The 72,089-nt window shown below is 39.6% G+C and overlaps 2 protein-coding genes across 3 annotated transcripts; both read left to right on the top strand.

Annotated features, from left to right (window-relative positions):
• Positions 1-49,087: 49,087 nt before the first annotated feature.
• On the top strand, positions 49,088-55,962 carry LOC110908914 (potassium transporter 11). Of its 2 annotated transcripts, none has more exons than XM_022153912.2 (8): positions 49,088-49,755; positions 50,534-50,759; positions 50,859-51,104; positions 51,988-52,038; positions 52,125-52,385; positions 52,825-52,992; positions 53,086-53,340; positions 54,668-55,962. In XM_022153912.2, exons 1-8 carry the CDS (start codon positions 49,618-49,620, stop codon positions 55,711-55,713), a joined length of 2,391 nt encoding a protein of 796 aa, XP_022009604.1. In that variant the 5' UTR covers positions 49,088-49,617; the 3' UTR covers positions 55,714-55,962. The 2 variants fall into 2 exon arrangements, with proteins under 2 accessions (XP_022009604.1, XP_035838533.1); XM_035982640.1 differs by having other exon boundaries at positions 49,089-49,755; positions 51,784-52,038.
• A 2,887-nt stretch (positions 55,963-58,849) lies between these two features.
• Positions 58,850-59,521, top strand: LOC110907073. The gene has a single exon (XM_022152106.1). It carries the CDS (start codon positions 58,850-58,852, stop codon positions 59,519-59,521), a length of 672 nt encoding a protein of 223 aa, XP_022007798.1.
• Positions 59,522-72,089: the final 12,568 nt, after the last annotated feature.

The raw sequence follows: 72,089 nt of genomic DNA, 5'->3' as shown, positions 1-72,089 counted from the left end.
GACCTAGGGAGGCATAGCAGTTAAAGTATCCTCCAAGAGATGTCCTGGAGGCAAGAGAACAAGATGTGAAAGATATCCTGATGGATCCTCAGGATCCTCAATCCAAAGTTTTTATAGGATTCGGGATCCTCGATAACATTGAATAGGATTTAGTATCCTTCTTAAAGAGGAGAAAAGCTACCTTTGCTTGGAAGCATGAGGACATGACAGGTATTTCTAAAGATATTATTACTCATAAACTTGGCATTGACAGGTCATTCAAACCCATACATCAGAAGAGGAGAAAGTTTGCACCTGAGAGGAATGCCATCATCCCAAAGGAGGTAGATAAACTGCTCAGAGTAGGTATGATTAGAGAGGTTAAGTATCCAAGGTGGTTAGCCAATGTCGTTGTTGTTCAAAAGAAAAATGGAAAGTGGAGGGTATGTGTCGATTTCACTGATTTAAATAAGGCATGTCCCAAGGATCCTTTCCCATTACCCCACATTGACTCCAGGATGGATGCTACTGTGGGTCATGAGTTGTTGACTTTTATGGATGCTTCATCTGGATTTCAGCAAATTCAGATGGAACCAACTGATCAAGAAGATACAGCCTTTATGACCCCTACTGGTATCTATTGTTATATTGCTATGTCCTTTGGACTAAGAAATGTAGGTGCTACATACCAAAGGCTAGTTAATATGATGTTTAAAGAACAAATTGGACACACAATGGAAGTCTATATTTATGACATGGTGGTTAAGTCCAAGAGAGCTGAGGATCACCTTAAAGATTTGGAGGAAGCATTTGATATCCTTGATAGATACAATATGAAACTGAATCCTTCCAAGTGCCACTTTGGTGTAAAAGCTAGCAAGTTCCTTGGTTATGTGGTGAGAAAAAGAGGGATAGAGAACAAATCAAGGCGATTGTGAACATCAAGTCTCCTGCCAATGCTAAGGATGTGCAAAGATTGACAGGAAGGATCGCAGCCTTGAACAGATTCATCTCAAAGTCATCAGAGAAATGTAAAGAATTCTATGACATCCTGAGAAAGAACAAAAAATTTGAATGGACTGAAAAGCATGAGAATGCTCTCAAGGCCCTTAAGGATTACCTATCCATGTCCTTTTAAATAATTAAATACTTCATATCTTCGATACCAATAACGGTTTTTACATCGTTTGCAGGGACAACAGATCTGATATCCTTTTGCCGCCTTAGTAAATGAAGCATTAAGGAATTCAATAACCCCGACTTCAAATTCAGGTAATCGTCTTGGTAAATACATCCAATCTCTAACGTTTTCCATGTCTCTCGTATCCTGAAGTTAATAGAAACAATGAGGTTTAAACATTGGTGCACCTATCAAATGCGTTACTATAAAGATCAAACATCAAAATATATACGAATGATAGATTAGAATGGCCACTTGACATGTTACGGAACCTTAGATCAATTTGATCCATGATAAGCTGAAATAACTAAAGCAGATAACTAAGAGGCCATCATTCACGGCTATATAAAAAGGATTATTAGAATTTAGAAGTGTTAATCCAAACAATACTTTATTGATTAAAGATTTTAAAATCAATTTGATTCACATACAAAAGAAATCAACTGAACTACTAAAGTCTATGATTTCAAATAATTAAAATTCAAATGGCAAGATTCATGTAATTATACACTTTAAACAAACATTTGGAACAATCATGTTGATTTCAAAATTTAAGCAATACGTCAGAACAAACAATTTTGGTCCATGTGTATTTCTTGAACAATAATCAAAGAAACGAGTATGAAATCACAAGGCAAGTATTAAAATAAACCTGATGATGAGTTTTGAAGGGTGAGATAAACTAATAATTCAACAGTTATCCACTATTATATTATCTACAACACCAATAGAATACTAATCATTCATATTTCTAGTGTTTTTTGTTTATGAATCAAATTGATATGGTTTAACTAACTTTCAAATCAACTTCAGAGATCCAGATGTAATAGCTTGCTATGATCAGGTGTTCACTCTTGCATATGCCTGGAGATTTGGATAAAGTATATATCAATTTCTGTTAATGATCACATCACATGTGAACTCCTATTCGTGTTATATTCAGTGATATTGCCATTTGTTCTCTTTGTTGGGGACAAGTTTTCTTTGTTTATTCATGTTAGGATTATCTAATCAGTAACTTGTGTATTTGTTTCAACCAAAGTTTAGCAAGTAGATAATTTATAAAAGGATAAAACATTTTTATAGTGGCTTTTGGTTATGGATTTTAGTTATATTAATGGTAGAAACAGTTTTACATCACTAATCAAGAATTCAAGTTGACTAAAATACAATACTTTAAATACTAAATCCCTAAATGGCTAAATTCTAAGTTTCAACAAAACAACTTAAATGCAAAATTAAGATTAAAACATCACACAAGTTAAAATTAACATCTAAATTATAATTAAAACATCAATAAAAGTTAAAAATGTACATTAACACACATGAGATAAATTGAGGATGAGGAAAACTTGAAGGTTGGAATGGTGGAAACAAGAAGCGGTGGCCGGAGGAGGATGGCCGGAGCCCGGAGGAGGACGGCCGGAGATGGAGTGGAGGAGGAGGGCCGGAGATGGGTGAAGGCTGAGAGAATCAAAGAAAGTATGTGCACAACTGTTACTCGTTCTGTTCTGTGTGCTCTAATACTCGTTCTTCACTTCTAACCCTAATATGGGTTCCATTAAATTAAAAAGAAAAAGAAAAAAATCGAAAAAAAAAACAAATGGAAAGGGCTAGAGCGGGATTCGAACCCGGGGTGTCAAGTTAAAGGGGTGCACAATTAACTAGTGGAACACTAGAGCATTTGTGTTATGGGTTCCCTCAACATTTTACTTATGGGTTCCTTTTCAGTTTGTCTTATACATTATGATGCGTGTGTAGCGTGATATATTTTTATTAGTATTTTAAGCCCTTTTTAACACTTTAGTCAAGTTTTAAATTTATAAAACACGATATTTAACACCCCAGTGTTTCGAAAGACAAAGTCAAAGTCAAGATTGAAGTCAAAGGAAGAAAAGATTGCTAATTGCAATCTGTCTCTCCTGGCTCAATTCCTGTTTTGACTTCTTTGACCATAGTTAGTCTATTTTATGTTTTACGTTAGTTGTATTATGTGGAGGAATTAATTATAATCGCAATAAACGACAATAATTGATGTATACTTATCGCTATGAATCGCCTTACTACCGTGAACAATAGGAAGTAACAATGCGATAAAGTCAATTAAACGATAATCGAACTAATCAAATCAACATCGCGCTCGCAACTCGAATTACGCATTTTGGTGATTGTTATGCGTGAGTATGTGCCTTATGTGTTACTTGTGCATGTTTATTTATGTTATGTGTGGTGATCAATCGAATCGCAATCGAACTCAATCACAATCGAATCGCAAACGCTAAACGAATACGAAATAAGGATAATTGGATGTTGATATAGCATGATAATTGGTGGAGTAGAGATAGTGCAAGATATGAGTAGTTGGGATTAAAAGTAATTTGACTAGGAAACCCTATCGCGTCGCAACGCTCGCAATCGAAATCAAAACTGCAAAACTCGTCACACCGAACACTCGAACCAGGCGACCGATCGATCAGGCAACCAGCCGATCGACCAGCTGTCCGATCGGACAGGCTGTCCGATCGAGCTGCCTGGCCGAACGGCCAGCCCCTTTCCTCTTTTGGATCTCTATAAATACCCCATGTCACTTTCATTCTTTCCACTTTTGGAAACTCTCTGACCGAATAGCTCATGCTCCTCACCTTTTCCTTGATTTCTCTCAATTCCGGTAAGATCTCGTCCTAAATCATGTACTTTCTTGATCTATACGCACTCCTACACCTTTCTATCTTTTGAATCTTAACTTTTAACCGTGAAATCACCAAGATTCAAAGTGTTCTAGGATGACGTCATCATGTGTTCTTGAAGAACTTTATGTTTTGACCTCAATCCACCAAGAACAACCTAGATCTAACCGATTTCCACATAAACAAACAAAGATCTTTCATAGATCTAAACATATTCACGGTGAAAAGGATTGAGAGAATGTTTTCCAACTTTCTTTCAACTCTTTTACACTCAATGCACTCAAAACCGATAGAATCGGAGCTGGTACCAACTTCCTACTCATTCTTGTGGTTGTGTTGGTCCAAGATCTGGATTCTATCAATGAGGGTTACCGATTACGGGTTAAACGTGGAACACCGTCTTGAATAGTTAACTGACATGATTTGGGTGGTTCCTGTCTGATCAGGAATACCAAGTATTGACGAGGTTTCTGTTGCTTAATACGTTATCAAAAACATCTCAATAAAACGACAAACAATCGAAACAACCAAGTGTCAGATGAACGGAACGACCAGGACGGAATGTCGTCCGATCGAATCACCATCCGATCGGACTGTCATCCGAACGGGTTGTCAACCAATCGATCTGCACCTTGGGTCCCACACTTAAACTATTCACCAACATCTGAGGTTTAATTGTTGAACGAGTTGTTGACCGATCGGACTACCATCCGATCGGGTTAACCGCTCGAACATGTGACTATTAAACTTTAACACTTAAACGATTTTCAACATGTTCAATGCCCTAGGAATGTCACCCGATCAAACTGCTGTCCGATCGAGTGACATCCTGCGGTGAACTTGTTCTCACTAAAGTGTCCAACCAATCGGGTTGCCGGCCGATCGAACGACTGTCCGACCGACCTGAAAGGTGGAGATATTTCTATGTTTTCAAAATGCTACAACAAAAACTTCAAAAGTCAAACCATCATACACAAACACATTCTTCTCAAAGGAAGAAACAATCTACTCGAACAGCCATCCGACCGGACTACTGTCCGACCAGACCACTGTCCGAACGGATTGCCATCCGAGCGACCGGCTATCCGATCGGACTACCATCTGATCGAACTGTCATTCGACCCACCAACACTTGTTTTTGTTTTACGCGTGACTTATCATTATGCTATCGAACTATTCAGGCTAACCTTACTCTCAAGCGCTCCCTTCAATCCATCAACCGCTGTGAGTATACTCAATCCCTTTTTGCTTTACGCACTTTTGGGTGTTACATACGTTACTTATTCTAAATCACATCGAACACACTACGCAATACTTTTAACGCTAACCGTTACCGCATGTTATACGTGACTTAATGAATGCTTGTTTGTTATGTTTACACATGGAATGTTGTCTACCTGCCTTAGCAACGATAGTAGTATAGTTTGGACTCAGCACCCGTTCACATGGGGGTTGTTAAGGACAATTACTTGCATGGATTACAGTGGTGATCATGTTTTGCGAACTGCTTTAGGCAGTTAACCCGCAGTCATTTGTATCGATAGGTTCATGTCGATAACTAACATGCTTCGTTTTACTCAGTGTATGTGCTGGTTATGCGTAAACTATTTCGAACTCTATATGCTATTATCAAACTTGTATACTCGCCTTTACACTATGTGTATTGACTGTTATTTTAATGTATGTGACAGGTGCTTAAGGTCTCTATTTGCTTGGAAATCAAGGCTAGGAAAGAGTCTTAGTGACCAACAAATAGTTGTCTGTACTTATGAAACCTGAGTTGTCGAAACAGAACAATTTGCCTAGATTTTGTCTGTAATAGTTATTTTATCTTATATGACATGGTATGGGACATGTTACTTAAAATATTTGGTAAATGTAATTGTTCTGGAAACTTCTGGACAATCTGTTTCGCTCAGTGCCGCGCCCCGATGTTTCTGCCATTAGTTGGGGTGTGACAGATTGGTATCAGTGCCATAACTATAGGGAATTAGGCATGACTCGACCTAGTCCGGGTCGATGTCTTAGAGACCTAGTCTATAGTTAGGAACCAATAGACCGACTCGTGCATGTCCAGTAGGGATTATGTATGAGCTTACTACTATTCTTCGCTATTCTCGCCTACGCTACACTATCACTGCACTGGAATTTCCAATAATGAATAAGCGACTAAGTCGAGATTAGGTGTGATAACCGCAAACTCTCGATTAAATTGCTTGTTTGATCTGTATTTATCTATAAAACGCGAGAATTCGCGTTGAACCAGGAGTGAAATCCATACTTTAGCACGGATGTTCGCCTCTATTTTATTAAAATAAGAAAGAAGTTGTTAAGCAAGGGGTGAAACCCTAACCTTGACGACTTGTTCTTGGTTTTCCAAAAAAAACTCTCACCAAAGTCTCGACGGACTCCAACGACCTGAAGACACTTAACGACTAAAGGGATGCGTGTTGAATGCCTAAGAATCAAGGCAGAGGCCCGATCCTGAAAGTAAAAAATGTGTACGATAAGTCCTTGAGAATAGTCGAATTGCTTTGGGTAGTCAATGTCTAATAGCCGCAGACAATCTACTTCTCAAATTTTACGTGTTTCGATTCTGAGCCCGCAACTGCTGACTGTGATGACTCGTTGATTTTGTGTGTTGTATGTATTTATCTGTTTATGTGTTTAAATTCTGAGACTTATTCGATTTTTTCTTTCACTTCGATCGACACGCACGACTCGCACTGCATTTCTACCTTAAAACACTGACAAATCGTTAAATTATGGACGACCTTATGCTATGATTACTCGCTATACTAATCGCTAAGCTAAACGCGATCGCTATAATTCGAACACTCACAGACATTGGGTGACGGGGTCCTGTAATCTAAGATGGTCAGAATGCTCTAATGTGCCTCTATTTGCTCTTCTGGTGATTATGTGCTTACGTGCTTCTGTGCTTCTGTGCCCTACGTGCTTACGTTCTTATGTGCTTATGTGCTTATGTTAATCTGTGGTTATGTGCTTACCTGATTATGAGATGCATGTTTCATTGTGAATCCTGAGCTTTAGTCGTAGACATGTGAGCAAAGATTCGATTATGACGTGTCTGAGACCTAAGACAATGTCTATTGCAGACAATGTCAACCGGACCCTCATCTGGACATCGACACCCACGGCTCACTCACCAAGAACAACGGGACAAACGCCTTGCTGCCATCCTCACTAAACAAGTTGTCACACCCCCAACCGATGGCGGAATCATCGGGGCATGGCACTGAGCGAAACAGATTGTCCAGAAGTTTCTATAACAACTATCATTACCAATCAATTTAAGTAACATGTCCCATACCATGTCTCAAAAGGTAAACAAGTTACTACAGACAAAATCTAGGCAAATAGTTATATTCTGACAACTATAGTACTATCGTTGCTAAGGCAGGTAGACAGCATTCCATGTGTAAACATAACAAACAAGCATTCATTAAGTCACGTATAACATGCGGTAACGGTTAGCGTTAAAAGTATTGCGTAGTGTGTTCGATGTGATTTCATATAAGTAACGTATGTAACACCCAAAAGTGCTTAAAGCAAAAAAGGGATCAAGTATACTCACAGCGGTTGGATGGATTGAAGGGAGCGCTTGAGAGTAAGGTTAGCCTGAATAGTTCGATAGCATAACGATAAGTGACGCGTAAAATAGAAACAAGTGTTGGTGGATCGGTCAGCTGGTCGATCGGACGGCAGTCCGATTGGGCGGCTGGTCGAGTGAGTGACTATCCGTTCAGACAGTGGTCCGGTCGGGCGGTAGTCTGATCGGATGACTGTTCGAGTGGATTGTTTCTTCCTATGAGAAGGATGTGTTTGTGTATGATGGTTTGACTTTTGAAGTTTTTGTTGTAGCATTTGAAAACATTGAAGTACCTTTACCTTCCAGGTCGGTCGATCGGACGGTTGTTCGATTGGTCAGAAACCCGATCGGCTGGGCACCCTAGTGAGAACAAGTTAACAGCGGAATGTCACTCTGTAACACCTCGAAATTTTGTGTCCAATAATGTATTGACACGTGTCGTAGGTTTACACGTGGTATTAAATACTAAATAAGGGACTAAAGTTGACAAACCTTGAAAGTATGTAAATTCGAGGGTTAAAAATGTCAACGAGGGGTAAATATACTGTATAGTAACCCTAATTGATGCTCGTACCTTCAAACGAATGAATCATTGATCGTACGGAGCGAAATGCGGAAGAAAGTGAGAGATTACAAACTACAGGGGTTAAATGTGTTAACATGTTTAATTTATACCTCTAAGTGACCCTTTGACGAACCCGAGACTTTGTAACAGTAAAATACGCTCACTAGAATATACGATATAAATTTCGCGAAGTTCCGTTTTAAAACGAGAAAGTTATGATCAAATTCGTACGCGAGGGGTTAAAAGCGTCAACAATAAAAGTTAAGGCTTTTCGGATAGTAATTAAACTAACCGGGGACTTAACGGCACGGGTAAAAATCACGAGGCCCTTATTTGTAAATAATCAAGGCCCAAATCGCAAAGTTACCCCTTCGAAACCGAAAGGTCAGGTTAATGATTACAAAAGATTTGAAAATCTTGAATTTCAGGCCTCAGGCGGCCCGCATTAGCGAAACAAGGAAGTTCAGGCGAGCCGCGAGCCATCTGTAGATACAGTTACTGACATTAGGATTCAGGCGGCCCGCGTGAGCCAAGCCTGAACCTTAATGCGGGCCGCGTGGAAGTCCCAGATGCAGTAAACATGGGCAGATTCACTGTTTGAGCTTGTAATCGATCTTGGATGCATTAATTGAAGCATGTGTCCCCTAGCACTCAGGGACACCTGCTGATCATCCATGAGCAATTATAGGATGAGTTGTAATGATCTTGTGCATGAAATTTCACTATAAAAGGCAATGCATTGCATACAATTGAAACACACCTCAAACCTGCTCTCTTGATCATCTCTGGAGCTCTAAAGCATTCTTCTAACATCTCTAGTCGTGCACCAAGCTTATGTAAGTATGCCCAACCCTTTGTGGCTTAGTTTTTGCATAGTTTAGCTTAAAAGTCAATCCGTCGTAATTAACGATTGACTTTGCGATAAATCACAAATGGTCCAGTGGTTTGTCGAATCAAAGGTAGTTATATGTTGGTAATCATGTGGGCTTTAAACCCCTAAAAGGGCACCCTCTGATTCCCACTCTAACTAGTCCGAATGTCGAGTCAAACGTGCTTAGAAAAAGTCAACAGAAATGCTATTTTGCGATTTTATGCATAATCAGTAATGTAGATGGTGTGTAACCTGTTTTAACACTCATAAAACATGATAATAAGTATATTAACTAGTCTAAGCTTGTTTGATCCGACCATTTACTGTTTTGACCCGGTTCGGAGCCGAAAGTCGCAAAACTTTTACTTTTGCTTTGACTTCAGTTCTGACCCGTTATGGTGTGATATAGATATGCCTTAGGACTCTCTTAGGACCAGGTTACATGATGGTATGACCCTCTGTGACCGGTTCGTTGCTTGTCCGAGTCTTTTACACCTTTCCGTTAAATGCTTGAAAGTTGACCGTAACGCCCTTTTTAATTTAAAACGAGAATTTCGGATATGTGAAAGACCATAACCTTAGTTACTGATTTCTAAGCATGTCCCTAAAATTTCACGTCAATCCGAGGTCCAGAATAGGAGTTATGCTAAATAGCGCAATTACGGAAACTTTTGTAATTAAATGGCGCAATTAGCATAACGCCTATCTAAACCCAGATTTCGACACCAAACCTTTTACACACAGATGTAAAATACTATTTTGGGATTTTTAAAGATTTTTAATTATTTTTAACCTGCTCATAACCTGCGGTTATGGCATCGGTTCGGTAATACCGAATATACCCTTTTCGGACATAACTTGAGTTCTACAAGGTCTTTTGACCCGATTCCAGTTGCTACTGATTTTAAATAATAAATAAAGTATTTTAGACTTTATAAACTGTTCGGGAAACTCAGATTTCCTGTAGAACTCATAAACCTCTTTTATAATCTTTAAAATGACCGAAATACCCCTACGGGGCATAAAATGGATTTAAACTCGTTACGGGCATTATGGAAGGTATCCTACTGATACCACAACCTCTTTAAAGCATATTGACTTAGGAAACCAATGTAGAACTCTTACGGTTACCCGTTACGCCTTTTGCGCGCACAGTTCGGCCTATGTAACTAGTTTACATAAACTAGCCGAAACGGGTCAAACCTTATTGTTTTGACCCCAAAATCCAGAGTGTGGTTATTATACCCATGTTAAACAATTCTTCAAACTTGTTGGGTCCAAATCACATTCCATTTCCGGTTTTCGCCTTTCACGCGATTAAACCGTAATTATCCTTTGAAACTGACCGGTCTAAGCTACGGCTAAATTAAAGACCCGTTAGGATTCTAATAGGTTATTTTAAACCTTCGTTCCAGAATAGGAGACCAGTAAAAGATATTTGCAATTTATTCGATTAAGGATTTATACTTGCAAAGGTAAAACTTTTAACTTATTTTCCGTTATACGGGCTTGGGTTACGGTATATAAAATACCGCTTGATCGGGTATCAAATCTTCCATCGCTTGGTGGTTAATTGAATAATTTGATCGGCTCGTTTAAATAGTTTTGTTTACTTAAACGCCTTTGGGGGGTTAATGACCATGTCCCGGATATCCCTGGTAGCATTTTACGAAATGGCCACGACCTAAGCGCGGAGTGTAGGCGTACACTCGTCAGTGCATAAATAGTTGATGTGGTGTGTCTATTGATCTTTAACCCGGTACGTCCGGCCTACTGAACGCATAAGGAACATGTAATTCGTTCACAAGATTATAAATTTAAATAATTCTCCCGAGTTATGAAAGAGTTTGTGCCTTGTGCATTCAAATCAATTTTAATAAACATTTTTCAAAGGTGTCGGTTAAATGTATTTACCAGTGTAAACTGGCGTATTTTCCCAAAAAGATTAAATGCAGGTACTAAGCGTAATTGGCTGGATAATTCTCCTTAGCATCAATAAAGAGTCTCGCAAGCTTAAGATGCCTACGTCTGTTGAACAATACTTATATTTTTATTTGATCCCCTGTGGATACTTTTCGACTATTCGTAATACATTGATATTACAAGCAATGGTTTAAATATAATTATCTTTATGCTTCCGCTGTGCATTCATATATTGTGTGGTTTGACTATATTGTTGCCAACTACGTCACGGTAATCCCCCACCGGGCCCACCGGTGAGACACGTGGAAATAGGGGTGTGACAGGTTGGTATCAGAGCCAACATTGAGCGAATTAAACACTATCCTTATGTGTTTAATCTCAATGACACAATTGCACATACTTGAGTCTAGACAAGAACATAGGACAAATTCGAATTTGTTATTCCAGTTTGTCTTTTATTGTTTATTGTGATATAAAAGTTTTGAAAGCAGGAGATATGCCACCAGCAATTAGAAGAGGAAGAGGAAGAAGAGGCAAAGGGGCGATCACTACTCACAATGATCACGAGGCCGGACCTTCGAACATGCGAGCTCCTTCCAGTACAAGGAGTGAAGAACCACAGAGACGTAGAAGGAACCTCTTTGAGCCTGCAAGACATTCTACCTCGCACAGTTCGACACCTTCATACCGTCACTCATTTGGACTAAATTCGGAGAACGATCCCAGTAACCCTCAACCTTCGTTTATACCTCTCCAGCGATCTGCTTCGCACCGTTCCTATGGCGATCCTACTCCTTTCTTTCAAGGCCGATTTAACCCGGCTGATTATGTCCAAGAACCAATAGGTTATAACCCTTTAGGACCAGAAGACCACTTCTCCGAAGATAATGCGGTAGATATGGATGAAGATACGGATCCCATAGAACCTGCAAGAGGTACTCCCAACCATCCAATCGAGATCTCTAATGGGTCATCCTTTCATGGAACACCCTATCAAGGTCCCGACAGTTACCAGGCGAGGTTTAACCAGTGTGATTGGTACTTCACACCCTCTCACCACTTCTCGCCTCATGAGCAGCAACAACAACAGGATCCTTCCGAGGATTCGCGTTTCGTGGCAGTTACACCACTGCCTCCACCGCCACCAGTTCAACAAGCACCTCCTGATCCGCCAAGGCGTAGAAGATCAGGCGCACGGATGTCCACCCGAGGAGGGGAATTCCATTTCAGCACCCCTCGCCACTCGAGTGCAAGTCACTTTCCGCCAGTGCCTGAAGAACCACAATTAGGTGAACCTTCGGGTCACCCTGCAGGTGAATTCTGCACCAGTTGCACCACCTCCGCCACCTTTCGGCTATGACAATCCGATACCAGCGTACGGCGGTTCCACCGCGTACAACCCGTTTGAGCAGCCGACTCACACGCACTACAACTATAATTACGATGCCGATCCATACGTGGTAGCGGCTAATTACAATGCCCTCCATGGAACCTCTTGGAGACCAGATTACTCAGCTCATGGGTATCCAATACCTCCTAGACCTCTGGTTCAGCAACCGTCGCAGCAGCCACGTTTTTCTCCACCGAAGCAAGAAGAAATCCTCCACCGTCTAAACCGAGTGGAAAGAGACTTTGAGCAAGAACGTAAAAGTAATCGTGGATTCCTTAAAGGCCTAGTAAACCTACTAAAAGGAAGGAAGAAACGAGATCACTAGTCTCTTTATGTATTACAATATTTACTATTACAAGGAAAATCCCTGCGAGGACATTTGTTTAGAGTATTTTAGTCCCTGCGAGGACATTTATCGTATTCAGTCCCTGCGTGGACAATTGCATTTCGGTCCCTGCGTGGACTTATCTTTTTAGTCCCTGTGCAGACATCTATCTATGTACTTGGTCCCTGTGTGGACTTGTTTTCTGTAAACCTCTGCGTAGGTATTTATTTATTTAAAAGTCCCGTTTAGAGCAGCGTGTAATCATTATTATAATTAATCGAATGTTATGTTATAAATTTCATTTTTGTTATTATATATGAAATAAATCAAAAATCATTCTTTTTTTAAATTAATCTGCCTAAATAAAGAATCTTAATGGTGAAACCTAGCCAGGTGTCATTATAAGACCCGGCCAAGATGGTAAGACCTAATTAAAAGATTCAGATTTCCAGTTAACCGCTGTAAACATGTTAACGTTATTGGCAGATGTGATTCGTTAAAATCGCACGCGTCACTCTTATATGAGAATCCTTCTAAGGATTCCAAAGCCCAAATCAATGATTTGTAAATCGTGGGTTAAATCATCAATGAAGATGATCACTTATTAAACATCCATTAGCGATGTAGTGCCTACGAGCCAAACTTATTAAAACATCCATTAGTGATGTAGTGCCTACGGGCCACACTTATTGTCATATAAGACAAAAGACAGTTGTAGTCTATGACTCCCTGTCAGAAAAGGTAAAAGGACTACGGTTCAAACCTTTATGCCTTGATTCTCTGTAATCCCGGCTTATATTATAAAAACGTCCTTGTGACTAGGCTCTTGTGCCACTAACAATATTGTTTGTAATTAGGATAAGTTATATTCAAATCCTAAAATAAAAGTGAATAACAAATTAACCAGATATGGTCTATGTTACCATGGTTAATGAATTGCCATAAAAGACAATTCCATAATAAACTCCTAAATAAAACTTTGTCATTATCTTCGGTAGCAGATTCAAGTTACAATGGCTGATCCAAATGAAGTGAATAGTCATTCGAAAGAAGATGAAAATGATAACGCCCAGATATATTTAACGGGCGCGGAATTGAAAGCTCTTGTCGACGGTGCTGTTAAGGCAGCCTTGGATCGACAGTATGAAGAATACACCGAGTCCCGGAGCAGAACCTTATCTACACCATACTCAAAGCCAAAAACCCACTCAAAATCTCACAGCAAACCACACTCGACTCCGTCTAAGCCTAAAAAGGACGATGATAAGCACCCATCTAATGAAAACAGTGTCCATCCTAAGGAAAAAGTGTTTACTGATGCATCTCACACCAGGGGTTGCACCTATAAGTATTTCGTATCTTGCAAACCCCGAGATTTCACTGGGGAGAAGGGCGCGGTAGATTGTATGACATGGTTAGACGAGATGGACACCGTGGTGGACATCAGTGGTTGCGCAGAGAAAGATGTGGTGAAGTTTGTTTCACAGTCATTCAAGGGTGAAGCTCTTGCTTGGTGGAGATCTCTGGTTCAAGCCTCTGGGAAGGCTGTGCTGTATGGCATGACGTGGGAGGAATTTATTTCTCTCATCAAGGAAAATTACTGCCCTCAACACGAGGTTGAAAAGATCGAGTCCGACTTCCTATCGTTGGTTATGACAAACCTTGACTGTCAAGCTTACCTAACGAGCTTCAACACAATGTCCCGGTTGGTTCCGTATCTGGTAACCCCGGAACCAAAGAGAATAGCTCGTTTTATCGGTGGTTTAGCCCCCGAGATAAAGGCAAGCGTAAAGGCCTCTCGGCCAGCTACCTTTAGATCTGTAGCTGACATATCATTGTCCCTCACTCTGGATGCGGTCAGACAAAGATCTGAGGAACAAAGAAGCTGAGAAGAGAAAACGTGAAGATGACAATTCATGAAGGTCGAGCAAGAAGCACCGTGGAAACGGTGACAACAAGAAGGGGTCTGAGTGAAGGAGGGATGGGCCTCAGTCTGGTGAGAAGCCCAAGTGCAAGATTTGCAAGAAACAACACTTTGGAAAGTGCAGACTCGAATCGAACTCGCAGACTCAGTCGAAGTCATTTGCTTGCGGGATATGCAAGTCCAAGGACCACAAGACCTTGGATTGCAAAAAGCTGAAGGATGCAACTTGCTACAGTTGCAATGAGAAAGGGCACATTAAAACCAACTGCCCTAAATACGCCAAGAAGCCTGAAGAGGCCAAGAAGACCAATGCAAGAGTCTTCAGGATGGATGCGAAAGAAGTTGTGCTAGACGATAACGTGATCACAGGTACTTTCCTTGTAAATGATATCTTTGCAAGAGTACTTTTTGACTCAGGCGCTGGTAAGTCTTTCGTAGATCATAAATTTTGCAAATTGCTGAATATGCCTGTCAAAACCTTGAGTATAAACTATGAGGTAGAGTTAGCAGATGGCACCATAGAAACCGTCTCTACTGTATTAGATGGATGTGTGATATCCATTAAGAACCACTCTTTCCCCTATCTCTACTTCCCTTTAAATTGGCCGGTTTTGACATAGTATTGGGTATGGACTGGTTATCTCACAACCAAGCCCAAATCGTCTGCAACAGAAAGCAAGTGGTGATAAAGACTCCGTCTGGTGAATCGCTTACCATTGGGGGAGATACCCAGTATGGATTACCTGAGCAAGTGACTATGCTCAAAGCTTCAAAATGTTTAAAGAAGGGTTGTGTCATCTACATGGCAAAAGTGATTATTGATGAGCCTAAGCCGAAGATAGAAGACATCCCCGTCATTTCGGAATATCCAGAAGTTTTTCCGGAAGAACTACCTGGTTTGCCACCAGATAGGCAAGTGGAATTCAAAATTGACATCATTCCTGGAGCAGCACCTGTTGCTAGAGCACCTTACAGGTTAGCACCAACCGAAATGAAGGAGTTAAGGACACAACTAGATGAACTACTAGCTAAAGGTTTCATTAAACCTAGTTCGTCTCCATGGGGAGCACCTGTCTTGTTTGTCAAAAAGAAGGATGGATCGATGCGTCTGTGCATCGATTATCGCGAGCTTAATAAAGTCACGATAAAGAATAGGTATCCTTTGCCCAGGATCGACGATTTGTTCGATCAGTTACAAGGGGCAAGTTATTTCTCGAAGATTGATTTAAGGTCAGGCTACCACCAACTGAATGTTAGAGATGAAGACGTACATAAAACCGCATTTAGGACTCGTTATGGTCACTATGAGTTCCTAGTGATGCCTTTTGGGCTCACTAATGCGCCGGCCGCATTCATGGATCTCATGAATCGCGTTTGCAAGCCGTACTTAGAAAAATTCGTCATCGTTTTCATCGACGATATCCTTATCTACTCGAAGAACCAAGCTGACCATGAGAAACACCTTCGCTGTATTCTCAAACTCCTGCATCATGAGAAACTCTATGCCAAATTCTCTAAGTGTGAATTCTGGCTTCGAGAAGTCCAATTCCTTGGACATATAGTTAGCGAGCGTGGTATCCAAGTGGATCCCGCTAAAGTGGAAGCTGTCATGAATTGGCAAGAGCCAAAGACGCCTACAGAGATTCGTAGTTTCCTGGGGTTAGCAGGATATTACAGGCGCTTCATCGAAAATTTTTCAAGGATTGATGCGCCCCTAACTTCCTTGACCAAGAAGAAAGTAAAGTTCGTTTGGGGCCCTAAGCAGCAAGAGTCCTTTGATATTCTGAAGCAAAAGTTGAGCAACGCTCATGTACTGACATTGCCTGAAGGTACCGAAGAGTTCGTAGTTTACTGCGATGCATCACACACTGGCATGGGATGTGTGCTTATGCAGAGAGGCAAGGTTATTGCCTATGCTTCGAGACAGTTAAAGGTGCATGAAAGGAATTACACCACCCATGACTTGGAGTTGGGTGCCGTTGTGTTCGCACTAAAACTGTGGAGGCATTATCTGTATGGTATCAAGTTTGTGATCTATTCTGATCATAAAAGCCTTCAACATCTGTTTGATCAGAAGGATCTAAACATGAGGCAGCGCCGTTGGATGGAGACTTTAAATGATTATGATTGTGAAATCAGATATCATCCCGGCAAGGCGAATGTAGTCGCTGATGCCTTGAGTCGAAAGGAAAGGGTGAAACCCATCCGAATCAATGCTAAGAGCATTGAAGTGAAGAATAATTTGATTGAAAGGTTGTTAGCTGCACAGAGGGAAGCTGTGTTGGAAGCTAACTATCCTAAAGAAAAGCTAGGAGTAACTGAGGAGTTGTTAACTCTTAGCAAGGACGGAATTTTACGATTAAATGGACGAATATGGGTTCCAATTTACGGAGGACTTCGAGATGTCATCCTCCAGGAAGCCCATAGTTCTAAATACTCCGTTCATCCTGGAGCTGATAAGATGTACCAGGATCTAAAGGCAAATTATTGGTGGATAGGCTTGAAAAAGTCTGTAGCCGCTTATGTAGCCAAATGCTTGACTTGTGCGCAAGTCAAAGCTGAGCATCAAAAGCCGTCAGGCTTGCTACAACAGCCTGAACTTCCCGAATGGAAGTGGGAAATGGTAACTATGGATTTTATTACCAAGTTACCCAAGACGAGGAAATGAAATGATACAATATGGGTTATAGTTGATAGACTGACTAAGTCAGCACATTTTTTACCCATCAAGGAGACTTATAGCTCCGACATGTTAGCCCAGTTATACGTTGATAAGATTGTAGCCTTACATGGCATACCTGTGTCTATTATCTCTGACAGAGATACTAGATACACGTCACATTTTTGGAAAAGTTTCCAGCAATCTTTGGGCACACGTTTGATTTTCAGTACGGCTTACCATCCTCAGACAGACGGTCAGAGTGAGCGTACTATTCAGACGTTGGAAGACATGCTACGTGCATGTGCGATCGATTTGGGTGGTAGTTGGGATAAGAACCTACCATTAATCGAATTCTCCTACAACAATAGCTACCATACCAGCATTAAGGCTGCGCCCTTCGAGGCATTATACGGTAGAAAGTGTAGGTCGCCCGTTTGTTGGGCGGAAGTTGGAGACGTCCAATTATCAGGACCAGAGATAGTCTTCGAAACGACGGACAAGATTGTCCAGATTCGAGACCATCTCAAGGCTGCCCGAGATAGGCAGAAAAGTTACGCAGATCCAAAGCGTAAAGATTTTCACTTCGAAGTAGGTGATAAAGTGTTGCTTAAAGTATCACCCTAGAAGGGGGTGATGCGTTTCGGTAAGAAAGGCAAACTAAGCCCAAGATACATAGGACCTTTCGAGGTTATCGAACGTGTCGGATCCGTTGCCTATAAGTTAAACTTACCAGAAGAGCTCAGTGGAATTCACAATGTGTTCCACATCTGCAATCTAAAGAAGTGCTTCGCTGATGAATCACTAGTAATACCGCATACAAATGTGCACATAGATGAGAGCATAAAATTTGTGGAAAAACCTTTCTCGATTGAAGATCGACAGGTAAAGAAGCTTCGAAGGAAGCATGTACCTATTGTAAAGGTCAAATGGGATGCCCGTAGAGGTCCCGAATTCACGTGGGAAGTTGAATCCATGATGAAAGAAAAATACCCTTATTTGTTTCAGTAAATCTCGGGTCGAGATTTATTTTAAGGGGGTGAGGATGTAACACCTCGAAATTTTGTGTCCAATAATGTATTGACACGTGTCGTAGGTTTACACGTGGTATTAAATACTAAATAAGGGACTAAAGTTGACAAACCTTGAAAGTATGTAAATTCGCGGGTTAAAAATGTCAACGAGGGGTAAATATACTGTATAGTAACCCTAATTGATGCTCGTACCTTCAAACGAATGAATCATGGATCGTACGGAGCGAAATGCGGAAGAAAGTGAGAGATTACAAACTACAGGGGTTAAATGTGTCAACATGTTTAGTTTATACCTCTGAGTGACCCTTTGACGAACCCGAGACTTTGTAACAGTAAAATACGCTCACTAGAATATACGATATAAATTTCGCGAAGTTCCGTTTTAAAACGAGAAAGTTATGATCAAATTCGTATGCGAGGGGTTAAAAGCGTCAACAATAAAAGTTAAGGCTTTTCGGATAGTAATTAAACTAACCGGGGACTTAACGGCACGGGTAAAAATCAAGAGGCCCTTATTTGTAAATAATCAAGGCCCAAATCGCAAAGTTACCCCTTCGAAACCGAAAGGTCAGGTTAATGATTACAAAAGATTTGAAAATCTTGAATTTCAGGCCTTAGGCGGCCCGCATTAGCGAAACAAGGAAGTTCAGGCGGGCCGCGAGCCATCTGTAGATACGGTTACTGACATTAGGATTCAGGCGGCCCGTGTGAGCCAAGCCTGAACCTTAATGCGGGCCGCGTGGAAGTCCCAGATGAAGTAAACATGGGCAGATTCACTGTTTGAGCTTGTAATCGATCATGGATGCATTAATTGAAGCATGGGCGCCCCCTACATGTCCCCTAGCACTCAGGGACACCTGCTGATCATCCATGAGCAATTATAGGATGAGTTATAATGATCTTGTGCATGAAATTTCACTATAAAAGGCAATGCATTGCACACAATTGAAACACACCTCAAACCTGCTCTCTTGAACATCTCTAGAGCTCTAAAGCATTCTTCTAACATCTCTAGTCGTGCACCAAGCTTCTGTAAGTATGCCCAACCCTTTGTGGCTTAGTTTTTGCATAGTTTAGCTTAAAAGTCAATCCGTCGTAATTAACGATTGACTTTGCGATAAATCACAAATGGTCCAGTGGTTTGTCGAATCAAAGGTAGTTATATGTTGGTAATCATGTGGGCTTTAAACCCCTAAAAGGGCACCCTCTGATTCCCACTCTAACTAGTCCGAATGTCGAGTCAAACGTGCTAAGAAAAAGTCAACAGAAATGCTATTTTGCGATTTTATGCATAATCAGTAATGTAGATGGTGTGTAACCTGTTTTAACACTCATAAAACATGATAATACGTATATTAACTAGTCTAAGCTTGTTTGATCCGACCATTTACTGTTTTGACCCGGTTCGGAGCCGAAAGTCGCAAAAGTTTGACTTTTGCTTTGACTTCAGTTCTGACCCGTTATGGTGTGATATAGATATGCCTTAGGACTCTCTTAGGACCAGGTTACATGATGGTATGACCCTCTGTGACCAGTTCGTTGTTTGTCCGAGTCTTTTACACCTTTCCGTTAAATGCTTGAAAGTTGACCGTAACGCCCTTTTTAATTTAAAACGAGAATTTCGGACATGTGAAAGGACCATAACCTTAGTTACTGATTTCTAAGCATGTCCCTAAAATTTCACGTCAATCCGAGGTCCAGAATAGGAGTTATGCTAAATAGCGCAATTACGGAAACTTTTGTAATTAAATGGCGCAATTAGCATAACGCCTATCTAAACCCAGATTTCGACACCAAACCTTTTACACACAGATGTAAAATAATATTTTGGGATTTTTAATTATTTGTAATTATTTTTAACCTGCTCATAACCTGCGGTTATGGCATCGGTTCGGTAATACCGAATATACCCTTTTCGGACATAACTTGAGTTCTACAAGGTCTTTTGACCCGATTCCAGTTGCTACTGATTTTAAATAATAAATAAAGTATTTTAGACTTTATAAACTGTTCGGGAAACTCAGATTTCCTGTAGAACTCATAAACCTATTTTATAATCTTTAAAATGACCGAAATACCCCTACGGGGCATAAAATGGATTTAAACTCGTTACGGGCATTATGGAAGGTATCCTACTGATACCACAACCTCTTTAAAGCATATTGACTTAGGAAACCAGTGTAGAACTCTTACGGTTACCCGTTACGCCTTTTGCGCGCACGGTTCGGCTTATGTAACTAGTTTACATAAACTAGCCGAAACGGGTCAAACCTTATTGTTTTGACCCCAAAATCCAGAGTGTGGTTATTATACCCATATAAAACAAGTCTTCAAACTTGTTGGGTCCAAATCACATTCCATTTCTGGTTTTCGCCTTTCACGCGATTAAACCGTAATTATCCTTTGAAACTGACCGGTCTAAGCTACGGCTAAATTAAAGACCCGTTAGGATTCTAATAGGTTATTTTAAACCTTCATTCCAGAATAGGAGACCAGTAAAAGATATTTGCAATTTATTCGATTAAGGATTTATACTTGCAAAGGTAAATACTTTTAACTTATTTTCCGTTATACGGGCTTGGGTTACGGTATATAAAATACCGCTTGATCGGGTATCAAATCTTCCATCGCTTGGTGGTTAATTGAATAATTTGATCGGCTCGTTTAAACAGTTTTGTTTACTTAAACGCCTTTGGGGGGTTAATGACCATGTCCCGGATATCCCTGGCAGCATTTTACGAAATGGCCACGACCTAAGCGCGGAGTGTAGGCGTACACTCGTCAGTGCATAAATAGTTGATGTGGTGTGTCTATTGATCTTTAACCCGATACGTCCGGGCTACTGAACGCATAAGAAACATGTAATTCGTTCACAAGATTATAAATTTAAATAATTCTCCCGAGTTATAAAAGAGTTTGTGCCTTGTGCATTCAAATCAATTTTAATAAACATTTTTTCAAAGGTGTCGGTTGAATGTATTTACCAGTGTAAACTGACGTATTTTCCCAAAAAGATTAAATGCAGGTACTAAGCGTAATTGGCTGGATAATTCTCCTTAGCATCAATAACGTGCCCACCGGTGAGACACGTGGAAATAGGGGTGTGACACACTCGATCGGACAGCAGTTCGATCAGGTGGCATTCCTAGTGCATTAAACATGTTGAAAAATCGATTAAGTGTTAAAGCCCAAGTATCTCATGATCCGAAGAGTAATCCGATCGGATGGTATTCCGATCGATCAACAGTTCGTTCAATACTCAAACTTCAAGTTTTAGCATAAGTGATCAAATGTGGGACCCATAGTGCAAGTCGATCGGTTGCCCGGCCGTTCAGGTGGCTGTCCATCGGACAGCAGTCCGATCGGATGGCACCCCTTCCTGGTCGTCCCGTTCGTCCTACACTTGGTTGTTTTGAATTGTTTGTCGTATTATCGAGGCATTTTGATAACGTGTAAAACAACAGTAACTTTGTCACTACTTGGTGCTCCCGATCGGACAGGAATCACCCAGATCCGGTCAGTTAACTTTTCATGACGGTGTTCCTTGTTTAACCCGAAATCAGTAAGCCTCGTGGCTAGAATCCAGATCTTGAGCCACATAACCGCAAGAAGGAGTAGTATGTCGACACAAGGTCCGATTCCACCGGTTTTGAGTGTATTGAGTGTAAAAGCGTTGAAAGAAAGTTGAAAAACCATCTTTCAATCCTTTCTTTGGTGGAAATGTTTAGATCTACTAGAGATCTTTGTTTGTTTATGTGAAAATCGGTTAGATCTAAGATATTCTTGGTGGATTGAGGCCAAAACATGAAGTTCTTCAAGAACACATGATGATGTCACCCTAGAATACCTCAAATCAGGTGATTTCACGGTTAAAAGTTAAGATTCAAAAGATAGAAAGGTGTAGGAGTGCGTGTAGATTAAGAAAGTACAAGGTTTAGAGCGAGATCTTACATGAATCGAGAGAAATCTGAGAAAAGGTGAAGTGCACGAGCTGGTCGGTCAGAGGGTTTCCAAAAGTGGAAAGGATGACAATGACAGGGGTATTTATAGAGTTCCAAAAGAGGAAATGGCTGGCCGATCGGTCAGCAGCTTGATCGAACAGCCTGTCCGATCGGACAGCAGTCCGATCGGTCGGCTGGTCGATCAGCTGGTCGCCTAATCGATCGGTCGACTGATTCGAGTGTTCGGTGCGACGATCTTTGTTGTTTCGACTTCGATTGTGAGCGTTGCAATGCGATAGAGTTTCCTAATCAAATTACTTTTAATCCCAACTACTCATATCGCACGTTGTCTCTTCTCCACTAATTATCGTACTACATCAACATATAATCATCCTTGTTTCGTATTTGTTTTGCGAATGCGATTCGATTGCGATGAGTTCGATTGCGATTCGATTGATTACCACATAACGTAAATAAACATGCACAAGTAACACATAAGGCACAAACACACGTATAATAATCACCAAAATGCGTAATTCAGGTTTGCGAGCGCGATGTTGATTAGATTAGTTCGATTATCGTTTAGTTGACTTTATCGCATTGTTACTTCCTATTATTCACAGTCGTAAAGCGATTCGTATCGAGAAATATACTTCGATTACTTCGATTGTAATTAACTACTCCACATAATACAACTAACGTAAAAACTCAAAATAAACTACCTAAAGTCAAAGAAGTCAAAACAGGGATTGAGTAAGGAGTGACAGATCGCAATTAGCGATCTTTTCTTCCTTTGACTTCGATCTTGACTTTGACTTTGACTTTCGAAACACTGGGGTGTTACACAAGTGGCCAAGGTTGTGCCCCAGATCGTGAGTGAAATTTACGAGAACGTCAGCAAATCGTCTGAGGAGTCTAGAACCGAAGCTCCTAAAGTTGCTTCCAAGACTGCTTTCAGCTTCAAGCAGTTCAAGGCTTGTGGTCCAAAGGAATTCACTGGAGAAGATGGCCCAACGGCTATGTTTTAATGGTTCGATTCCATCAAAGTCACTCTGCGCCAGAGCAGTTGTCCTGAAAATATCCGTACCCTAAACGCAACCGGCGTCTTCCAGTCCCGCGCACTAGATTGGTGGACAGCCGAACGAAACAAACGCGGGAATGATGCAGCTTACGAGCTGACATGGGAAGAGCTGAAGGCCATCATGATGGATGAATTCTGTCCTCCCCATGAACGCCAAAAGCTGGAGGACAAGTTTTGGAACATAAAGTAGAAGGATGGAGACAATGCTGCCCTGACTGCTAGCTTTAAGCAGCTCAGCATCATCTGTCCCGATCAAGTGAAGACGTCTGACATGGCTATCAAGAAATACATCCGAGCTCTACCCGACTGTGTTGCTGATTTTGTGCATGCCGCAAAGACAACAACGATTGAAGAAACTTACTTGCTTGCCGCTGAAATCAACGACAAGCGGGTAAAAGCTGGCTTTTGGGATAAAGCTTCAAAGTCCCTGCATCAAGCTACCACCGCACCAACCGCCGCCGCTCAACCGTCAAAGTCCTCACGCCGAAGGAAGAAGAACAACAACAGTAGCTCCAGCAACAACAATTGTGCTGTCACCACCACTGCTGCTCCACTTCAAGCTGTACCGGCTCAGCAGCAGTCTCACCATCGACCAGCACCAATTACTTATGCACCGCCCGCAAAGCGTGCATACACAGGCCCCCATCCGGCTTGCCCGACATGTTCTTATCATCACCCGGTGGGTCTTACCTGTCGTTTCTGCGCCCACTGCAACATGTACGGCCACTTTACTGTCAACTGTCGTACTGGTCCCCGCAACACTGCAGCTCCTGCCACTGCTCATCAAGCTCTGCTCCCAGCCCCGCAAGGCCATCCATCACGCGGCTCAGGCACCCGCGATCAACGCAAGAGTCTGCTTCGCATGTGGTGATCCCAACCACTTTGCGAACATGTGCCCGAACAGGGTTGTGAAACAAGAGCCCCAGCAGCAGCAGCCTCATCAGCAGCAACAGCCGCAGCAACAGCAACAAGCCGCACGTGCCAGAACGTTCAACATCAATATGCGCCAAGCCCAGGCTGACAACAACATGGTCAATGGTGTAACACCCCCAAAATACCACCTGCGGAAACCCCGCGAGGCGTGCTACACATCAGAGTCTGAGCCACCAATCACATTGAACCAATAGTAAATACTTAAATAAAACATGTCATTAATAGACGAGATTAAATGTCAACACAATATTAATTCCCAAGAGTTATGTAGCGGAAGCATATGATAAGTCGTTTAGTAATTGTTTCAACATAAACTTAAAACCAATGTATCAATTATAAATAATCCAGTAGCTTCGATCTATGACCACTCCAGCACGCCCAGATAGCAAGTCCTTATTCCAAAGTTAACGACCTACAAGCATGCAAACAAGTGTGTCAGACTACGCTGGTGAGTTCAAGGTTTTGCTAACGTGTTGAGTTACCAGATGTATGTTAATGCGATTCCATGCTGCGTTACAATGTCGCTCATGTTAGATACCCTAGGGAGTGTGCCCATGTGTATCCGGGGAGTGGTTACCCCTTGTTTGCTATGTTGCCATCGTTAGATACCCTAGGGAGTGTGCCCATATGTATCCGAGGAGTGTGCCTCTAACAACCATAGCCCTATCCAGATAATTAGTTCACGCCCGTCCTTACGGCCCGGTGTGAGGTTTCCCACCTAATAGCGCTATCAACTAATTACCCCCATCGCCCTCCAGGCAATAACCAAAACCGATTAAGTTGTTTACCCAATGTTTCCCTTCCAAATGTTTACCAGTTGTCCCAAACCACCGGGACGCATGCTTGAGAAAAATGCAATGAACTCACCTGGGATTGCTCGGCAGGTTATACCAAAGTTACTTGACTTTAAAGTGATCAAACACGTCCTAACACGTTTATCATACAAGTCAGGTTCGGTTCACGTAAAGCACGTATGGTTACATAGAGTTAACAAGTTACAAGCATACATAGTTCATGGCACATACACAATTGTTAAATATATCGTCACTGATTTAGGCGGTTCATAAGAATGGGCTCGCACAAGTCTTAGCGGCCTTGTGCGAGTCACTCGTTGAGGCCCAATGATGCTCGGCCCAAGAACATAACACATAGTGATCTTGTACGGTCCTGTTAACTTTGTGCGATTGATAGACATTGTGCGGGTGGGCCTTGGGCTGGTTCGGTCCATTAATAAATCAATAACTATCCAACATAACTACGGCCCAATTTAAATAATCCTTAGGCCTTGTGCGATCCTACTGGATTGTGCGACCGGACCTGGCCCAATCCATCATATATACCCGGCCCAAAGATTAAAAGCCCAACCAATAAACAGTTAACAAGCTTGTGCGATTCAAGGCATCTTGTGCGACTGGCCCAAGATGTCTTGTGCGACTAAACCGCTTGTTTACCTAAGAAGTCTTGTGCGATCAGATGTGAGTGGACCCCCTTGTGCGATTGGTGTTAATTTCCGGAAACCATGCCATTCGGTTACAAACATATATCAGTTTCTAAACTTATCATATTAATCAATTAATAAGTTTCCATTCATCCACCTAGCTTATCGTCGATCAACCAAGGGAATTTATAAACTGATTCATAAGGACCTAATCACGAACAATGCTCATAACACTAAAACACATGCTCATGGTTCATATTCTTGATTATTAACATGGATTTACTATCATAATAATCCTACCAAATCATCCGTACAAGAAAACATTTCAGCCGATTACTATGTGTTAGGTTCTAATTCCAATTCGTGCAATCCAGATCGTAAAAGCATTATCACGTATACATGTGAGCCGATTTATCAAGAACATAACAATCAACATACATATTCCCTAAATCACCATGTAATACGAATAGATCAAAACATTATTCAACACACATTCAGTAATCAAAAACACTAACCGGTTGAAAGAGGACTCGATCATAATAGGGAAATCTTCGAGAGATAGGAGGTGGTGGCTGTCGGGTTTGAGAGAGAAGGAGAGGGGAGGAAGCTAGGGTTTCGGTATGTGTGGATGTGTTGCGTAAAAGTGTGAGATAACAATCATCTCTCAAGTGTATACGAGTAAGGGGATGGGCCGACCCAAACATGGGCTGCCTTAATGTCCGGTTACAAGCTTTACGGCCCAAAGGGCTTGTGTGATTCGGGGTTGTTGTGCGGTCGAGCGGGTGTGTGGATTGTTGTGCGATCGGATCATGTATTCATATAACATATCATTTACATATTTACTAACACATATCACATAATCATAACACATAACGCGTACAACATAACAATTAATAATTATAATAAATCACATAAGCATGTATCGCTACACAAAATAGGTTCGAATTGCGTGTTGTCACAGTATCCTCAACTAAAAGGAAATTTCGTCCCGAAATTTGGTATACACTCACTAACGTAAGCTATATAGTTCACTAGTTTTCTTGGGGTGTCACAAATGGTATGTTCCTTGTGAATGGTATTTATGCATCGTATTTGTTTGATACTGGAGCCGATAATTGCTTTGTGTCATTTGAATTCGAGAAGCTCCTTAGTCGTAAGCGCTCCCATCTCCCCTAGACGTTCGATGTTGAAGTCGCTACCGGAAGAACTGTCGCCGTTAATTCTGTTCTTCGTGATTGTACTCTCGAGCTCCACAATCACATCTTCCCAATCGACCTTATTCCGATGCAACTCGGAAGTTTTGACGTCATAGTAGGCATGGACTTTCTTCGTGAAAACCATGCTGAAGTTGTATGCTTCGATAAGATGAATCGATTCTCGCTCGCAAATGGTGATTTATTGTGTGTTTATGGCGAAACTGCTTCGAAAGGCCTCAACCTTATGTCATGTGTCCAAGCTAGCAAGTATCTCCGCAAGGAATACAGAGCTTTCTTGGCTAACATTGTAGTAGCAGAGAAGGAAAAGAAAAGGAAGACAGAAGGTGAAAGACGTTCCTGTGGTCCGTGAATTTCCTCAGGTGTTCCCTGATGATCTTCCTGGACTACCGCCAAGTCGTGATATCGACTTCCGTATCGCCCTCATTCCTGGAGCTAACCCGGTTGCCAAAGCCCTGTACCGACTCGCACCATCCGAAATGCGTGAACTATCGAGTCAGCTTCAGGAATTGCTTGAGAAAGGCTTCATTCGCCCGAGCACCTCTCCTTGGGGCGCGCCAGTCCTTTTCGTCAAAAAACAGGATGGGTCGTTCCGGATGTGCATCGACTACCGGGAATTGAATAAGCTAACCATCAAGAACCGCTATCCCCTACCTTGCATTGATGATTTGTTTGATCAGCTACAAGGTGCTACGTGTTTCTCGAAGATCGATCTACACTCAGCCTATCACCAGCTATGTATTCAAGAGGAGGATATACCCAAAACCGCTTTTCGCACTCGTTACGGCAACTATGAGTTCGTTGTTATGCCTTTTGGTTTAACCAACGCACCCGCAGTTTTCATGGATCTGATGAATCGCGTGTGTAAACCTTACCTCGACCGTCTCGTCATCGTGTTCATCAACGATGTCTTGATCTATTCCAATTCGAAAGCCGAACACGCGCAACATCTACGTTTGGTTCTCGAACTACTCCAGGGGAATCAACTCTATGCCAAGTTCTTCAAGTGTGAATTCTGGTTATAGGAGGTTCAGTTCCTGGTCACATTGTAAATAGTCAAGGTATTCACGTTGATCCCGCGAAGATTGAAGCAGCTAAGAGCTGGATTACACCAAAGAACCCGTCTGAAGTCCGTTCTTTCCTCGGATTAGCGGGCTATTATCGACGATTTATCGAAGGATTCTCAAAGATCACTATGCCGCTTATCGCTCTCACGCATAAAGACAAGCCTTTTGTTTGGGGAACTGAACAAGAGTCTGCTTTCCAAACCCTCAACACATGCTCTGCAATGCTCCTGTTCTCACATTGCCCGATGGAAACGACGGTTTCATTGTCTATTGTGATGCTTCCAAACTTGGTCTTGGTTGTGTTCTTACGCAGCGGGACAAGGTTATAGCTTACGTATCTCGTCAGCTCAAAATCCACGAGAAGAACTATACAACCCATGATCTCGAGCTAGGCGCGGTTGTTTTTGCGTTAAAGATTTGGCGACACTACCTGTATGGTACCAAGTGTACGATCTTCACCGATCATAGGAGCCTACAACATATCTTTGATCAGAAAGAACTTAATATGCGTCAACGCCGATGGCTAGAACTCCTCAACAATTACGACTGTGAGATTCGTTATCACCCAGGCAAAGCCAACGTCGTTGCCGACGCTCTTAGCAGACGGAGTTATTTGCTCAGCATTCGCGATACCCAAGCCCAATATGATCTCAAAACTCTCATCCGCGAAGCCCGGCATGCCTGTTTTAATGAACGCACTTTGAAGAAGGAACGAATCTATCACGATGGAGCCCAGCTAGTAAATAAATCGAATGGGATATTCCACTTCCTGGACCGAATTTGGATCCCTAAACGGACCAATTTGCGATAGATTTTGATGGACGAAGCCCACAAATCCAGGTATTCTATTCATCCCGGTGCCGATAAAATGTACCAGGATCTTCGCTACAAGTCTTGGTGGCCGGGCATGAAAAGGGATATTGCTCTCTACGTTGGGAAGTGCCTGACTTATGCTAGGGTCAAGGCTGAACATCAAAGGCCCTCTGGCTTACTCGAACAACCCCCAATCCCCATGTGGAAGTGGGAGAGTAAAGCTATGGACTTCATAACAAAGCTTCCGCACACGTCATCAGGTCACGACAGCATTTGGGTTGTTGTTGATCGTTTAACCAAATCTGCTCTCTTTTTGCCAATACGGGAAGACTACAAGGTAGAACGATTAGCCCGAATCTACACCAACGAGATCATTTGTAATCATGGGACGCCTCACGACATCATCTCCGACCGTGACGCTCAGTTTACTTCGCGACTGTGGGAAACGTTTCTAGCTGCTCTCGGTACTACGCTTAATCTAAGTACCGCATTCCACCCTCAAACCGACAGTCAGACTGAGAGAACGATCCGTACCCTTGAAGACATGCTCCGTTCGTGTGTCATAGACTTCGGTGGTAATTGGGATACTTACCTGCCGCTAGTCGAATTCTCGTACAACATCAGTTATCATTCCAGCATTTAGATGGCACCATTCGAGGCTTTGTACGGAAGAAGATGTCGATCGCCTGTTGTATGGAACGAGATCAGTTACTCGAAATTAACCGGTCCTGAGCTATTGCAAGAAATGACTGACAAAGTCCTCCAAATTCAAGACAACTTGTTGAAAGCTCGAAGTCGACAGAAAAGTTACGCCGATAGACGACGCAAACCCCTTGAATTTGACGTTGGCGACTACGTACTCCTAAAGGTATCACCTTAGAAGGGTGTGATCCGTTTCAACAAGAAAGGGAAACTAGCGCCTCGATATGTTGGGCCTTTTAAGATTCTAGAAAGGATCGAAAAAGTCTCCTAGAGACTCGAACTACCGGAGGAACTAAGTAATGTCCACCCGACTTTCCATGTGTCAAACCTCCGAAAGTGCCTGGCTGAGCATGAATTAATTATACCTCTCGATGACCTCCAATTAAACAAAACACTACACTTCATGGAGAAACCCGTCGAAATCATGGATCGCCAAACCAAGCAGCTCAGACGCTCGCGCATTCCTATCGTGAAAGTCCGGTGGGAAGGCAAACGAGGCGTAGAGTTCATTTGGGAACTCGAAAGCGACATGAAGACGAAATACCCACAATTGTTTGTTACGGCTTCGGTCTAATTTCGGGACGAAATTCCCTCAACTAGGTGAGGCTGTAACACCCCAGTGTTTCAAAAGTCAAAGTCAAAGTCAAGATTGAAGTCAAAGGAAGAAAAGATTGCTAATTGCAATCTGTCTCTCCTGGCTCAATTCTTGTTTTGACTTCTTTGACCATAGTTAGTCTATTTTATGTTTTACGTTAGTTGTATTATGTGGGGTAATGAATTATAATCGCAATAAACGACAATAATCAATGTATACTTATCGCTATGAATCGCCTTACTACCGTGAACAATAGGAAGTAACAATGCGATAAAGTCAATTAAACGATTATCGAACTAATCAAATCAACATCGCGCTCGCAACTCGAATTCGCATTTTGGTGATTGTTATACGTGTGTGTGTGCCTTATGTGTTACTTGTGTATGTTTATTTATGTTATATGTGGTGATCAACCGAATCGTAATAAACTCAATCGCAATCGAATCGCAAACGCTAAATGAATACGAAATAAAGATAATTGTATGTTGATATAGCATGATAATTGGTGGAGTAGAGATAGTGCAAGATATGAGTAGTTGGGATTAAAAGTAATTTGACTAGGAAACCCTATCGCATCGCAACGCTCGCAATAAAAATCGAAACAGCAAAACTCGTCACACCGAACACTCGAACCAGGCGACCGATCGATCAGGCAACCAGCTGATCGACCAGCCGTCCGCTCGGACTGTCGTCCGATTGGACAGGCTGTCCGATCGAGCTGCCAGGTCGAACGGCCAGCCCCTTTCCTCTTTTGGAACTCTATAAATACCCCATGTCACTTTCTTTCTTTCCACTTTTGGAAACTCTCTGACCGAACAGCTCGTGCTCCTCACCTTTTCCTCGATTTCTCTCAATTCCCGTAAGATCTCGTCCTAAATCTTGTACTTTCTTGATCTATACGCACTCCTACACCTTTTTATCTTTTGAGTCTTAACTTTTAACCTTGAAATCACCAAGATTCAAGGTGTTCTAGGATGACGTCATCATGTGTTCTTGAAGAACTTAATGTTTTGACCTCAATCCACCAAGAACAACTTAGATCTAACCGATTTCCACATAAACAAACAAAGATCTTTCATAGATCTAAACATATTCACGGTGAAAAGGATTGAGAGAATGTTTTCCAACTTTCTTTCAACTCTTTTACACTCAATGCACTCAAAACCGATAGAATCGGAGCTGGTACCAACTTCCTACTCATTCTTGTGGTTGTGTTGGTCCAAGATCTGGATTCTATCAACGAGGGTTACCGATTACGGGTTAAACGTGGAACACCGTCTTGAACAGTTAACTGACCGGATTTGGGTGGTTCCTATCCGATCAGGAATACCAAGTATTGACGAGGTTTCTGTTGCTTAATATTATCAAAAACATCTCAATAGAACGAAAAATAATCGAAACAACCAAGTGTCAGATGAACGGAACGACCAGGAAGGAATGTCGTCCGATCGGATCACAATCCGATCGGACTATCATCCGAACGGGTTGTCAACCGATCGATCTGCACCTTGGGTCCCACACTTAAACTATTCACCAACATCTGAGGTTTGATCGTTGAACGAGTTGTTGACCGATCGGACTACCATCCGATCGGGTTAACCGCTCGAACATGTGACTATTAAACTTTAACACTTAAACGATTTTCAACATGTTCAATGCACTAGGAATGTCCCCCGATCGAACTGCTGTCCGATCGAGTGACATCCTGCGGTGAACTTGTTCTCACTAAAGTATCCAACCAATCGGGTTGCCGGCCGATCGAACGACCGTCCGACCAACCTGAAAGGTGGAGATACTTCTATGTTTTCAAAATGCTACAACAAAAACTTCAAAAGTCAAACCATCATACATAAACACATTCTTCTCAAAGGAAGAAACAATCCACTCGAACAGCCATCCGACCGGACTACTGTCCGACCAGACCGCTGTCCGAACGGATTGCCATCCGAGCGACCGGCTGTCTGATCGGACTACCATCCGATCGAACTGTCATTCGACCCACCAACACTTGTTTTCATTTTACACGTCACTTATCATTATGCTATCGAACTATTCAGGCTAACCTTACTCTCAAGCGCTCCCTTCAATCCATCAACCGCTGTGAGTATACTCGATCCCCTTTTCCTTTACGCACTTTTGGGTGTTACATACGTTACTTATTCTAAATCACATCGAACCCACTACGTAATAATTTTAACGCTAACCGTTACCGCATGTTATACGTGACTTAATGAATGCTTGTTTGTTATGTTTACACATGGAATGCTGTCTACCTGCCTTAGCAACGATAGTACTATAGTTTGGACACAGAACCCATTGACACGGGGGTTGTTAAGGACAATTACTTGCATGGATTACAGTGGTGATCATGTATTGCGAACTGCTTTAGGCAGTCAACCCGCAGTCATTGGTATCGATAGGTTCATGTCGATAACTAACATGCTTCGTTTTACTCAGTGTACGTGCTGGTTATGCGTAAACTATTTCAAACTCTATATGCTATTATCAAACATGTATACTCGCCTTTACACTATGTGTATTGACTGTTATTTTAACGTATGTGACAGGTGCTTAAGGTGTCTATTTGCTTGGAAATCAAGGCTAGGAAAGAGTGGTACTTATGAAACCTGAGTTGTCGGTAAGATCTCGTCCTAAATCTTGTACTTTCTTGATCTATACGCACTCCTACACCTTTCTATCTTTTGAATCTTAACTTTTAACCGTGAAATCACCAAGATTCAAGGTGTTCTTGTCATCATGTGTTCTTGAAGAACTTCATGTTTTGACCTCAATCCACCAAGAACAACTTAGATCTAACCGATTTCCACATAAACAAACAAAGATCTTTCATAGATCTAAACATATTCACGGTGAAAAGGATTGAGAGAATGTTTTCCAACTTTCTTTCAACTCTTTTACACTCAATGCACTCAAAACCGATAGAATCGGAGCTGGTACCAACTTCCTACTCATTCTTGTGGTTGTGTTGGTCCAAGATCTGGATTCTATCAACGAGGGTTACCAATTACGGGTTAAACGTGGAACACCGTCTTGAACAGTTAACTGACCGGATTTGGGTGGTTCCTGTCTGATCAAGAATACCAAGTATTGACGAGGTTTCTGTTGCTTAATACGTTATAAAAAACATCTCAATAAAACGACAAACAATCCAAACAACCATCTGATCGGGTTAACCGCTCGAACATGTGACTATTAAACTTTAACACTTAAACGATTTTCAACATGTTTAACGCACTAGGAATGTCACCCGATCGAACTGCTGTCCGATCGAGTGACATCCAGCGGTGAACTTGTTCTCACTAAATTGTCCAACCAATCGGGTTGCCGGCTGATCGAACGACCGTCCGACCGACCTGAAAGGTGGAGATACTTCTATGTTTTCAAAATGCTACAACAAAAACTTTAAAAGTCAAACCATCATACACAAACACATTCTTCTCAAAGGAAGAAACAATCCACTCGAACAACCATCCGACCGGACTACTGTCCGACCAGACCATTGTCCGAACGGATTGCCATCCAAGCGACCGGCTGTCCGATCGGACTACCATCCGATAGAACTGTCATTCGACCCACCAACACTTGTTTTCGTTTTAGGCGTCACTTATCATTATGCTATCGAACTATTCAGGCTAACCCTACTCTCAAGCGCTCCCTTCAATCCATCAACCACTGTGAGTATACTTGATCCCTTTTTGCTTTATGCACTTTTGGATGTTACATACGTTACTTATTCTAAATCATATTGAACACACTACGCAATACTTTTAAACCTAACCGTTACCGCATGTTATACGCGACTTATGAATGCTTGTTTGTTATGTTTACACATGGAATGCTGTCTACCTGCCTTAGCAACGATAGTACTATAGTTTGGACTCAGCACTCGTTCACACGGGGGTTGTTAAGGATAATTACTTGCATGGATTACAGTGGTGATCATGTATTGCGAACTGCTTTAGGCAGTCAACCCGCGGTCATTGGTATCGATAAGTTCATGTCGATAACTAACATGCTTCGTTTTACTCAGTATACGTGCTGGTTAAGCGTAAACTATTTCAAACTCTGTATGCTATTATCAAACTTGTATACTCGCCTTTACACTATGTGTATTGACTGTTATTTTAACGTATGTGACAGGTGCTTAAGGTGTCTATTTGCTTGGAAATCAAGGCTAGGAAAGAGTGGTACTTATGAAACCTGAGTTGTCGGAACAGAACAATTTGCCTAGATTTTGTCTGTAATAATTATTTTATCTTATATGACATGGTATGGGACGTGTTACTTAAAATATTTGGTAAATGTAATTGTTATGGAAACTTCTGGACAATCTGTTTCGCTCAGTGCCGCGCCCCGATGTTTTCGCAATCGGTTGGGGTGTGACACGATATTCTACTAACACTAAACACACATATGGGCAAATGCACCCATTGTGAGCGTAGTATAGCGTTGGTAACATACCGAGGTCGTCCAAGGACACAAGAGCTTTTAGTACCGGTTTATCCTAAACGTCTAATCAAATCAAAATTTTAGAAAAGGTTTTAAACATGAAAAGAAAAAGTAAAAATGCTGAAAAATAAAATAAAATAAAAACAGATAGACAAGATGAATCACTTGGATCCGACTTGCCTTTAGTGTAACCTTTGATGATTTCTGCACTTTTGCACTTTTTAAGAGATTATCTTAGTTATAGTAGTAGGCCCCTCTTTTGGAGGTGACGTTACCCTCGGCTAAGTGGTTTAAGTCAGCAGGGATACAATCCCAAGTAGCCGGGTTAATGTATTAATTGTAGTTTACATATGAGGGGATCAAGCAATTCGCACCCCCGCCATCCAATACCAGTGGGTATTGAAGGAGGTCCTAGTAAGCTTGACCCAGGTCCTTGCAAGATCTATACACTGAACAAGGCAAGAACTTTTCCAAACCATTCCCTTAACCCCCGACCAGGTAGCCAACATATCTCTATATAGACCGTAGAGATATGAATGGTGAAAATCTTTTATTTTATATAGACAGTAAAATAATGCCAAGACACCACAGACAAATGATAAGGAAGTTTCACCTTCAACATAAGAAACTAGTTATTGAAGTCATTAATACAAAACTAAATAAAAAGTGCGAAAAGATTAAAAATCAAAAGTATTACCCTAAATGCTTGTCTTCAACAAGTGATGTAAGAGACTTAGGCAAACATGGCTTTGATTGTCAAGAACTCTTACTATCAATCTTGGATCCCGAGACTACTACACACACTCTATGATGGATGATGGATGATGGTGGTGGATGTGGGTTGTAGTGGTGGTGGAGTGTGGGTGAAGTGAGACAGAGGTGGTTTGCCCAGGGATGCCTTTGAAGTGAACCAAGCATCTCTATTTATAGCCTACACAGACGCCCGGACACGGCCCTGTGTCCATTGGGCACGGCCTCGTGTCCATTCTCTTTCTCTTTCTTCATTAATTGCAATTTGTCTGCATTAGCTCCACACGCCCCCGTGTTCGCTGGGCACGGCCCCGTGTACAGAAGCGTATCTATACTATTAAGATTTGCAAGATTCTGCGAATCTTAGCGTTAACCATGGCCCGTGTGGAGCTGGGCACGCCCCTGTGCTGGGAATAGAAGCTTCTACAACTTTGTCTTTTCTGCAGACACTTGGCCACGACCCCGTGTCCGCTGGGCACGGGGCCGTGGTCAGCCTTCTGTTTCTTTGTTTTTGCTTGGGAAGATGCTGTCGAGGGGTCGGACATGCCACGTTTATTCTTTTTCTTGTATTTAGGTTAGATTTTGCTGCATATTTGTTCCTTTTGTTCATTTATGCTCATTTAATCCTGAAAATACAAAAGGAAGACAAAAGCACACTTTTTCCAACATTAGTACTAAAAAGGGTTAGTTTTATGCCTCAAATGATGTATTTTATATGTTGCATTTTACACACATCTAATACCCCCACACTTGAATCTTTGCTTGTCCTCAAGCAAAACTCTTTATAATGTGGCTTACACTCCCAAATGGAATGGGTAGAAGAGAAGTTTTGGGCTTGTCTTGAGTGTCGGGAATCCAAGATCTTTTATTAGGCTTTATTTTTACGTTATTTACAATCCTATTCGTTATGATTTATTTAGAACGTTTTATAAGAGAAATTACTTATTTGGGCATAACATGCCTCTTTAAAATTCCATTTATATACAAGTTCACATACCTCATGGGAGATCACTCAACACTCGGCCAATGATGTATTTTTGTGAAACACTCGAGACCGGCATCGAACTTACTTCTACCATATGCTTGCCAAGCAATCAATCCTCCTCCTTTTTAACTATAAACCTTTGTAAATATCAAGAGGACTTGGGGAAGGGTTAGGCTTGGATTAAAGGTAGATGGTTTTGGGTTAGTGGTTAGTAAAAAGGGCGAAAAGCGTAAAAAGCAGTGGTCGTCGTAAAACTTTTTGTTTTTGTGACTTTTGTTCAAACAAAACATTTTCAAACAAAGTTTCTTTGAGGAACTTGTATGTTTTATTGCTATACTTCATTTTTTTTATAAGGAGCGTCACAAGAAAACCGAGCTTTTTACTAAAATAAAGGGTTTAAAAATAAAAAGGGTTTTGGTGGGTAAAGGGTTTTTGTTTTGTGGGTTTAGAAATGAAAAGATTTAGGCTCAAAGGGGTTAACTAGGGGGATTTTGGGTAGGTGATAAAAAAGAAATGAAAAATAATGGTGTTGAAAAGAAAAAAGGGTTAGTCCTAATGCCTCCATCATTTACTTACTTGGGTTTAAGTTGGTAAGGACCAGGAATGTATCGTCATGGCAAGTTCTAGAGTCGTAAGAAACCAAGCGACTATTCACACAAGAAACGAAAAATGAGCATTTAATTTAAATATGTATGCTTTTATGCTCAATAAAGGCTCAAAACTCACTTTTTGTGGGAAAAGGGTTTATAATGTGATCGAGTATATATAATCAAATTTTAACTAGATTTGTCATGTCGTTTCATAATTTTCTTATGTTGGTTCTTTTTATCACGACGCTATCGGTTGTAACTTTGTAAAAATATAACCTTTTTACAGCTTGTTATTCCCAAATTAAACCAAGACAAGTAAAAAAAATGAAAAGTTTTTGATTTTTTTTAGGTGATTAGTGGTTCCAATAGAGTTTTGTGTAAGGCTTGTTATTTAGGACTTGCAAAATTCAAGTTTTTAGTATCCCCCCCCCTACACACACTTAAATTACACATTGTCCTCAATGTGTCTCAAAAATAAGTTTTTAGGTTGATTGAATGTGTAAAAAGGTGTTTAAAAACAAAGTTTTGATGTTACTGGGCATCTGGACATGGCCCCGTGGTCAGACTGCCAGTAACGAAAACTTACAAAAGGTGGACATGGGGGCGTGCCTGGTGAACACGACCCCGTGTTGGGCAGAAATTAAACAAACAACAGGTACTGGGCGGTGGACAAGGGGGCGTGTCGGCTGGGCACGGCCCCATGTTGACAATCTGCAATCCTTGAAAACAGGTTTCCGCTTCCTGTTCTGTTTTCCAGGCTTATGTAGCACTAATACTTAGTGCTTCCAAGCCTCGTAGGTACCTGTTTTACTTAAAAATACCACACCAAACAAAATAACCAACATCCTACTTTACCATAAGTTCAACATCCACAACATAAACTAAAAAAAAAAAGAAAAATGCAGGAAATTCAAAGTGTTAACGAAAAAGTAAATTGTTTAACAATGGCACGCAGGCCATGAAATGGTTTGTGAAAGAAAAGGGGTTAACCTGTTAGGACCTTCAACCATGTTACATCACCTTCCACCGCCTCCATCTTAATCCATATCTTCGTCCTCGTCATCTTCTCCTTGGCCTGCCATGTACTCCCGGATGTTGCTGATGTCATACTGCATCTCGGAGATATTCCTCTCCATAACTCTGACTCGGGTGTACGTGTTGCATGCCATATTGTAGGTGTTGCGGGTGCACATGAGGTTTTCCTGCAAGAGATCATGTAAACTTTGGAAATTAGGAAAACCACCTCCTTGAGAGGAGGATTGGCTCGGATCACCATGATGCTGATAATGGAACTGGGGAGGAGGACGGATATGTGGAGCGTGAAGGACGAGAGCTTCTTGAGGGTTCCACGCATGCCCTTGAACCGTCTGAAATCTGACTATCCCGTCATTTGCTTCGTTGATTAAATTCATGGAGCGACATATGACGAGATCCACTTTTCCCGACCATGGGCCCTTCCTGAAGGACCTCGGCATCCTTTGCACAAAATGCTTGAAGAGACGGTGGATCCATCCTCCAAAAAGGATAAGGGTCGGGGGATTGGCGAGTTGGTTCAAGTGCATGTTGCGAAGGAGCAAGTATGGAACATCGAGAGGCACATGGTTGTGAATGCAGTGTAGGACCATCAAATCACGCAGGCCAACAACGCCAGTCCTGTCATGTCTCTGGCAAAGGGGGTTGCTGAGGACCCTATGAATATAGCGGTATAAAGGGTCCCGCAACTGTGTGCTCTTGGTCTGGCTTGGGTTATAGTGTCCTTCCCCAATCTAAGCCCATGCTACTTAGCGTTGGTCTTGTGGGAGTTCACGGAGACCACCAGTGTTCTCCTCATCTCCAGCATCTGCCTCATCATATAACCCAATGATAGCCCCAAATTGTGCAATCGATATTGAGAACATTTCCCCTACACAACGAAATTCCACCCCCTCATTGTCAAATGGCTCTGCTTTTGCGTTGAAGGCAAACGTGCTATAAAACTCCATGTTACACTCGTGCACGAAGTGGAGGCGAGTGCAAAGAGCTGCTCTTAGTGGACCAGTAACAAGGTTGCAGAAGCGGTCGATTTGGCCTGCTACTTCTAGAGTATCCAAGCAAACTTGTCAGGGGTTTTCTTCGGGCCTTGTCTTGAGAATCTCAAACCGTGCTTGAGCAGCCCACTCATTCGGGTTGAACCAAGTAAACTTCTTGGCCATCTAAAAGAAAACACCAAACAATTAGCACGAAACAGTAAAATTTTCGAAGAAAACTGAAAACAGTCAGCTGGACACGGCCCCGTGTTCAGTGGACACGCCCCATATTCGCCAGAAATCAGTTGGACACGCCCCCGTGCTCGCTGAGCACGATCCCATGCTCAGACGTCTGTTTCCCAAAAACTCAATTTTTTGACCCGGTCCCGAAAACTTGAAAATTTTTGGTTGAGTAGGGGTGGTTTTCCCTGAAAATGAAACCCCAAATGCTTTTTTTACAAAAACAAACTGTTTACCCCATCAATTTCATCTTTTTTTGGTTCAAAAACAAGGGTTTGAGGTTTTTGTTTGAAATCAGACAAATCTACAAACAATTCAAGTTGATTTACTTCCTATAACATGCATCTACACTAATACTAACAGATCTAAGCAAAAATTTGGGGTTAGATTCGGTTCAAGTTGAAGAACTCTAGATTTTTCCCAAATTTTTGATGTTATACTACATGCAAGTGATAAATCTAACTAATTATGATGATAGAATCGTACCTTGATGTTGTTGGAAGTCGGAAAAACGTGGAAATCTGTAGAAATTTCCGGTGGAACCAGAGAGTTTGCGGGGAAACGGGTCGTGTGGAAGTGAAGAAATGACTAGAAAAGGGGTTTTTATCCCGAAAGTTACGCGGACACGACCCCGTGCTCAGCTGAGCACGGCCCCGTGGGTGGGCAATTTTAAATTTTTTCTAAGTGCACGTGTGAGTGACCTGTTTCCCGAAACTTAGTTTTAGAAATCTTACCGATTTAGAAGCTTTCCCATCATTCGTCACTTACAAGGTATGATGTTGATGCTCAAACCTTTGTTTAATCTTCGGCTGCTTGTATCGAGTTTTCCTCCTCTTCATCCTCAATAAATCCTTGATAGAGCTTTAGCCGTTGGCCATTGACTTTGAATGGGATTCCATTTCGAGATTTAATTTCAATTGCACCGTGTGGAAAAATATGGGTGATGGAAAAAGGTCCCGACCACCTAGACTTTAATTTACCAGGAAATAATCGAAGTCGTGAATTAAACAATAGAACTTGATCTCCAACCCGAAATTCATTTAGTTTAATGTGTTTATCATGCAGATTTTTCATTTATCCTTATAAATTTCGGAGTTGGAGTATGCGTGATTCCTTAATTCATCTAATTCATTTAATTGACAAAATCGATTTTTACCGGCCATTTCTAAGTCTAAGTTTACGTTTTTAATTGCCCAGTAGGCTTTGTGTGCTATCTCTACCGGCAAATGACAACTTTTTCCATAGACAAGCTTATATGGGGTTGTACCTATTGTTGTTTTATATGCAGTTCGAAAAGCCCATAAAGCATCGTCTAATTTATCAACCCATTCCTTTTTATTTAATCCTATGGTTTTTTCAAGTATTCTTTTTAAACCTCGATTAGTCACTTCGGCTTGTCCGTTTGTTTGAGGGTGATATGCTGTTGAGACCCGGTGATAGACCCCATACCTTGTTAAAAAAATTTCAAGTTGATGGTTACAAAAATGGGTACCTCTATCACTTATTAAAGATTTTGGAGTTCCAAAACAAGAAAATAAGCGTTTCAGGAATCTTACCATAACTCTTCCATTGTTTGTTGGAAGCGTTTCAGCCTCGGCCCATTTAGACAAGTAATCCACTGCCACAAGTATATATTTGTTTCCTTTTGACGGTGAGAAGGGTCCCATAAAGTCGAGTCCCCACACATCAAAAATTTGACAAACAAGAATGCCATTTTGTGGCATTTCATTTTTTGAAGAAATATTACCTGATCTTTGGCAAGCGTCACATGTCTTGATAAGACTTTGGGCGTCTTTGTAAATGGTTGGCCAATAAAATCCTGAATCAAATACCTTTCATGCGGTACTAGCGGCACCATGATATCCTCCGTATGGAACTTCATGACAATGGCAGAGAATTCTTCTTGCTTCACTACCATGTACGCATCGACGGATAAGTTGGTCTGCACACATTTTGAAAAGATAAGGATCTTCCCAAAAATAATGCTTTACATCGGCAAAGAATTTTTGTTCTTTGATGATGTGGCCATCCTTTTGCGACTATACCACTAGCTAAGTAGTTAGCATAGTCGGCGTACTATGGCTCTTCTCGGTATTCCACCATTTCTAGGGACTCCGTTGGGAATTTTTCATTGATTAGCTCATCCCTAGTTGCCTCCAAAGCTGGATCTTCCAAGCGGGAAAGATGATCTGCAGCGGTGTTTTCTGCTCCTCTTTTGTCTTTTTTTTCAATGTCAAATTCTTGGAGGAGTAGAATCCATCTAATTAAACGCGGTTTAGCATCCTGTTTCTTAAAGAGATATCGAATGGCTGCATGGTCTGTATAAACTATCGTTTTAGAAAGAACAAGATAAGAACGAAATTTATCAAAAGCAAATACTATAGCTGGTAATTCTTTTTCTGTTGTTGTGTAATTTTCTTGTGCATCGTTAAGTGTTTTACTAGCGTAATATATTGGGTGAAAATTCTTATCTTTTCATTGTCCTAAGACGGCTCCAACTACAAAGTCACTTGAATCACACATGATTTCGAAAGGTAATTTCCAATCAGGCGCTATCATGATAGGTGCATTGACTAACATTTCTTTTAGTGTTAGAAACGCTTGGTTGCAATCCTTGTCAAAGATGAAAGGGGCATCTTTTTCAAGTAATTTTGTTAGAGGTCTTAAGATTTTTGAAAAGTCTTTGATAAATCGTCTATAAAATCCGGCATGCCCAAGGAAACTTCTGATAGCTCTAACGGAGGATGGGGGTGGTAATCGAGAAATAGTGTCTATTTTTGCTCGATCAACCTCCATTCCTTCGCTTGAGATTTTGTGACCGAGTACTATTCCCTCCGTTACCATGAAATGACATTTTTCCCAGTTAAGGGCGAGGTTAGTTTCCTCACATCAGGATAGCATTCGTTCAAGGTTATCGAGGCATTGGTCGTGTGAATCTCCAAAGATAGAAAAGTCGTCCATGAAGACTTCCATTGTCTTTTCTATCATATCATGGAAGATGACCACCATGCAACGTTGAAAAGTTGCGGCGGCATTACATAGACCAAAAGGCATGCGTCGATAAGCAAAAGTTCCGTAGGGACATGTGAATGTTGTCTTTTCTTGGTTTTCGGGTGCTATCGGTATTGAAAGTAACCTAAAAAACCATCTAAGAAACAATAAAATTTGTGACCGGATAATCTTTCTAACATTTGATCAATAAAAGGTAAAGGAAAGTGATCTTTCTTTCTTGCCTCATTTAATCGATGATAATCTATACATACTCTCCATCCTGTGACGGTTCTTGTTGGTATTAATTCATTTTTCTCGTTAGTTACTACCCTCATACCTCCTTTCTTAGGAACTACTTGGACGGGACTTACCCAAGGACTATTAGAGATTGGGTAAATGAGTCTGGCGTCAAGTAATTTGATGACTTCATTTTTAACCACTTCTTGGACGTTTGGATTTACTCTACGTTGTGGTTGTATCACCGATTTATAGTCATCATTCATTAAAATTTTGTGCGTGCACGTGGAAGGACTTATTCCTTTAATATCTACAAGCTTCCAAGCGATCGCGTTTTTGTGTCTTTTCAAAAGTGTGATTAATTTTTCTTTTTCTACACTAGTTAATTTTGATGAAATAATTACAGGTAATTTACCATCTTTGTCGAGAAAAGCATATTCCAAACATTTTGGAAGTTCCTTGAGCTCAAGAGGTGGGTCTTTAGGAGACTCCTTTTTTGGTTGCTCATTTTGATCAAGAATCAAAAAGGTTTGTTCAATGGCGACCTCTTCTTCAACAAAGTGGTCAATTTCCTCTCTTGTATCGGGTGGTTCATCTTCATCTTCAATTAGGGGGTCATCATTGCCGAATGGATATTTTATTGAACGCTCAAGATCGACACTTTTTTTAATGCCCCTAATTGAATGAGTAGATTGTTATACTTTTGATTTTTCAAAGCTTCGTGGGTCTTTACAAAAGGTCGTCCCAACACTAGTGGAGCGTCATCAAGGATGACGAAGTCGGTTGGGATTACTATTTGATTTGTTTGGACTAACACATCTTCAACTATCCCTATTGACTTTATTGTTTTCCGATTAGTTAGAAAAATGGGTATTTTAAGTGGAGAAAAATCACCAATACTTAATTTTTCGAAAATGTAGTTTGACATTATATTAACACAAAGATCTTTATCAATTGTAATATTACTATTAAAGGAATTTTGAAAAAAAACATGGAACCGGTGTAATGTTAATTTCAAATGGATCTTCTTTTATTAGCGTAGTTTAATCATTTGTTAACTTAATGCTTACCGTTTTGTCAATTTTAGTGTTAGTGTTTAACTCTTTTAAAAACTTAGCATGAGTGGGTACTAAACAATGATTTTCGAAAGAAGGTGACAAGAGATTAATTTCTTTAAAATTAGACGCTTCTTGAATTTTAACGTTAACGGACTCACCTTTTTCGTTGTTTAACTCATGTGTCGACTTTTCACTTACTTGTTCTTCCATTTTTACCTTTTCAACTATCTCTTCTTTATTATTTGTTAATTCTTCCTTTGCACGGGATTCCTCTTCCCTTGCGTGGGCTTCTTTTATATAGCAATCGATAGTTTTAAGGTGTTCTATTATCTTATCGGCTATAGGTGTGATAGAATAAGGATCCTCAAAGCTTGAATTCGGAAGTTCGATCCTTGGTTCCTCATGATACTCATATGAGGTAGATGGTTCACACCATTGTTCCTCATTGTAAGTATATGATGGATAAGGGTCGTAACTTTGTTCTTCATAATACTCATATGAGGTGGGTTGTTCACGCCATGGTTCCTCATAGTAGTTGTATGAAGGTGGAGGCTCATATATTGGTTCTTCAAAGTATGAGTATGAAGGCTCATACCTTGGTTCATCAAAATATGAGTATGAGGGAGAAGGTTCATACCTTGGGTCTTCATAGGATGTATATGAAGTGGATGGCTCGTACCTGGGTTCCTCATAGTAGTTGTATGAAGTGGATGGTTCAAAGAGGTCACAATATTGTACCGAGTGAGGGTTACCACAAATGGTGTAATAGTCTTCCCTATAATCATCCTCCTCATAGTGGTAGTTGTAATCTCCAGAGTATTGATCCATAAGAATCACTCAGCAGACCACAACAGAGTCTCGGGACCAGTAAACAAAAATAAAAACGGAAACAGAGGCTGGACACGGCCCCGTGTTCAGGGAGCACAGCCCCGTGTTCAGGTTCTGTATCTAGGCATTTTAATAAAAATAATTGGTTTTGTGCAGCAAGGGGGCGTGTTCAGCGAACACGACCCCGTGTTCAGACTCTGTATCTGGGAGTTTAATAAAAATTGTGCAGCACAGGGGCGTGTTCAGTGAGCACGACCCCGTGTTCAGTCTACTGTAATGCAAAAACTACCTAAAAATGAAAAAAAAATGTGTGCGCGTTTTAAAAAGGTTTTGAAAAACTGATTAGGCCGTCGATTTTAAGCTTTCTTAAAATCCTTGTGTCCCCGGCAACGGCGCCAAAAACTTGATGCGTGTGTAGCGTGATATATTTTTATTAATATTTTAAGCCCTTTTTAAAACTTTAATCAAGTTTTAAATTTATAAAACACGATATTCTACTAACACTAAACACACATATGAGCAAGTGCACCCATCGTGAGCGTAGTGTAGCGTTGGTAAGATACCGAGGTCGTCCAAGGACACAAGAGCTTTTAGTACCGGTTTATCCTCAACGTCTAATCAAATTAATATTTTAGAAAAGGTTTTAAACATGAAAATAAAAACTAAAAATGCTAAAAAATAAAATAAAATAAAAATAGATAGACAAGGTGAATCACTTGGATCTGACTTGCCTTTAGTGTAACCTTTGATGATTTCCGCACTTTTGCACTTTTTAAGAGATTATCTTAGTTATAGTAGTAGGCCCCTCTTTTGAATGTGACGTTACCCTCAACCCAGTAGTTTGAGTCAGCAAGGATACAATCCTAAAGGGTCGGAATATTGAAAGATAATTAATTAAGTTATTAATGCATAATGTGGTAGGCCCATCTTTTGAAGGTGATGTTACATATGAGGGGATCAAGCCATTCGCACCCCCGCCATCCAATACCAGTGGGTATTGAAGGAGGTCCTAGCAAGCTTGACCTAGGTCCTTGCAGGATCTATACATTGAACAAGGCAAGAACCTTACCAAATCATTCCCTTAACTCCCGACCAGGTAGCCAACATATCTCTATATAGACCGGAGAGATATGAATGGTGAAAATCTTTTATTTTATATAGACAGTAAAATAATGCCAAGACACCACGGACAAATGATAAGGAAGTTTCACCTTCAACATAAGAAACTAGTTATTAAAGTCATTAATACAAAACCAAATAAAAAGTGCGAAAAGATTAAAAATCAAAAGTATTACACTAAATGCTTGTCTTCACCAAATGATGTAAGAGACTTAGGCAAACATGGCCTTTGATTGTCAAGAACTCTTACTATCAATCTTGGATCCCGAGACTACTCTACACACTCTATGATGGATGATGGTGGTGGATGTGGGTTGTAGTGGTGGTGGAGTGTGGGTGAAGTGAGAAAGAGGTGGTTTGCCAAGGGATGCCTTTGAAGTGAACCAAGCACCTCTATTTATAGCCTGCACAGACGCCCGGACACGGCCCCGTGTCCATTCTCTATCTCTTTCTCCATTAGTTGCAATTTGTCTGCATTAGCTCCATACACCCCCCCGTGTCCGCTGGGCACGGCCCCGTGTGCAGAAGCATATCTGTACTATCAAGATTTGCAAGATTTTGCGAATCTTAGTGTTGACCACGGCCCGTGTGGAGCTGGGCACACCCCCGTGCTGGGAATAGAAGCTTCTACAACTTTGTCCTTTCTGCAGACACTTGGCCACGCCCCCGTGTCCGCTGGGCATGGGGCCGTGGTCAGCCTTCTGTTTCTTTGGTTTTGCTTGGGAAGATGCTGTCGAGGGGTCAGGCATGCCACGTTTATTCCTTTTATTGTATTTAGGTTAGATTTTGCTACATATTTGTTCCTTTTGTTCATTTATGCTCATTTAATCCTGAAAATAGAAAAGAAAGACAAAATCACACTTTTTCCAACATTAATACTAAAAAAGGGGTTAGTTTTATACCTCAATTGATGTATTTTATATGTTGCATTTTACACACATCAATTTACACTAAAAATAAAAAACCAAATGGGTTCCTGGGAACCCGATGTTTATACATAAGTCCGTCCCAGAACATAATAAAGACGTAAATTTTATATTAAATTTCCATTAGCGTTAACCCTAAAGAAATCCATAATTACAATTCCAAACTCATAAACATATTTCACATCAGGAATCATAGTTTCCAATTTTATGTTTCAAAGACTAACATCAAAATTCACTAATCATAGATCTATACATGATTAAAAATTCGAAGTTTTAAATGTGTAATGCCTAAATAATATTATATAACATAATCATCTAACAAGTTTCAACAAATCAAGCAACAACTTTAGCAAATTGAGAAAAAAAATGTTGAAAAAACACATGAGAAGATAGTTAGAGAGATATGATGGATAGAGTGGTGGACTATAGTTAGCGAAGACAGAGTGCTAAACTGGACGACGGTCCACTCCTGCTTGCACCCATATTTAAAAAGATGTGCTTTTCAATGGACCATGTGTGTTTTCCATGGAACAGAAGCTAGTGGGCTTGGGCTACCCAGTGCTGTCTACAGTCATGGGCGTATGGAGTCACCTTTTACCATTGGGTTACCCCGGGTAGCCGGGCTTTTATTCCATTGGCTTTGGTTGTGAAAGTTTGCGGGCAAATAAGTAATCACATTAAGATACAACACCACGTGTATGTTTGGACGCATCATTTTAAAATAATAGTGCATTTTAATGTTAACAATGCAACCTTTTTAATTAAGAGTTCATTTACATTTTCTTAGTGCAACTTTTTTAATAAAAGTTGCAAATTTCAATAAAATTTGTAACCATTCAAGAAAAAGGTTGCACTTTTTAGTTACATTTGTAAAATTTTAGTAAAGAAGTTGCATTATATCTTCTAATGCAACATTTATGTTCAACGAAGTTGCATTAGAGTCATATGAAACTCATTTGAAAAAAGTTACTTACAAAAAGTTGCACTAGCCTTATTTTCTAGTAGTGCCAAATCATCCACAACAGTTATAGTCAATATATTATATATGCATCATATATTTACAGCAAAGGTACAACAAACACATCTACCGGCGTTGGAAACAGAATTCCACCCGGAACCCCCTGCCATTCCTCATTAGGACCCGATACTGGATCCTGACGTAGGTCCTGGTCATCTGCACCCTGAACCCAACTGGAATCAAACATAAACAACCCAAAATTCAGGTTTCATACAACTAGAACGACTGGAATCAAACATAAACAGACTTGAAAAATGCAAATTTAAGTCAAATCTTACCGATGACGTGCAACGTGAATAAAATTACAGCGTATTGCCTCATTTGGGAGATGATTGGAGGAAGGTCGCCGCATATCCTGTGTCGCCGGAGTGTTTAGGGGGGGGGAGTGGATTGTGGCTTACAAATGAAGATTGGTGATTAAAATAGTAGCATCATTTTCAAAGTTTTGGGAACTTACCTTTTTTCCCTCCCTGTCAATAAAAGATTTGACGGTCAACTACTGGCCGTTTGGTCAAAGGTTTTAATTGTGAGCAATTGAATACGTCAGGTACTGGAGTGTTGAATTTTTTGAAATGGGGAGTGAACCTGAGAGCAGATGTAAACCTCAGGGACTGAAACTGTACTTTACTCTATTATATAATTATAATAAAAATAAATTTGATCTCATATAAAAGGTTTATAAATTTATAACCATTACATATTAAAAAAGAAGAAAAACTAAAATAAGAAAAAGTAAAAAATTAGATGAAGACCATTACGTCCATCAGCTCGTCTGTTTATAGCTGTCACACGGATCCACACAATATAGCATATGCGGCTTGCTCGTCCGTGACTACCCCGTGCTCATCCATGGGCACCTGTTACAAGACGAATCCACACGCCCAATACTACTCGCGTACATACTAACCAAAACCGATAAAAGTCCTTTTGAAATTTCCTATTTAGTTAAGTATATTACAAATTGGAAACTTACCAAAATGTCCAAAGACTAAAATGACTTGCGAAAATAGTCAACTCATGCCCCCTTAGAACGGGGCATCATGTGTGGGATGAGTCTTTCAAGGGGGACGAGTCTTTCAAGCATGGGATGAGTCTTTCAAGCGAGGCATCATGCACGGAATGCGTCCGGATAATTTCTGAAGCGTTTGACGAGTTTTCCGGCGAGTTTCAGGTTTCCAGTGATGAAATCTAAAGACACTGTTAAACAAGAAAACGAAGAACTAGAACAATGGAAGAGAATTATCATTACTACAAGATAATCATCATCAACCGGAAGTTCAAGATCACCGAACGTAAGCCACCGCCGGACGTCACCGACACCTTAAGTTCCTGCACCGACGAAGACTCCCAGATGTTGCCGGATCACTTCCGACGGTTTTTAATCGAGTTTCAGCGACAGAACATACCACAATCGACGACTCTAAGCGGTTAATGGAGCTAGTTCTTCACCGATTATGACCTAACTTTACTCTCTGCTCTTTCACTCTTGATGATTTCTTCAAATACCTCTTCCTTGATGACCTCAACGGCCCCATCCCATTCACCAAGAAACCTGCATAATCTTTTCGTCGACCCGACTTCATATTTCATCGCTGGAAACCTGCAACTCGTCGGACGCTTCAGAAATTCTCCGGACGCATCCTGTGGCCATGTGTCCACTTTTATTGGGTTTCGCTTGAAAGACTCATCCCATGCTTAAAAGACTCATCCCACACATGATGTCCTGTTCTAAGGGGCATGAGCTAGCTATTTTCACAAGTCATTTTAGTCTTTGACTATTTTAGTAATTTTCCCATTACAAATCAAGTTGTTTCTTCTTGATTTCATGCCTAATTTAATATTAATAACACGATCATGATCTATAAATCGTCAGAACCCCAACAATATTCAAAAAAATTAAATCTTTGTGACGTTTCATCGTTTACCAACGTGCCACCATTGAAAGCGATTTGCGACCACTTCTTCTCTCTTCTCTCTCTCTCTAGAATAACAACAACAGCAAACCCATTATTGCTTCTCTTGAATAACAGCAAAACAAAATTGTCCACCCCAACTTCACTCACAAACAAGTTTCTTGAAAACCCTTTATAATGATATAATCCCTCTATATATTCCTTCTCTTTTGTGGATGACATCCATTGGGTCTAAAACAAAAAACCCATTAAAAAAAATTGTTCCTTTCGAATTAAAGAGTTAGAAGATAAGTGAAAAGCTGGTTATTTTTGGTCATTTTGGGGGAATTTGTGCAATTCTGATGTTGTGAGGTGGTGGGCCCAGTTGGGATAGTGTCAAGATTTGATCTTTTTTGGTGGGTTTTATTCTTTTTGATAGATTGAGAATCATTGAATCAACATCAGGTGGATTAGGGGTTTATGTAGATGGTTATTATAGTTCTTGATTGATGCTGTTTTATATATTGATTGAATCTAGAGTAGACAAAGAGGTTTTGGAAAGGGTATCTGAGTATGGTGAGTGATATGGATATGGAAATGGATATGAGTGGAGAAGATGAGTCAAAAGGAGGCATGTGGGCTTTGGAGCAGAAGATTGACCAGCCTATGGATGAAGAAGCTGGTAGGCTCAAAAATATGTATAGAGAAAAGGTAACTTTTTTTTTTATAGATTCTTTGCACTTTTTCCAGATTTTGTTAATGGTGTGTCTTCTTTTTGTTTGTATAGTGTTTGTCTTGATTTGGGTCAAACATGTTTGACAAAGGGAAATTTGTTCATTAAATGCAATATATGTAACTCTGTGTGTTTGTCTTGACTAGGGTCAAAGTTATTTGAGAAAGGTAATTTGTTTATTAAATGCAATCTGTAAGTGTGTGTGTGTGTTTGGCTTGATTAGGATTAAACTCATTTGATAAAAAGGCAATTTGTTCTTCAGGTGCAATCTGTAAGTAAGTGTGTGTGTGTGTGTGTTTGTCTTGATTAGGGTCAACTGTTTTGAAAACAATAATTTATTCATCAACTTCAGCTGTAAGTTTGTGTGTGTGATCTTGATTGGGGTCAATTTTATTTGGAAAATAGAAGTATTTGATCGGGGATTTATTCATGTTAAATCATTTGAATCCCGATTGTGGTAATTGTATGTTTGTTGACTCAGTACCGGTATTCTGGTTGACTAAACTGATCAAGAAACTGTGAGGTGTGCTTAAAACTGATCATTTACTCATTGCAGTTTGCATACTTTCATTTATTCATTGAGTTTGACTACTTTGCTGAAATGATGATATTTAAGCCTAGCAAAACAGTTGGGTCGGGTCAACTAATGGGTCAAACGGGTCGTTTTAAAAGAAACTAAAAAGTTTAAAGTTATTATCTTTTTATGGTGTTATTATGTTCTAAGGGAGTTTTGCTGAAAATCATTATTCAATGCAGAAATTCTCTGCGCTTTTGCTTCTTCAACTTTCATTTCAAAGTCTTGGAGTTGTCTACGGAGATTTGGGAACGTCTCCATTGTATGTATTTTACAATACTTTTCCCGATAAAATCACCGATACAGAAGACATTGTCGGTGCACTTTCCTTGATCATTTACTCTCTTACCCTTGTACCGCTCATCAAATATGTGTTCATCGTATGTCGCGCAAATGACAATGGTCAAGGTACGTATTTTATTCAATATAATATATGCAATCAAGTATCAGTGAATATTACTTTTTTTTTTATTAAAACTGGATTCTTGAATTGTGTTTGATATGCAGGTGGAACTTTTGCTCTTTACTCATTATTGTGTCGGCATGCAAAAGTTAATACAATTCCAAACCAACATAAAACCGATGAGGAGTTGACAACTTATAGTCGAAGCACAATTCACGAGAAATCATTTGCTGCAAAAACGAGGAGGTGGTTGGAAGGAGACGCGTTTAAAAAGAACGTACTTCTTTTACTTGTCCTAGTTGGCACTTGCATGGCGGTCGGAGATGGAATTCTAACTCCTGCTATTTCAGGTAAACTTGAAAACTCGTCTTAGATGTGTTTGGAATCCAAACTTTGGATGTTCTGCGTTTTGCAAATGATTATGTGATGTAGAGTGAATAGAATCATTTAAACCTTGAAGGGGGTGGCGCAGTGGTACGCTTGGAGTGCAAACGAGCCGCACGGCTCGTGAGCTGCTGGAGATCGGCTCGAGAAAAAGCTCGAAACGAGCTGAGCCTTATCGTGCCTGAGCCGAGCTTGAGCCTAAAATAAAGCTCGTTTATTTATCGATCCTGAGCTCGAGCCTAGCATGTGAAGCTCGTTAGGCTCGTTGAGCCTTAGTGTAATATTAGTTTCTATTAATATTTAATGACATTCACCCCTTATTTAAAGTTGTCTAGTAAACGAGCCGAGCTTATTTAAACTTATTTACGAGCCGAGCCCGAACCTAAAAATAAGCTTGTTTAGTAAACGAGCCCGAGCTTCACTTATCAAGCTCGCGAGCCTAAACGAGTATATTAATTAATATATAATAAACGAGCCGAGCTCGAGTTTGGTCAAGCTTGGGCTCGGCTCGTTTGCACCCCATGAGTCCCTCTAGTTGAGGTCTTAGGTTCGAATCCAGCTTCCATTGGTTTTCTACCTTTTAACCCTCTTGAAGGCCACCTGCCCAGCGTAAGCTGTGTTTAACCTGATCCCATTGGTTAGCAGGGTGTTGGTGGGGCCCCTGGTCCCGTGAGTTTGCCGGTAACAGGTTCTCACTTCTCACGATGACCCAAATTAGGTTAAAAAAAGGGTGATTAGTAAGTTTATCTTACCCATCAGTAATGAATTTTGTTGCACCTAATATGAAACTAGTTATCCAAATTTTGTATACATTATGATATATCTGACCGAATTGGCCATTTATACCAGTTTTATCGGCTTCTGGTGGCATCAAGATAGACCACCCTGGGATGAGTACCGGTATGTCTCCGATCCTGTGTATTCGGCTCTTTGCTTTGAAATATGGTGGATTTTTTTATGTTTCTATAATTTATCGTTTGTTGCAGATGTTGTTGTAGTTGTTGCGGTTGTGATACTAGTCGGTTTGTTTAGCCTACAGCATTATGGTGTTGATAAAGTTGGATGGCTCTTTGCTCCAATTGTGTTACTTTGGTTTCTTTTAATAGGAGGAATCGGAATATTTAATATCTGGAAACACGACAGTGGGGTGCTACGCGCTTTTTCACCCGTTTATATATTTCGATACTTCAAACGAAGAGGAAAAAAAGGTTGGACGTCACTTGGTGGGATCATGCTCAGTATAACAGGTCATCATCATCATCATCTTTCTCTATCTCTAAATGTAGAGTAAGGTACACGGATTGTCCCTGTGGTTTACCAAAATTTTGGATTTGGTCCCTAACTTTCCAAAAGTAAATGGATGGTCCCTGTGGTTTGCACTTTGTAACGCATTTAGTCCCCAACCAACAATACTTTCAACAGGTCTAAGTTAGGGGACTAAATGCGTTACAAAGTGCAAACCACACGGACCATCCACGTGACTTTTGTCAAAGTTGGGGACTAAATGCGTTACGAAGTGCAAACCACAGGGACCATCCGTGCACTTTTGGAAAGCGGGGGACCAAATCCAAAATTTTGTTAAACCACAGGGACCATCCGTGTACTTTACTCCTAAATGTAAATGTATATACATGCATACATGTGTCATTATCGAAGTTTTACTTATAATTACTAAAATCATTGCAGGGACGGAGGCACTATTTGCTGACCTGGCACATTTTCCAGTGTCGGCAATCCAGCTGGCATTTACGGTTGTTGTATTTCCGTGCCTTCTTCTAGCTTATTCTGGACAAGCAGCGTACCTCATGAACAATAAGGATCATGCGTCAGATGCGTTTTACCGCTCTATCCCAGGTTCATATTGCCAAATTATGTAGTATTTGAAAAATAAAGATATCGTTTTTACATGATTATATTTATACTCATGAATACCGTATTACCTTGCAGACGGTATATACTGGCCGATGTTTATTATTGCTACACTAGCTGCTATTGTTGCAAGTCAGGCAACTATTTCCGCAACGTTTTCGATAATAAAGCAGGCAAATGCGCTTGGTTGTTTTCCAAGAGTGAAGGTTATTCATACGTCAAGTAAATTTCTTGGGCAGATATATATTCCAGATATTAATTGGATCCTTATGATTCTTTGCATTGTTGTGACTGCTGGATTCAAAAATCAAAGTCAAATCGGCAACGCATATGGTGAGTATATGTTTTATTGTGTTAATAATTTTTGAGGTAGCAAGATTGATAGGTTGGTTAATATAGGTCAAACGGGTTTGTGCTGAAACTAGGGGTGTCAATTGTGTCGGATTGGCGGGTTATGGGTTGACAGTTTGGCGGGTTAAAATGTGCAACCTGAACCCAACTGGTATTATTATTCATGTCAAAGATCTCAACCCTAACCCACACGCACACAAATTCGGGTCAACCCGAACACGACATGAGTCATACATGTTGACGAGTTATAATTGTTGGGTTGTGAAATGAGTAATATGTTTTGGAAAATATTGAAAATCTTAAAAATTGATTGGAAATTGCAAGTGTATGTTCAGAAAAATGGAAAACGGAAAAAAGAATTATAAAATTTTATTTTTAAAAACTGAAACGGGTTAACGGGTCAACCTGTTTTTATGTGGGTCAACCCAAATCCGACCTGTTTTTAAAACAGGTCAACCCAAACCCGACCCGTTTTAAAAAAACAGGCTGTGTTAACCGACCCAAAACTTGTTTTTTTTGGGCCAAGTTCGGGTTGGACTTCGGGTCGTGTCAGGAATTGCCACCCCTTGTTGAAACTAGGGGTATTGAACGGGTCGTGTTAGTGGGTTGACGGGACGGGTCGGGTCGAACTTGACACGAACCCGAAAATCGTGTCAAACACGCAAACTCGAACATGACATGAATATCAGTGGGTTGACATGAACACGACGGTTCAGCCCTAATTTTTCTTAATTTTTGTGTCTTTAGTGCTCTAAAATAACAAATTTACAACAAAATATACAAATGTATATAAAACAATCCCAATTAGATTATAAGAATAGATGTCAATTCTTCTTTAAAGTTTAAACTAAAATTTTGCATATAATACGCAACCACTTTACGTTATGACATAAAAACACATTTTAAAAAAGTAAATGGGTTTAACCCATGAACCCGCCAGGTCAACCCGAACCCAACCCGTTTAGCTAAACGTGTTATGGGTTCGCCCGAAATTGACCCAAACCTGTTTAGACTAAACCCAAACCCGTAAATTTCTTGTTTGGTTAGTATCGTTTATAAATTCACACCCCTAGTTGAAACGGGTCAAATTGACTGAGTTGGATCGGGTGAATGGCAACCACTTAGAAGGTTGTATTATGATTACATTTTGCTAAAATTTTTGGGTTGACCCAGCCTGCATGTTTTGACCCATACACAAGTTTCCCGTTTTGACCCATTGCCCACCCGTTTTCCCACACGTGGATCAGTGTAAACTACTTTTGCTAGCAATTTAATAGCCATTAACATCATGTATTCTACGTGTTAACAGGGACAGCAGTCGTTATAGTCATGCTAGCAACAACTTTCCTCATGATACTAATCATGTTATTAGTCTGGCGATGTCACTGGATCCTCGTCTTCATATTCGCCGCCTTATCCCTAATCGTTGAACTCACTTACTTCTCCGCCGTTCTTTTTAAGGTTGATCAAGGTGGGTGGGTCCCACTTGTCATAGCCGCCGTCTTCCTTTTCATCATGTACGTTTGGCATTACGGCACAGTCAAACGTTACGAGTTTGAAATGCATAGTAAAATCTCAATGGCATGGATTCTTGGTCTCGGTCCAAGTTTAGGGCTTGTTCGTGTCCCGGGAATCGGGCTAGTTTACACCGAGCTCGCTAGTGGGGTCCCACATATCTTTTCACATTTCATCACTAATCTACCCGCAATTCATTCAGTGGTGGTCTTCGTGTGCGTAAAATACCTCCCGGTTTACACCGTCCCCGAAGACGAAAGATTTCTCGTAAAACGAATCGGGCCCAAGAACTTTCACATGTTTAGATGCGTTGCAAGGTACGGTTACAAGGATCTTCATAAAAAAGACGAGGACTTTGAAAAGAAACTATTCGATAATCTGTTCATGTTTGTGAGACTCGAGTCAATGATGGAAGGCGGGTCTGACTCGGATGATTATAGCTTATACGGTCAACAAACTCAGGGTTCTAAAGATTTATTGCTATCCGATACCAACAATAATACGTTTTCTTCGGTTGTTGACCTCACGATTTCATCGTGTGACTCTATAGTGCCTGCTAAATCACCGTTACATGTTAGAACTTCCGGGACGTCATCTGGGCAGGTAAGTAGTCAAAGAGAGGTTGATGAAATGGAGTTCTTGACAACGTGTAGAGATGCGGGGGTGGTGCATATAATGGGGAACACGGTAGTGAGAGCGCGACGGGATTCGTCTCTCTATAAGAAGTTGAGTATCGATTATGTTTACGCGTTTTTGAGGAAGATTTGCAGGGAGCATAGTGTGATCTTTAATGTTCCTCATGAGAGCCTTTTGAATGTTGGGCAGGTGTTTTATGTGTAAATTATAGTATTGATTGTTTATTGATGGTTATAGTACTTTGTTCTTGTAGCAAGGTCGAACGCGATATATTATACGTATATTAAACGTGTGTCGGTATGTCGGTATGTTAATATAGCCTCTCTACCTGTATATTTACATTGATGAATCGTTTACTTGGGTGTGTGAAACGTATTGTATAGAATTCATTAGGGATTGTAGAAACGGATGCAGGGAGAATCTAAATGGAAAAGATCAAGATTATCTTTTAAACGGAGAAGAACAAGTTTATCTTTTATTTATTATTTGAATTATATTTACCATGTTTATCTTTTAGTTATTTAGTATAAGTAGGGCATCTATGATTTCTTGTTTAATTTGTTTTTGATTGAATTGTAATTGATAAGAACTTTGTTCTTGAACCATTCGGTTCGTTTTATCGTCTTTGATTAATTAATTGTTCTTGAGCGATTTGATTGCGTGAGAAACTCCATCAGAAACAAAAGGCAAACCTAAACAGTTGTACATGTTAGTTTAGTTGTAATACATAAGACGGTTATGTAAAAATGTAGATTAAGCTCAGTCGCTCTCCCGGCCAGGTTTAAGCTCGGCCGCTTGACTAGGTTTTGTATGAACACCCATTGCGTCAGATCCAACGATTTTTGGTGCTAATTTTTAAGGTCTGCCCAGTTCACTCGAGCTTCGATAAAGTCGATATCTTCCGGTGACGGCTTGGCGGTGACAGTCCGAGACATCTTCCAGGTGCAACCGACCATAACTATAACTACACATATTATTCAAGATTTGTTTTAGTATAAATAATGATTTTTATGGTAGCCTTTTAAATAGAGGTTAACTTACATATTTTGCTTTACGTGCTCGTAGACTAATTTTGTGCTCTCACATGCTAATAGTGCTTTTTGATTCATCCACATAGTGTGTGCATTTAAACTTATAGACTTTGACTGCTCATTGGTTTTATTATTATTATTATTTTTTTTTGGGTGCTCATATTACAGTCTATGTCTATGTTCTTTTGTTGCTTAGTGCACTGTCATTGTATGAACATTGTTTCTCTTTGTTTTTTGTTGCAATCATAGATAGCAGAAGACATGATTTTTCTTTAAGATCGTGTCCAAGGACGAGAGGTGCATGCAAGGGAATTAATAGGGGGTATCATTTGCGTTTGCGTGTGGCCTCTTAGAATGTAGGAACCCTAAGTGGTAAATTGTTGGAGGTGGTAGATGCACTCAAAAGACATAGGGTAGATATTGCATGCCTTCAAGAGAATAAGTGAAAGGGGGCCTAAAGGGGATGAGCGCAATGGATACAAGTTATTGTATGTGGGGTCTCATGGTACAAAAATTGGGGTAGGCTTTCTAGTGGCTACAATTTTTTACAAAAATGTGGTTGAGGAGATCCGACACAACGATATGATTATAGTGTTGAGCTTAGTACTTGGACAAGAAGTAGTGGTCGTGGTTTGCGCTTACGCACCATAAGTGGGACTAGGGGACCAGGAAAAGAGAGATTTTTGGGATTGTTTGGACGTTGTTGTGAGGGCCATACCGGGAGGAGAGTATTTGTATAGGAGGTGATTTTAATGGCAACATTGGTAAAGATAACGATGGTTTTCAGTTGGTACATGGAGGTTTTGGGTATGGTGATAGGAACGAGTCAGGTATGGATCTTCTAGACTTTGCGGTTGCCCACGACCTAGGTATTATCAACTCGTTTTTAAGAAGAGAGAATCGCAGTTAATTACTTTTAGTAGTGGAGGACATAACACACAAATCGACTATCTTTTGACTAGGCGAGGATACCGACAATGGTGGAGGAATTGTAAGGTTATACCCGGGGAGAAAGTAGTGGCTCAGCATCGTTTACTGGTTTCAGATTTAGAGATTTAGTCATGAGAGGTAAGTTAACTAACGGGTTGAGGAAAATGCGACCTATGATCCGATGGGGAAACTTGAAGGGCGACAAATTGGAGTGTTCAAAAATAAGGTCATCTTAATGACATCGGCTGCGTTGGAGGAGGACGCAAATCGGATGCTATGGCAACCACAATTACTCATGTGGCGAAAGAGGCTTTAAGGGTCACATCAGGAAAAACAAATGGACATAAGGAGTCTTGGTGGTGGAGTGAGGAAGTGCAAACCAAAATAAGAGATAAGCAAAGGAGTTTTAGGGATCTTTTGACATGCACGAAAGAGGAGGAGCGTGTGAGATTGAGGGAGAGATACAAAAAGGCTAAAAGGGAGGCGAAGAAGGCAGTGACGGAGGCAAAGAACACAGCTTATAAGGAGATGTATAAACGCCTGGAAACAAAAGAGCGACAACATGATATGTTTAAGATTGCCAAATCCAGGGAGCGTAGAAGGCAGGATCTAGGAGTAGTAAAGTATATTAAGGGCGAGGATGGGAGGGTTCTAGTCAGGGAACAGAACATTAAGTTGAGATGGCAAACCTACTTTCACAATCTCTTCAACGGCGAGAAGACTGACCAATGGCAAAACGACTTCCATGCTACTCAAAGGCGACCACAGAATAAATGCTATTGTCGGCGGATCACATAGGGAGAGGTGAGGGCAGCACTTAGGAAGATGGGAAGGGATAAGGCAGTAGGTACGGACAACATCCCGATTGAGGTGTGGAAGTGTTTGGGAGATTAAGGAACTCGGTGGCTAACTAATTTGTTCAATCTTATTTTTAAATATGGAAGAATGCCAGATCAATGGAGGAGTAGTGTTGTAGTGCCTTTATATAAGAACAAAGGAGATGCTCAATGTTGTGGGAATTACAGAGGGATTAAGTTGCTAAGTCACATTATGAAGTTATGGGAGAGGGTAATTAAGACTAGACTTAGAAAAGAAACTCAGGTTACGGTGAACCTATTTGGTTTCAAGCCAGGGTGGCCAACTACGGAAGCGATACACATTATACGAAGGTTGATGGAAAATTATAAGGAGAAGAAACGAGATCTACATATGGTGTTCATTGACCTTGAAAAAGCATACGATAGTGTGCCGCGTAGATTGATTTGGGATAGTTTAGAGGGTAGAGACGTTCCTATGAGGTATATAGACATGGTTAAGGATATGTATGTTAGGACTAAAACTAGTGTTCGTGCGCCCTAGGAGATACTGATTTCTTCCCTATGGAGGTAGGACTCTACCAAGGGTCTGCATTGAGTCTGTTTCTTTTTGCGGTTGTGTTGGATGAGCTGTCAAAGTCAATTCAGGGGATTGTTCTATGGTGCTTGCTTTTTGCGGATGATATTGTGTTACTTGCGGAGAGTAAACATAGCCTAAATGCAAAGCTAGAGGAGTGGCGAGCAGCTTTGGAGGGAAAAGGTTTAAAGATAAGTCGTTCTAAAATCGAGTACCTTTATTGTGATTTCAGTGGTGCAGGCGACGGAGAGGACAGTCGGATCAACATAGAGGGCCAAGTGGTCCTGCATGAAACCAAGTTCAAATATCTAGGGTCGTTTGTACAAAGTGATGGGGAGATAGATAGCGACGTAGCCCATCGCGTCCAAGTTGGATGGTGTAAGTGGAAAGTAGCTAGTGGTGTATTGTGCGATAAGAGGTTCCCGGTTAAACTAAAGGGGAAGTTTTATAGGGTTGCAATTAGACCGGCCATGTTATATGGAACAGACTATTGGGCTATTAAGAAGTTGCAGGCGCGTAAGCTGGAGGTAGCAGAGATGGGGATGTTGAGGTGGATGTGTGGACACACTAGGCTAGACAAGATAAGAAATAAGGTTTTTAGGGATAGAATAGGGGTAGCTAGTATATCCGATAAAATAAGGGAGGGGAAGTTGAGATAGTTTGGGCATGTTAGGAGGAGACAAATGACAACCACGGTTAGAAGCGTAGAAAATCTCAATGTGGAGCAGAGAAGGAGTAGAGGTGGGCCAAAGCTAACGTGGGAGGAGCGGATTAGACAGGCTTTGCTAGAATTGCACCTCTCTAAGGACATGGTCCATGATAGGAGTTCGTGGAGACATAGGATTAAGGTTAAGGACTTTTAGGACGATAGTTTTGTTTAACATTAAACTTGTTCTTTAGGAGCTTAGGATGTTTGATGAGCTTTGGGGGCCTTTGCATGTTTTTGCCTGTCTGTGTGTTTTATGTTGTGTTGTATTTCACTAATTATCTATTTGGTAGCCTGCTAAAAATATCTTTAGTGCACTATGTTTATGTTGTTTTTAGTAGCTATGTGTCTTGTGTGTTTGGATGTATCTTTGATGTCTGGATATGGCGTTGGAGCTGGGGGTCTCATCGGAAGCAGCCTCTTTATCCCTTGGGATAGAGGTAAGACTTGCATACATCTCACCCTCCCCAGACCCTACCGATAGCTTTGCTATAAGTGAAGATTTACTGGGTACGATTGTTGTTGTTGTTGGTTATAGAACCACATAATGTATCTCTTCCACTTTATTTGATGAAAATCATACCCGTGTTTATGCGTTATATGCATTTAAGTAGAAGATTAAACATTTGTACATATTACGTACATATTACTTTAGTTGTAATATATGAGATGGTTATGTAACCACATAATATATCTCTTACACTATATTTGATTGACATGATACTCGTGATTATGCATTTAAATGGGAGATTTATTGGTTAATCTAATAATAAATATATATTTTTTGTGACAAACAAATAAGTTGCTTTTCAAGAGATATCGAAGAATAAAATAACATGACATGGGGATGGCATGATTGATATTTATACTACAATGTTTTTAGCTTCAAATGTATTACTTTGTCATCACCGGACCAAAAGAACCCAATGTAACCACGTTTGTTTTATATTATTTATAAAAATTATTATGTTGGCTTAAAAGTAAACTTCGAGGATATATTGATTTCATTCTGCAAAAAGTCAATTTACTCGACATATTGAAATGCTCACACTATGTATATAAAAGATTATATGGTTCAACATGTTTGAAACTTTATTGTTGTAAAATGGTATATACATGGTAATAAAAAGTGATTCATATACATAAAAATAATTATTTTTAAACCTCAAGAAAAATAAGATGATCCAATTATCTTTATTCTTGTTGGCCATGTGATGCAAACAACCATACTAGATTACTAGGTACAATTTAACATACACTCAGTCTATCGGTGGAGTTTGAGAGGGTGAGATGTAGACAAGTTTTATATCTGACACAAGGGATAGAAATGTTGCGTCGAGTGAGCATGTGTACAAATTTCCCACACCAGGTGGACTCATGAATTATTTTGTGGGGTGCGAACTAGGGTTTTAACCAAACTTTCAAGGGGTGCGATGGAGATTTTGCCTATAAAATTTATTAAATTTCTTTTTTCAATGGGTGCGCCCGCCCACCCAACCCATCACCTAGCTCCGCCCATGCCACCTACACAAGCAGCAATAAAGAAATTGTCAAGTCCATCATGATATTGCACAAGTGATTACTAGGAACTACGAAAGCTATTGCATGAAGGAGATTCGCAACTCAAGACACAATAAGTGCAGCCATAAATTAACCTACACAACGTTATATGATGGTGTGTTCAAATGTTCATATGAAGAGCAAATATTGATTCTAGGGTTGTAAACAAACATAAGAAACATGAATAATATCTTGTTTGTATTCGTTCATTTAAGTTTAACCACACAAATGGACGTTCATGAACACTTCAATAAAGAGATTTTCTTGTTTGCGTTCACTACTTTAAAAAAAATATAGATATTCCTTCGTGTTCGTTAGTTTGAAAACGAATGAATATCAATGAAAATACATAAATATATGTAAGTGTTTAAAAATCGCCTATCATGAGAAAATATCAAACTTAAAACATACACAAAACAAAATTTCTTGAGTTAATTGCCAAAATCGTCCCTGAGGTTTGGGCACGTTTACCATTTTTGTCCAAAATGACCCTTTTGTACCAAATTGCCCCCAACGTTTGTAACTTTTTGCCATTTTCATCCAAACCACCAACTTAGTTTATTTTTTCTGTTAAGTTAAGGATATTTGGATGAAACTGACAAATATTAAACCACAGGGACGATTTTGGCAATTTACTCAAACCCTTTTTAATTTATTTTATTTAATTATTTTTGTTACATATATAATAAAAAGAATATACATGGAGTTTTTAGAAAAAAAAAATAATAGTTTTGTCACATAATTTTTACAAATTTTCATCCAAATCACTAATTCACTTTATTTTTTCTGTTAAGGTGAAGGATGTTTTAAATTTTATAAATTAAGACATAAATTAATTTACAGCTTCTTTATACAATTCAGTTTTATAAAGAGAAAACGTCATTGGTGTGCAACACATAACAATCGATTACAACTTTTAGTATTTATCAGTTGTAGACATAGAAAAAAATTGTAAAACGTTACATATTTTCTAAATGCGTTGAGCACCTAGGAAATATGTTGGTAGAAATAAAATATTTATTTAATTAAGATTATGAGGGTAACTAACTAATACTTATTCCGAGTGGCTTGAGTAAAGAAACTTTTGGTTCATAGCATTATAATTACAATTTGGTGGGTAATTTTAAGGTTTGGTAACGATACATTGTTTGATAGAGGGGGGGGGGGGGCATTGGCTTCTGTTTTTCCTTAGGAGCGAATTTAAAAGAGTAGAAGATGAATTACAAACTTGGTACATATGATAAGATTTTTTTTATTTGACCTTTTTCAATAAGGTCACCAGCATTTTAGTTTTATAAAATTTAGAGGTTTAAGTAGATTTTATTTTTATAAAACTGATCTATATAAAAAAAATTAGAAATTAATTTCTGTCTTAGTTTATAAACATCCTTCGCCTTAATAGAAAAATTAACTTAGTTAAGTGGTTGAATGAAAATTTATAAAAATTATGTGACAAAGCTATTATTTTTTTTCATTTAAAAATTGCATGTATATTCTTTTTTATTATATATGTAACAAAATTAATTAAATAAAAGAAATTTAAAAGAGTTTGAGTAAGTTGCCAAAATCGTCCCTGTGGTTTTATATTTGCTAGTTGCATCCAAATATTCTCAACATAACAGAAAAAATAAACTAAGTTAGTGGTTTGGATGAAAAATGACAAAAGAAATTACAAATGTTGAGGGCAATTTGGTACAAAAGTGTTATTTTGGACGAAAATGGCAAACGTGCCCAAACCTTTGGGACGATTTTGGCAATTAACTCAAATTTCTTATATAATTGTTCATGTTGTTTGTTTACTTTTTACTGGACTATTAAAATTATTTAGCGTGTACATGAAAATTTTCTTATATAATTGTTCATGTGTATGCGAGTATAGAGAGAAGGGATCAATTCTAAAACTAAGTAAATGCAAGAAAATGAAAAATTTTGTTTGTTCCATTCCTTTTGCTTTCTTCCATTTCATGCTTTACATGGTTATTTTTGCATGTCTTCTCCCTAATAGTTTTTTTTTTTTTCTTTTTTGTGTTCCCCTTAACAATTTTAGTACTATGAAGTCATTTTGGTTGATCAAAACTTACTTAAGACCAGATAAAAAGCTTGATAAATATTGATGTGAGTTAGCAGGTATGAAGTACATATTGACCTGAAAGGGACACCTAGGAACTTCATGTATCTAGGGCTAAAGTCCCTTAGGCCAAGGGGGTTCCACGGAGGCGTCATCTCCTTGATGGGGACGAAGGGGTTGAGCTCGATTAACGTGGAAAATTTCTATTTTACCTTTGTAGGAAAGTTGTTGGAAGTTGGAAATTGTTTTGAATTTGCATGGATAATGAAACGGTATATGCAAATGATATGTAGAAACCACTGATTTGATTTGTTTAGTATGCAAATGATATGTAGAAACCACTAATTTGATTTGTTTAAACTTGTTTGAAACTTAACAATATAAATCAATAATGAAAGTAAAGAGTTAAGGGTAAAAAAGACAAAACTGATTTATAGAGGTTCAAGTGGATATTAACTAATCCACTCTACGTCTTATCCCCTTGATTCTTCAATCGAGAGTTTCTCCACTAAAACCTTATCTTCGATGGAAGAGATCACCAGTACAAACTCCTTCATCAATCCAATGTATTGACCACCTTCTTCAACCTGCTATCTCTATAATGTGTCTTTACGCTTCCTCCCTAATCTAACGTAGTGATAGCTTCTTCATTAGCTACACTAAGTAACTAGCTTTGTCTTTCTTAATTAATCACCACTCTATCACAATGATAACAAATCTCCTAAGGCTATCTCCCAATAGTGTTTATACAACAATCACCTACCAATGGTGAGACCCCTTACAAATGTATCACTTAACTCGCAAGTGATAACCTCACAATTACACAATTTAAATATTTAAGTTGAAGCATAATGTCTTCTTTTTACTCTTGATCTTTGATCTTAAGTCTCTCCTTTATTGGATGTGTAAATATCGACAAAAGACCAATATTTCTATGTAACAATCAAGAAAAACAAACCCTGGCCAATGTAAGGTCGATCCCCCGGTCAATCCATCGACTGTGGACCTCCCAATTTTTGTCTTTTAGTTCGTTTTGAATCTTCAACGTTGTGTGACGACTATAATCTACCCCCAACACCTTTACACGCTCATTTCTCTTTTTTTTTTTTTACTTTTCAAAGCAACGTTTTGATATCTATCAACATAGATGTTTACATTTTAAAGCATGCTGGTGTTTGGTGAAACATGTTGCTTTATTTCAATTTATGGAAACTCTTTGTCTCCCAACATCATTACATCCTATAAATGGAAAGCAATCAACTAGATACTTTCATTTTCAAATCAAAGTCCCTCAAATTGATCCTTAACTTGTTTAGTTCAATTGAGACTTTTACTAGTAAGTCTTTTTAAAGAAACAATAATTTGTTAAGTACAACTAATTTATAATTAATTTTCTCTCTAACTTTCTTGATGGATCATGCTTTGATCTTTGTAGATATTCTTTCATACTTGAGCTTTGTAGTCTTTAAGCCATTACCATATATTGTTTGGTCTTTCACCTTTGTGTCACACCCCAACCGATGGCGGAAACATCGGAGTGAGATGAAATAGATTGCTCAAGACATCATAACACTAATAATTGTGACAAGTATTTAAATAATAAAATTGCATTCCATTTTTAAAGAATCAATTACAATGATTTGAAACAAATATAACAACATGAATAATGAAATACAACACAATAGGAGTACAAAATTTAAAGTGTGTATCTAAACATCCTACTAGATTCCATGCATCACCAACATCATCGCTAAACCTGCAACATGTTTTAAAAAGCATAGTTCAATACAAAGGTATTGGCGAGTACACAAGTTTTAGACTCGTGGCATGTGTATAAAAGTATTTTCAATCCAACATAGCATTTGGTATACAAGGTCAAACTATCATGCATAACAATATGTCAACTCTAGTGTCCACTAGTATTTAGCATCCCTCATCACAAAAAGCAACGAGTCCGTTATAGAATAAAGACTTAACAAAACCCCGTCGGGTGGTGTGCTACTCCTATAGCGCTATAATTGTTTAAGCCGAGTTAACAAGTAGTATGTATTCTAGCATGAACCTAAACATAACAAGGCATGTATACGGATCGAATGAATAAAAGCATGTTTCTGAATTGTGCGGTTTAATAAGTAAAACATGTTGCACCCAAAGTGTATTTAAAAGGGAAAATGAGTCAAGTGTACTCACAAATTTGCTAAGTCTTCCGATTATCCGAGTATTGACGAGTTAATGAGATATAGTGTATGAATGGGTTTGGATTGAAGATTAAGGGATGTGTAGATTTGGGATTTAAAGTATAACAAGATAAGTACACACGAAAATAATCATCTAGACTTAGTACTCGTTCTTGACACTATAAAACCCATAGGGGTTAGAATGATTTCATAGGTTTAATACCCATTAGAATCGTAACAAGTTACTAGGTCTTAGATGATGTAATCTAGTACTTTGATGAATGAACGCAAATTCATCATCAAAGGTTCAAATACTTTAATAGTATATATAAGTATTATATAGATTATGTAATATATCAATAAGTCCAAAAGTTCAAGCATGAGGTAGGAGGATAAATCCTCCATTTAGGAACCTCTTTATTGTCATAGAAATCATGTAGGAGGTAGGAAGGAATGTCTTCCATTTAGGTACCTCTAAGTGTTCACCACTACACTTGATATAAGAACATACAAGGAGGGTCATGAACTACAAGTAATACAAGAATACTAAATACTAACCTATAAGAAATCATCAAGCAATGTGTGGATTTTATGTAGGACAACCCAAGTTAATCCTAAATCACACCTACATCAAGTCTTGAACTTGAACATCACTTATGGGTTAAACCCTTGAACAAAACAATAAGTTTGTGAGGATTAATCCTCTAATTTTGAATGTCTCAACCTTGTTTTTAAGCCTAACTAACCATAGAAGTGGTTATAAGCATAAGGACATAGGTTTGAGATGAGTTTCCTCAAGTTCACACAAGTTTAGCAAAGATTAAATGAAAACAGAAATGAACAGCCCACTTTGGAGCCTTTTTGGCGACGTTCCAGGCTCTAGTTTTCTAGGGAAAACCTTTGGAAACGTAGCTAAGGTCAATCCAAAGAAGTAGGAAAAAGAATCGAGTGAATTGGATAAGAAATGAGTGAGATATGCTTGTTTTTGTAAGAAGGTATGATTCTGCTCAAACTCTTGTTTGACAGCTGATTATGGACAGATTTGAGAGTGTTTTGGACAAGTTGTAAAGTGGAAAATGTGAGGATTAGGCTTGGGATTTATAGGGAAGTGTTAGGTGGTTGTTTGGTGGACATTTAAGACAAGAAACACAAGTTAAACCACTCAAAACACACAAAAAATCGCCCAATCAGCGAGCTGGTTGAGGCTGTCTCCGGATCAGACTGGCTCGCGGCCAGCGTAAGGTTTTGGGGGGTCCTTCGCGGCCAGCAACACTCCTCCAGACAACTTTTGGTTTTTGACACTTTAGGCCCCTCTAGTTTGTATTTTTGGGTTTTTAAGTGTTTCAAGGGCCTTTTTCGTCATATAAGCATAATTTAAGGGTACAATAAGTATGGAGAACATAAACTAAGTATAATTAAGCGTATGAATGTCGTATTTAAGTATCGTATACGATCAAACGATGTTTTAAGCATAAGTTTCACGTATTTGCAAGATTTGCACATAGTTTCCAAGAATTACGAATATGAATCAATTGTTTCACAAAATCAAACGTATGAATATGTATGAAGTGTGTGTAACACAAATTTAAAGAAATACGAGTTTTATTTATTATCCAAGTGTCGGATTTTACAATGATTACTACAAGAGAACGATTTCAAGAACACAAGGTTACCAAAGATAGAATTTCAAGCAAGGGTTTCCAAATATAGAAAGTATGAAAACGCAGGGCGTTACAGTCTCCCCTCCTTTAGGAAATTTCGTCCCGAAATTTATTCAAGAGGAAGACTTGAAAGCGTTTTTGGTAAAAGGGTGAAAATTGAGACTTGGAAGTTTTGAAATGTTTGAAAAGTGTGAAATTTTGGAGAACCGCAAAATAGGTTTGTAAAAGAATTGGTTTGGCTAAAATGGCTTTGAGGCATAAGCATGAGTGAATATGTATAGGTAAAACGATTTTAAATAACTAAATTTGGAGTTGTTTTACAAATGTATCGTATTTACGAAGGAGGTCTTTATAAAACGGTTTGTAATCGACAAAGTGAGGTAGTTTGCATAGGGCGTTTTAAGGATGGCATAAAATCATACATTTGTAAAAATTATTTATTGAGAGGAACGAGAAGGTTGGTATATTAATGTAACACCCCAAAAACGGGTTTGGTAATCAAACCACGTTAATAGTAAAGACGGGTAAAATACCGTTAGTGGTAAAAATTAACCTGGTAAATATTGAGATTTAAATAAATAAACTTTATGTTAATTAAAAAGGAAGATAAATACTTTGAGAAAACAAAGTATATAGAAGGCCCGAGTTAACGGGACTTAAAATAAAACGGGTTATGACTTCCCGAACCCACTAAGAAACTTGGAATAACAACCTAGTTACTTAAGTGTTATAAAATGCCAATGAAACTTGGTTAATAACACTTTTACAAAACTTTATTAGCTAAGGGGCTAAAGTTGGCTAAAGTGAAAGAGGGTTTTATTTAATAAAAAACAAAACACCAAAACACACACCTAAGTGTGTGTTCTGGTCACGAGTTTTAACAGGAGAAAAGGGGCTCTCTCTAATGAACCCTAAAATACACAAAATCAACCAAATCAAGAGGGCAAATCAAGACTAAATCGAAAACCAGGCTCAAATTAGTGATCACCTAAGTGAAGGGATCACAAGGTATATTGAATTTCATATCTTGATTACATCTTGAGTTTTAGATGAAAACTTGAAATCGAAAATTGAGCTTGAATGATTGATATTTAGATGAACTTAGTAATGAAAATATGTCTAGGAATAAACCCTAGTCAATAACTTGTTAAATTAGTGATGAAAATTATGAATTTGATAATTACCCATACATGCGTTAAGTGGGTGTTGTGATTATGTGATGAACACTGAATTTCAGTGCTGAAATAGTGTAGAATGATGTTAAGATACATGTCTTGAATCTTGTTTATGAATGCTAGACATAAGGGCTTGATTTTGATGATTGAAACTTGGTTAGAAGTTAATCATGAACTAGACAAAAGATGTATAAAAATCTTGCTCGCAAGGTGTTCGGTAAAATGCCTAAGTGAAATCGCACGTCTACTCGTTTGAATGTAGAACTTGATTAGATTAGGTATTCAGATGAATGCCTAATAACATGATGAAATGGTTTCACTTATTGATGAAAACCCGTAGATTTTGCGTAATGAAAGAATAATGTGTCTTTGATAATTGAGAGCTAAGTTAACTTAATGTTAATAATAGCATGAACTTGGATTAAATATTAGTTAAAATGGTGGCCTAAGAATAGTGCTTATCGAGTAAATGGCGGAATGCCAACATGAGTTTGTCAACCTTAGTTGTTTAATTTCATATGCTATAAGGCGGTTTGACTTTTAAAAGTCAAACCAACCTATGATAGAGTTCGGTAAGAAAAGTAGTATAAAGGTTCATAAGACGTAAAGGTTATGATCTAGAACGACTAACCTAACTACCTTGTGAATAATATATGATAGTTTGACGCTTGACTAGCTAGGTGGAGGCTTGGGAAAGAAGCGGGTCAAATGGATCGAGTATGAGGAAAAAGAAAAGCGTGGCATGGATGCAAGGTAAGTGAAGCTTACACTTCTTTGTAGAATACCTATATATTCTATAAGTTATAAATATGATAAAGATATTATTCGAAATATGGTTTCCGACGCGTAATGATACGGGTCGGAACAAACATAAATGATAAAAACCATGGTTTATGGTAAAAAAAAAAGGCGAAACAGTAAAGTAGTCCTGTAATGACTAAGAATTTATGAGTTTTTGTTAATATTACCTTATAGTGTAATCTAACAATAAGAAAAAGGGTAAAAATGGAAATTTGGTCAAGGGTCAACTAATGTAAATTGAAGTTAAAAATATACCTATGGCGTAAGCCGAAATGGGTTGAGCGTGTATGAAAAGAGCTTGTGAAAAATCCGAAATGGGTCGATGTATAAATTGGGAATCAAAAACCATGTTTTACAATTATGCAACGTTTGGTCATATAGTCCAAACGGGTCAAATGGTGGTGATAACACCATTTGACAATATCGACTAATGTGGCTGTCAAGTCTTATGTTAACAGGAGCGATTAGCAATTTGGATAATTGCGTCGCCATGGAATATGGGATAATTAAAGCGAGGTATAAATCGGGTCTATTTGTTGACCCGGGCCAAGTATGCATATATAGACTTATAGTTAAAAATGCAATGATGGTTAAATAATTAGTGGAAGTCCTTCATCGTAAAAATGAAGGATTAAAATTGACCAAAAAGGGCCTTGATGGGTAAACCGGGTAAATGACCCTTAGAGGTTGTTTAGAAACTTATATCATGACTTTGTAACTCTTAGATGCGTGTAGAAGTTGTAGGAATAAACTTTCAAGGGTTAAATGCCTTAAATTGCGTCTTGCCGTAAATTGACATATCCGAAGGATAGAATTCGGAATAAATAGTCCATTACATTAAATCCACCACAATTGTAGTTGTGGTGGAAGACTAATCAATATGAATGGGTGGAGTTATGAGGCATACAAGGAATAAGCGTAATTTAAGCTTAAAAGTGCATAAATACTCTTAACGGGTCAAAATAAGATTATAAGAAAAAACGAGTCAATGATGCTTAAAAATCCATGATTTGAACCTTGTACAATAGGAAATAATTAAAATAATATGTTCACGAAAAACCGGAGGCGACAAACAAGTTTGTTGATAAAATCATGAATGGGTCAAAAAGTGTTATAATTGAATTTCAAGCCAAGAGCTTGAAATCTAAAATATCGTGAATTCATATGTCGGATTTTAACTCCATGTGATGGAGAATTAAATTACGGACGTGTAGGAAAAAGAATCATGCAAAACGGACTTACGAAACAAAAGTTATGGCGAATTTAAGATAAGTTTTGATTAAAATTTGGAGCTGGGCGTTTCAGCACAAAAAGCTGTGAACTGTCTGGGAAAATGTGTCTCTGGCTCCCCGCGACTAAGACGCTTAAGTCTGTCGCGCCCCGCCAGGGCTTATGGCCGCCTGCGAGCGAAAACACTAAGTCTGTCGCGCCCCGCGACAGACTGAAGAGCTGAATTTTATTTTTATTTTGTTCGTTTTTTAAATTCGGACTTGTTTAAACCGTTTATAAGCCATCAAAACTAACTTATAAGTTGGTTTTGATCACAGGTAATTGTCAAGGGTTCCCAGATGAAGATCAAGCACGATACAAGAACCGAACACATAAGAAAAAGAAGCTTCCGTGTGTCGCGTCGGCGTTATTCTAAATGTCGAACTCAATTACTTTATGTTGTATATTCTATAAATTTGTAAAAGTTTTAATTTACCCGTATTTTCAAGGTGTATGTATTCATAATTACATGTTTATTTTCGTAAGATTAAACGAAAATCGCTTAATAATAGCAAGGGTCTTACAATTAAATAAAGTGTCAACGGTATACAAGTTATGTTTTCACAAGAATAAAGAATAGAATGATAGTTTTAAAGGTAAGGAGGCAAGTTAGGATTCGAACGTTTAAACAGACTTGGTTGTAAACGGGGGCTCGTACAAGAACGAGGTAAAACGGGGAATATGGGGAGTAAAAAAGTGAACGACTGATTTTAATAACGAATGTGAGCATGAGAATAGCATAAGTATCGGGTAGACAAAAAATAGTACGTTAAGAGTGAGGTCTCGTCGTAGATAATCGGATATAATGCGTTTGCGAGTTGTCTAAAGTTTGTATTAGGTCCAAAGGTCTGCAAAACACTGAATTTCTCATGGCACGTTCTACGAAAGTGCGGTAACACGGTGAAAACACTTATATATAGGAAGTACCAGCGGCGTATCCACCATGTTTTGACCATATTATGTCCATTTCGTACCCGGTGTCATGTTACGTTCCGTGTCCTACCATATACAACAGTACACTCTATGGTTCTCATGCGCTTATAACTATAATCCCGTGTGCACCCGCGATTATACCGATCGCCGCATGATCTGCATAGCTTGTACTAGTTGCATATGAATTAAGGTATTTGAAAATATGAATGAGTACGTAAGAATGTATATAAGCAAGTCCATGCTTAAGTATGTATGGGACCCACGCAAGTGAATCCCTCGGATTCCACTCGCGTACGGGTACGAATGTATAAATCATGAGTATGAATGAAAGTATGAGCATAGATATAAGTTTAAGTAGGGATGAGCATATCGGTATCCGATACCGAACCGATACCGATACCGCCTAATACCGATCCCGAATTTCACCCAAACTAGGTACCGATACCGATACCGAAACATGTCGGTTAGGTATCGGTACGGTACGGTATCGGTATTATACCGTATTTTGAGGGTCGGTATCGGTATAATACCGATACCGTACCGTACCGATACCGAAAACGCCAAAAAGTGGATACCGATCGGGATCGGGATCGGTACGGGATCGGTATGGGATCGGTATTCGGTGGCATATGCTCATCCCTAAGTTTAAGTATGAATATGCACATAAGTATGAGTATAGACATAAAACGTATGAGTAGTACGAGTATAAGTATAAGCATAAAACGTATGAGTATGAATGTAGGCACGATTAATTAAAATTACGTATATAGTGTATGTTGAAGTATAACGAATTCGGGAATATAAAATTCTCAAAAAAATTGAATATGTAAAACGAATGATATGAGCGAACTCGTCGCGAGGTAACGATTAAAACGTG

This window comes from Helianthus annuus, chromosome 14, assembly GCF_002127325.2.
Source record: "Helianthus annuus cultivar XRQ/B chromosome 14, HanXRQr2.0-SUNRISE, whole genome shotgun sequence".
Classification (NCBI taxonomy): Eukaryota; Viridiplantae; Streptophyta; class Magnoliopsida; order Asterales; family Asteraceae; genus Helianthus; species Helianthus annuus.
This window is presented reverse-complemented; position numbering and strand designations above follow the sequence as displayed.

Excerpts from the sequence above, each read along its gene's own strand:
- LOC110907073 (XM_022152106.1), top strand. The coding sequence starts at position 58,850 with ATGGAGGTAGGACTCTACCAAGGGTCTGCATTGAGTCTGTTTCTTTTT.
- LOC110908914 (XM_022153912.2), top strand. The coding sequence starts at position 49,618 with ATGGTGAGTGATATGGATATGGAAATGGATATGAGTGGAGAAGATGAG. Across the intron at positions 49,756-50,533 it reads AAAATATGTATAGAGAAAAG|AAATTCTCTGCGCTTTTGCT; the intron begins GTAACTTTTTTT and ends TATTCAATGCAG. Across the intron at positions 53,341-54,667 it reads TCAAATCGGCAACGCATATG|GGACAGCAGTCGTTATAGTC; the intron begins GTGAGTATATGT and ends ACGTGTTAACAG.